General features: G+C 42.8%; 1 protein-coding gene across 1 annotated transcript; it reads left to right on the top strand.

Annotated features, from left to right (window-relative positions):
* The first annotated feature begins 42,566 nt into the window (after positions 1–42,566).
* Positions 42,567–50,781, top strand: OSR1 (odd-skipped related transcription factor 1). The gene is made up of 3 exons (XM_074578366.1): positions 42,567–42,936; positions 48,284–48,976; positions 49,544–50,781. Exons 2-3 carry the CDS (start codon positions 48,330–48,332, stop codon positions 49,677–49,679), a joined length of 783 nt encoding a protein of 260 aa, XP_074434467.1. The 5' UTR covers positions 42,567–42,936; positions 48,284–48,329; the 3' UTR covers positions 49,680–50,781.
* Positions 50,782–72,089: the final 21,308 nt, after the last annotated feature.

The following is a 72,089-nucleotide window of genomic DNA, read 5'->3' as shown; positions in this document are numbered from 1 at the left end:
TTTTGTTGTGCTCTGTAGTTGTTCTTGTCATTCGTTTAGACACGGACCTGGCTCCAGTTGCTCCATGAGAGGAAGCTTAAGGCTGTAGTTTGCATTAATGCATCAGTATTTGGAATCTTTGTATTTATTGAAAGTCTGAGTTTCAAAACTGATCTGACATTACAGATGGGGCAGACTCATTAGCAGTCGTCTTCAATAAATGCGTTCTTTCTTGGCTCTGGAGTTTAATCAAGTCACATTTTCCAGCTCATTAAGGTATTAAAAATTGGAGATAGCACTTTACTTTCAGCTCAGGACACTTACAAAACTGGATGAGATAGGGATTTTGAAGGTCAGAAATGAAAGGAGATGTAGTGTTTTGTCCATTTCAAAGCTCCTGATGGGGGGAAAAAAAGAAAAAAGAGAAAAAAAAAGAACTTTAAGGTAAAATAAATGGAAAAGTGGTGATGTATCCTGTGCTGAGAGCAGACAAGAGAATAAGAGGTGACACCAGGGAATTACAGTTTTCCCCTCAGCACCCTCTTTCTCTCTTCTTTACTTCACCTTCTTGAGTAAAGCAGTTTATTCCCAGCTGTGCTTCCATACAGCCTTTGTGGCCAGCAAGAGCAGGAATCCTCACTCCCACACCTTCCTGTCTTTTGCTTCCTCCCTATTTGCTCTCAGTAAATAGAATCAGGTAGGGCCCTGATGAAGCTTGAGGGAGCCGCATCCCCTCCATCAGGCCAGGCTGGGGTGAACTTAGACCTTCTCTCTCCTACCTGCCCACCTTCAGCACTGCCGGGGGCTGCTCCTTCCCCAGCAGCAGCAACAGAGCAGCCGGCTCCTCTGCTAGCAGGGTTCACAGATCATCATGCTCATTAACACAAACTGAACTCGACTGTGACTTAAATTGATATACCAGACAGTCAACTGCAGTTGCTGGGGAACCAAACACTCTAACTGTTCTGTTGCCACCACTGCTGCTGGGGAGGAAACCTCCGGGCAGAGAGCTGGGGACAGAGAGCTGAAGAGGATGACTTCTTAGGTTACACCAAGCTGGACCACCACAGAGCCTTTGGAAGTTCCTTCTGTCACTGTCTGAATTGCCCTGGAACAGAGTTGTAAAGCATGTGCGGGGCCAAGGAAATCTGGTTTGCCATGCTCCTTCGCATGGGTAACTGAAAACCCACAGCCTTACTCAACCCGTCTCCTCAGAGGATTCATGCTCTCTGGAAAGAGATCTGCCTTCCATAAGCCAGAGCTGGTGACAGGGGACCAGCTGGCATGCTCATAACCCTTTGCTTTTATGCGGGCAGCCTGCCAGGCTAATCAGAATCTAAATTTAACTGTAGTGCTTCAGGTATTGTGAAAACATTGTGTTTCTGGATCACTAGGGATGCTAGGCAGTGAGCCATCCAGAGGACCAGGAGCCAGAAGGTTGTCTATTGGCATGTTCTATGGAAAGCATATAGCTGATTCTTTCTTGGCCGTTTATCTCCCATCCCAAACAAGGGGCAGAAGTTTGAAGAGTTAACCCTTCCAGATATGTACAAGGAGGTGCCACAGGCATTCATTGACCATTTTAGAATAAGCAGGCTGTCCCACTGCTCCTGTGTAAGGATGGAAACGTAGCTGCTCAGGATGCAATCCTTACCTACACAACATGCAAAGGTTTGTTTTCACTGATCTCAGTGGCTTTTTGCCCATCCATACTTACAAAGAACCTGACCCACATTTCTCCAGAGCCGTGAGTATGGGATCAGATCCCATACACTATGTTAAAAGCATCTCTTGGTGACTCTCAAAGCACTTGCAAACACAAGAGAGGGTAAAATATGAGATGAATGGAAAGCTTGAATGAAATAAGAATTGTAAACCTTCAGGCAGAATTTCTCTCTGGAGATTTCAGAGTCTCCTCTTACTAATAGGTCGGGATCACATGGCCAGTGAGGATCACAGGCAACGCCACAGCAAGATCAAAACATAAACATGATTCCTGTGTTATTTTAGCTAAACCAGGAACAAATCTGGCACCATTTGTCTCTGGCCTTTCAGCTCTGTGACAGGGCAGTAAGGGTGCTCATGCCAGCTGGCTATCTGCTCTGCAAGAGTCAACAAGTTTCTTGACATGCAATGTCCTTCTGTCTCATCTGTTGATTGGAGCAGTGAAATATTTATGAACTGCCATCAGTGTCCAGCTTTTGAGTTTTGACCCAGTAAAGGATAAATATGGGACAATTTGCCTTTGGCCTTTCACTTTGGCCAGTGACCAGCTTTCTGTCTGTTTGTGGTTTCAACTGGATGGGGAAAGAACTGTCCCCTAGGTAAAACCCTTTCCATATCTATGACTTACTCCAGAAATAAATGATTTTAAAACCAAACACATTGAGTGAGAAACAAATCCCACACAGTTGTCCAATGGCCTTCGACCTCCTGATGGCTTGATGCCATCTGGCTGCCAGCTGGCTACTTCACTACACTAGGAAATAAGTTTCTCACAGACAACGCTCCCTTCCATTTTTAGTCCTACCAAAAAAGAAAAAGCAAACACACCTTCCCTATAACACCCTTTCGATCCAAAAAAGGGAGAGATGTGACACAGGTGGCTGTTGAACTTTCAACTCTGAGTGGCAAACTACCAACCAGCTACTGCTGGACTTCACACTCCCACAGCAAAACAAAAAATCGCTCAGGCAAATCACTGTGCCTCGCCGCCTTAAAAGAGTCATTCAAAAATGGAGAGAGAATAAGTAAATAAATAAATAAATCAAACGTAGTGGGAGGGTTTTGTACATGGTAAGCAGTGAGTAGAGATGTGCACTTTTTGGCAGATATACAAGGAGCTAGACTTTGTAGATAGCCTCTGTGCAAAAGTGTTCCTGCTTTGCACAAAACCAGGGAGGATGTGAAGGATCTTTACTTTGCTGTGGAGATTTTTCACAGCCTGATTCTGCAGACATTTTCCTAGTTGCTGGAATTAGAGCAAATGTGTGCTTTCAGTAGTGGTCATACAACCTTCCTGACCCTCCCGGCTGTCTACCAAAATCTCCGTACTGCCAGGACCCATGAGATGCAGAGGAATGCCTCAGAGAGGTGAAGGAAGGAGGCCCTGGGAATAGTTCTCAGGCAAGTGATGACAGGGGCTCCCAAGGGCTCTGGTGCTCTATTGCAGGATGAGGCTGGGCTGGGCATGCAGCTGGACTGGAGGGTGACCTGCTGCTGCGGCTCATTTCCTTCCACAGCTGGGTGTTGCAATTATCTGACAGTCCTCACATCAACATGCGCACTCACATGAGATAGATCCAGGCTGGGAAATGGATTTATATTGCTCAAAAGCAATTGAACACCTATATATTATTCATGCAAGGATAAGACTTTATGTAGATTATATACCTCTTTTTTTTTTCCCCATTGGCGCAGAAGGCTAGGCATGTTTAATCAGTATTAGCTGTTATCATTTAACCAATCTTTTTAACCTCACTGTGACCCTAGGATTTCCCCTTTCTCAAGACTCCATTTCCCATTTTTATCCTTTGGCCCATGTAGCACACGATGTCCACAGACAATGCGTGGCTTCCCATTCTCTCCATGCTCCGTCTGCCCATGAAGACTCCAAGGGTTGCAGGAGACATGATTCTCCCACTCTTCCATCAGAGTCTCTTCCATCCTGTCATTTACATTTACAGGCTGACTCCAAGCCCGATCATAGCCAGAGAAGTCTTTTCATTGACTTCTGTGGGCTTTGGATCAAGCCTTTATAAGCCACACATGTACCCAACAGGTATTTATTAACACGAGCTGGCCATGTACTGTATGCCATGAGTGTGGAAAAAACTAACAATAACTTTACAATTACCCACCTAAGCCCTCTAACAGGCTCCAAAGGCATGTCTCTTCGCCAAGCAAGCATTGAATCAAGTTTGACATTTCTAGGGTAAATCATTTTTGTGTTCTAAAAACCAAAAAAAGGGTTAGGAAAAAGTCCAAAGAGTGAGAACATCCCCATTTTTGGACAATAATATCATCCAAATGTCCTATCCAAATGGCTTTAAATGTTCCAGAAACAAATGTACATTCTGGGATAAGACCACTGACTGCTAGGTAAAATTTCAGGTGGGTCTGCTTGAGGTTGGCAAGATTAAGCAGGGGTTAAAATGAAATTAACAGTGTTACTTTTTTTTTTTTTTTTTGTTTAATTACCCATGGAGATATTAGTGTCATTCACAACCTTTCTGGAGTACTTAAACAGCTCTGGATAGTAACGTCTTTATGTATTGACTTTACATTCTGATACTTCAGTTCTTTCACAGGCTTTGCCTAAACGTATCCTATTTTTGAGTTGCAGGACATGAAATCAGATGTTATTTTTTGGTCTCTGCTTGAATTGCTTGAGTGGAGCCTGTACTGTTAGAGAGGACAGCCCAGTGGACTTGGAAAACCCTCAATCCACTGTGCGGGTGAGGTGTCACAAAGGACTTTCCACACTTTTATCAGAAAGTAGCTTGAAGCCAAAAAGTTTGGATCCAGACCTAGATAAAAAGTGTCTCCAAGGACAAGTCTGATGAACTCAGGGGTTTCCATCCAGGCCAATTTCTAGCTGTGATGTAAGACAAGGATATTTCCCTTAACATATAAGTTTTGCATCATCTATTTGCACCATCCATACTTCTACTTTTTCACTTTCTGCAGCAAATCAATCACTTTAATACTAGCAAAATTTTAGTTTTGTCTTGTGCATGTTATAGCTCAGTTGGGTTTGGTTCTGGTGAAATATACATCTCTCAGAGACCATTTCGGAGACAGATATCTGCTAACAAGTAGCTTTGTCTTGTTCACAAAGGCCAAAATTTTTTAAAAGTAGATGTCAAAATTGGAGTTTTCGGAGTCCTAAACAAGGATTTACATGAGTATGAGTGTCTTGCTCTTTTTAAAAGAAAAGTTCAGTTACCCTGCACCCGTCTTTAGCAGTCCCTTTTTGAAAGTCATAGCTGAAATAAGTCACAGTACTGTCCTAGGTCATGGTCACCTTTTCTTCATCGACTGCCCCCCTGAAGACGCATACACCTTGGTCATTTCTTCTTTTGTTGCTTTAGATGCTCTGTAGTTGCAAGGGTTAAACAAAGGATTGTACATTCACAGATGCGAAAATACATATTTTTTTGGCAGGGCAAAGGCACTAGGCAACTTCTGCGTGTTTGTGCTTTGAGTAAGGAGGCCACCTGCTTCTAATGTTACAGGAATATGTTGGCTAGTGGAAAGGCAGACACCATTTTTTACTAATTGAATAATCTGTGTATCTTATCCAAATGCCAGAAGATTGCTTCTATCCCGTGATTAGCTTGGAGTCTTGATGACATATTTTTTTATAAAAATATACATTCCGCAGTCAGTTTCCTGTTTGGTCCGAATCATTTTATTCAGAGTACAGAGTGAAGGGAAAATGGGTATTAGATGAAAGACATGGTAAATAGGAAACAATTGTTTGCCGGGATTGCCAAGGCAGTTTCTAGGTAGGGTACTGTTTGGTAGGTAGGCACATTCAACTGTTTGGCACTAGCGCGTGGAATAGCAAACACATGTAGCAGCTAAAATCAAGCTTGCATTAATGATTTCATTGCCTGAACTAAATTTGTAATGTAAATCATTCGGAGGTGCTCTAAGGCATTTCTATTCTTAGAAGAAAAGTCACAAACTGGAAAGTACGTCACCTTTGCAATCAGCACCCCCTTTAGCCTGTAATGTGGAACACATGGTGGTTGAAGAGGTTACAGTGTTACAGAAATGTCATTACAGAATTTCTCTGTGTTAACATGTATCATCTGTCACATAATTGTTTGTTTTACAACTCATACCTATAATGGGCTAAGTGGGGACTATTTATATCAGTTAACAATGAGTGCCTTTAATTAGTATTTCATGCAACTGGAACATGTTAAAGATTCTGACACAAATCTGGCTTGGGTTGCTAAATTCCATATGAATTTCATTATGAAATTGCTAAGACATTACAGTTGCGCAGGTATTGAGGTTTATAAGTGCACTTCATCTGTTACAAAACTAGAGTAAGCCATACGCGCGTTAAAGGAAAATCTTCAAAACAAAAGCCTGGTATCTGACACAGTTGAATGAGAGTTTAAAGCAGGAAAGATGAAAATCTTTTACAATTTGAAACATGCCTGTATTTGCTCTAAAACTGTAAATTTTCTAACATCTGCACAACTAAAGCATTATATAGAATGGAAAGATTATAACAATGGAGAATCTTACTGTACACAAAAATGGTAATGAATATTTATTAAAAATGGATCAGTCAACGGAGATACTCACAAGCTGTTGCTAGACTGTAAAATGAAAAGGTGGTCTTTTGCTGATGGTTGGGACTGAGTGGTTGCAAACATATGTCCTATGCTTTCTGAGTGAACTTCATAAGCCAAATATTTAGACTGAGATCCTCACTCCCAGCCCAACCCCTTTTCAGTGACTGAGGTGGTCAACACAACACTTTGGAGCCGTGGTTCACACTGAGGGAGACCCCCAGCCCCTGTGGGACTTTCCTCCACAGGCATTCATGAATTTGCAGCATGAGGAATGTGCCAAGGAGCAGCGTAGTACGCAGTGAGCGATGTGAGTGGAAAATGTGCCTGAGGTTACTGTTTTAAAATTTGGGTAGTGTCACGGTCCTTAAGACTGATCGAAAGAACATGCTAGAATCGGGCTTATGTCAAAATTAGAACAGTTCAGGAGATTAAGAGCGGGAGAGCAAAGGATGACAGGAAATCCCAACAGCTTCATGCCTCCACGTTATTCTTCTCAGATGTATGGGCAGAGGCTCCATCCCTCTGTGTGCCTCAGTTCCTGAACCTAACACTGTTTTTTTTCTTCTATATGTATTATTAGACTTGTAAATTTGCGTTGTACCGACACACCAATTCAGCAACTGTCTCTAGAACCTGTCTCAAAGCTTTCTTCAAGGTACTGAGATGCTGAATTAGGAAAGGGGTGATGTCTTTTTTTTCTCCTCTCCCATCTGTATCAGCTACCTGTGTCAGCGCCTACAATTTTCTGTCTAAACCAGTTTCTGACAGGCAGCTGTGCTATCATGACATTACTTTACAGATAACTTCAAATGGAACTTTGTGGGTCCTATCTGATCTATTCATTAGTATACAGATTAAAATATTTTTATTTATGAAATGCCAGAAGCTGGTAGGTTATTCTAAGTAAACTCACTCTAACTCCTTGTGAAATTATTAATTCAGAGTCCAGCAACAAGTCTCACAGTGTAGCTGTTTATTTATCTTCTATTTTAATAGACAGAAAAGCCCTTTTGCCATTTTAGGTTTTCCACACAGAGCACACTGGCCATCCTGTCTCACTGGGAGTAAAGATCTTCATGGTTTGTTACCTTTCTTAAAAGAAAGGATCTAATTTCTGAAATCTGTTGTCATTTTCCCAGATAGCACTAGAGTAGGTCCTGCAATGCCAACTCTAATCTTTTTATACAAAATGTTTTCATCATTCTTTTGATTTTTTTACTAGCAATTTGGTGATGGAGCTCCATTTGTTTTCTGCTATGAGTTCTACAATTTGAAAAGTTGCTGTTAATTTGCAATCATATTCTTCTCCTCTTTCTATTCACCTGGTTCCTTATGAAATGTTTCGAGGATTTGTCACTCTTACTACTAGCAGTTGGGGTAGTCAGAAAATACTTTTAACAAATCATAAACAATGGGGAAAAAAAAAAAAAAAGGATTCCAAAATCCTCATGTGATTGCCTTTGATACCCTCATTTCCTCTGTTAAACTTACTTAAAGTTAATCCTTGGTTAAACTACATTTTTCATGAAGAACTATATCAAGGTGTCTTACCAGACTCCTCAGGCAAAACACATCATAAGAAATAATATCCATGCTGCGTGTGCAACTTATAGAAGCCAAGAGGAATTTGAAGAACATCAGCTGCAATGAGAGGACATGTCAAAACATCTAAAATAAAATATCCTGAATTCTGTGCATGAGAGATTTTTGCTAGCTATTTACGCTTATATCCTCTTTTTTTCTCTCCTCTCGCAAATAATTTTCTCTCAAAACCTGTTTTTTGACTGATAGTCTCTGTTACTCTGGAAAACAATAAGAAACTTCTAGACATTTATGAAAGGAATATCCCTCCTCTGGAGAATTCTGGCAAATGCGTGATGACAAAAGACAAATTTTAAGGAAATGGCATGGACAACAGACAATTTAAAAAAAAAAATATAAAAATATATCTCTATGTCTGTGTGTAATTGCTGTAGTGTTTTTAAAAGCTTAAGATTGAAGAGACATAAGGTGATACTGATTAGCTGATTTTTGGATACTGGAAAAGGGTATTTCCCATAAAGGGTCAATTTGGGTACAGCACATTGAAGGAATAGTGATCATAAAAGAAACTGGTAAGAAATCATGCGGCTGCCTCACAAGAACAGGTTAGAGACCAGCAGCAAGGCTTGCTCTCTCACGATCTGATGAAGACCATGAGTGAGGAAGAACATGCGTGTTCAACAGGGATTTCAGGGTAAACCTTGAAGGGAGTTACACTGGCAAAAACTAATTTCTGGACCACTGGGGGATTTTGGAAGTTCCCTGCTGGTCACACAAAAGCACTTGTGCCCCAAAGAAAAGCTTCAAGATGCAGTTCAGCACCACGAGCTATTGTGCTTTCACACCACTGTCACCCCTAGGAAGACCAGGATTTACGCCGGCAAAAGAGCTGAAGTTGTACAGAGGTATCTGGCTTGACAATTCCAAGGACTGTCACCCAGTTTTAGCTCTGCCTTTGGGAGTAGTGGTGTGCTCATTTGAAATATTATAGCATAAGACATTTATGTCCTCCCATACTGTCAGCCCTTTCATACATTTTTTTTTCCCCCCTCTTTTATGTGTGTGGTTATTTAGGTTTTTATACCTCTGATTTGAACACACACCCTTCCACACATCTCAAAAGCCACTGGAAATATAATGTGCACAGTAGTTTGTAAATTAAATATGCTTAAGTAGCAGAAAACTGCAGTAACTAAGGCTGATATATGGACTTGGAAGGCTAAATCTAACTTTGTGGATTCAATTATAATTACAGCTGTGTGAGCTGGCGCATTGGCAAGATGAACCTGCCAAGACTGGCTTACTAGAAACCGTAGGAAGGCTGACCACATCATCAAAGAATAGCTCTCTGATGACATAGTACCTGCAGCTCTCCAGCTGATGGCCCCCAGGTCCATCTGAAGACACTAGCTGGTTTGGTGGGAGGCAAGCGAAGAGAAAGGATGACGGTTTGCTGCCAGGGTCAAAGGTAAGAGGAATGTTTCCTCTTAGAAAGTTCAGGGAGAAAACCTAAGTCTCCAGAACAAAGAAGGGGAAATTACAAAAATATATTGGATTTTGGAGGAATTTGGATAGCTGAGGTGTGTCAGAGCCAGATTACAGTTACTTATTAGGGAGGAAAGGTTCAGAAATGCAACGCTTAACACTCTCTCCAGCTCTGCTAAACTATTTATGAAGAGCTAACTATAATTAGAAGTCCAAATTTAAAAAATAGTAAACCAAAAATTTACTTTAAAAAGTGGGCAGATGGCCAACTATTTTTACTGGGCAGCACTGGAATGTTAATGCGGAACATACGCAAAGCTGTTATGAAAAAAATACACCTCTTTAGTGCTAATATCCAAATAGAATAAATGATAATTGCATTAAGCACCAATTGGGAATCAGCACAGGCCCCTGAGAACTGGAAACCCACTATATATTACAGGATAAATTGTTACTGACAGAGGTATTTTGAGATATTTTTTCTGCAAGAAAAAAAAATACGAAAGGAAGGAGGAAACACAATTTCTCTTGCAGAATGAATGAAACTGTTTTGTCAGTTAGTAGTAACCAAAATGATACCTGTCTAATTTTACTGTTTCTAAAGTGCCTTTGATCTGAATTGCATGGGATGTCTATAACCTCATACCAAGTAATGGAAGTTGTGAATAATCTACGTAACTGCTTTCCCAACCTGGTTTATCCATTTGGTTAAGGTTTAAGAAAATAATCACCTAAATCAGCAGCCTGATTTTGTCCCTTAACACATACCCACATGGAATCACGGGGAGAATTTATGGTGGGTGGAATGTAATTATCTGACCTGGAATTTGCCCAGAACACATGAGGTTAATAATGAAAGGCTTTCCAGGCACATATTTCAATTACCAATCACTGTTTCTCTATGGTGGTCTTCATGATGGGTAAGCCAAAATCGCTAGGGTGAGAATTAATGTAAAATATTTCAAAACCTGAATGCACAGCTTACTGCCATATTTTGGCAACAGCCACATCAGAGTGGCTATACTGAATCAGGCTTCTTGGGTAGTGGTTTCTCCTGAGTGAAAGGGATCCCATTACAAAGAGTTGTGGCACAAAGCCCAGAGAGAAAAGCTTTGCTGGATTTGTGCTACTTCTCTCCAGAACCAACCTGAGTGTCTTTGCATCTTGCTCCTAGAAAGGGCAACTAATGTGAATGACTCCAGCTGGAGTCAACTGGGTCCAGACAATGCTTTTAGCTCTCTCTCAGCTCTGACGAGAAGCTGGTTATGACAAAGACAAAGAGGATCTGTGTGCATGGGAGGAAAGAGGAAAATGGAGAGGATGTGCTTTTCAGGTGAGTCAGGAGAACAGCAAGTCAAGAGCTAAAGGGAGAGGGGGATCAAACTACAATTTATTTAAAATGAACTTGTGACACTCAAGATAAAACATTAATCTTTGATATGTCACTCAATAGATGCACAGTGCATTCACATCTCAAATTGTATTTAGGTCTTGTGCTGCATCCACCAAAATCCAGAGGAAAATTAAGGAAAATACAAAGAAAAGCCACAGAAATTATCAGAAATATGGAACAGTAACCATATGATGAAAAACAAAACCTAGAAAAAACTCGGCTGAGAGAGGCTATAAAATCACTTTCTATGTGAAATTTAGATGTGTAAAATAATGTGTGCTGTAGAAGAGGAATTATTTTTAACTGTATTTCACAAATAGAGGTATCAGATGAAACTGTCCGATAGGAGATTCAAGACAAATATAATGAAACTTCTTTTCATACAACTCACAATGTAACAGTGGAAATCACTGTCACAGGATGCTAGACATGCCAAAAGTCAAGCAGGGTTCAAAAACTGGTGAGGCTCATCCACTGAAGACAATTAGCACAAGGGCTATTAAACACAAAGATGTTACCTCTAATTTGGGAAGTTTCTAATTCTCTAATGGCTGGAACCAGGGGAGGCTTGCTGGGGAAAGAGCACTTTGTGTTGTTCCATTCATTTTCTTTTCCCTAGACTTCCCCTACTGTCAGATGCAGGCTACTGGGCTGAAGATACTTTGATCCAAACAAAAATTGCCTTTTGTAACATTCTCGCTTTGATATTTCAGGGCAACGTGAATGGAGGCTGCTTGGGAAGGACAGATACTTCTAGGAAGTGCTTCTAGGAAGCACTGGACCTACTGTACTGTTGTAGAGTGCCTACGGAGCCATTAAACTGAATGCTTCCTGTAAATAAAGGCACAGGCAGCTAGTCAGCCCCACGTGTATTTCTGGATATGTAGCAGCTGAGTTGGAGATGTTCAGCTAGTTAGGGCTACCAGCCATAGGGAAATCCCAGAGAAATGTATGACCCCCCCCAAGTCTGCCCAGACAAAACTTTCTGGCAGAAGAAGGAAGAAATGTCGAGGAAACCCATCCTTAGGGTAGCCCTAAATATTATAATGTACTTAAAATGGGTTAGTGAGCAAATGGGAAAAGGAGGTGGTGATCTCCACCCACCTGTCTCTATGCCATATATGAAAATAATCCTACATGCTACTAAATACATGCCCTTACAGAAAAATCAGTGTGTAGTACACAATCCACATTGGAAAGCGAATGGTTGGTTTGTTCATCATCTATTGCGTGCCAGAAAAAAAGTAAGCTGCATTATCCTGGAGAACTTCAATACTTTTACTGTAAACCTCATACTGTCTGTTCAAAACACTCAATTTTTGAAAGTAAGATGTAACAATTCAAAAAATCTTGCATCCAACAAAAGGGAATTACCTAGTTCTCATCTTGACATAAACCACGCAAGACCTTGTAGAGGTGAAATCCAATAATTGCCTTGAAGTAAATATTCATGTCTTCTTTCATTTAGGCTGTGGCTACAGACTGGTCTTTCAGGAGAGTTAATTTCACAAAGTTGACAAGAATAAGGAATGTAAATGACATGTAAAACAATGTTCAAAAAGGAAGAGATAATCAGGAAGTGTTCAAATAAGTTTTTCTCTCACTTATCCCAGATTCACAATCCTAGAATTATAAGATGTTTATGGTGATAAAGTAAAATAATCTAATGGGGGGAGAAATGATGGCAAATACAAAAATTAAAATTCATCTAGAAGGAAGAGGAACAGAGTGAAAACCAGCAGCAAAGCATAGTATTAGACAAGGAGCTGTGGCAAAAATTACGAAAGAAGCCAAAGCATGCAAGGAGGAGCACTTTGCCAAAGCAGAGAAGTGTAATAGCACCAAAGAAAACCTGTGAGTGTCCATGCCATTACGTAGTTGGAAATATTATTCCTACTGCTACTAATGACACAAAGGAAGCAGTGTTCAATGGGTATTTCTGCTTTTTATTCAGGACAGAGCTGGAGGACACACTCTTACCATAGGACAGTGCTGAAAATACTTCCAGTCCTACAGCAAAGCAGGAGGCTGTTAAATCAGTACATGAGGATTCCCACGTCTGCAAGTGGGAAGACAGGAAGCACGTGAGCTATCTGAAACACTGAGGAAATTGTAGAGGTGTAAAAGGCAGCTACAACTGTGGTAACATTGCGAAAGGTTAACTATAAGAATGTCAGCTTTGGCGTTACTCCGCGGCAAAATAATGTAATGGGTCATTCGTAATTTCTTTAATAAAGAATTAAAGAACGATGTAATGAATAACAGAATGAAGAGTTAATGAAAACAGATCCTGTCTGGTTTTTTTTTTCATATCATGTCTGTACTTTCATATCTTTGATGAAATCAAACATTTCAGTGATAATAATGTTGATATTATAGATGTCTGTAGGGTATCCAACTTGGCATTTTCTTTTACTTTGACCAAGAAACATATATGTTGTAGATTCAGAGTATTGCTCCATTAAATGAAGGACTGGTTAAGGTGCCATATGGATTTTTGAACAAGGAATCACTTGTGAGACATCTATGATGGAGTCCTACAAGCTTTAATTCATGGCCATCTGCTACTTAATGTTTTTATTGATTAACTGGAGGAAAACAGGATTGTTATATGTAATATTTAGAGATGACCTATATAGGAAAGAATGCTTAATAACAAAGAGAATAAATGAGTTACATGGAATAATTAGGATTCTGTGGTCAGCTGCAGGCAACTGAAATGGTTTTCAGCATAAGCAAACTGTATTTACAGACTGGGGAAGAAGTACCTCTGTGAATGGCTTGTGAGTTGTAAAGTATAAACAGCTGAGTTCAAATTCCCAATATAGCACTGAAGCAAAAAGGGTAATAGAGTTCTTATATACATGAGGAGAAGAAGCTGGAAGAAGCTAGAGGATGCTGCATTATCTCTGGATGTGGTGATGGGAACCACTAATGGGACGCTGTGCTCTGAGTTGGACCTTAAGTCCTGCAGCATATTGTGGAGGTAGAAAAAACATGCACATGAAATTATAGGATGGCAAAAGATATTTTACACCTAAGATTTGGGGACCCCACTCTATCTGCAATATCTGTGGATGGGATTGCTGATAAGAATCAAGTTTAGTGTGAGCTGATGAACAGGCAAAGGCTCTTCAACTTAACAGAACTGGTGACTGAAAATAAATATAATCAAATTCAGCCTCAAAACAAAGTGAAAATTTTAGTCTTTTGTGAGTTAATCACTGAAATGACTTGCAAGGTTTGGTTTGCAAGGTTTGTGTTTCCTCTGTCCCCGGAAAGCATTAAAATATGATAATAAGTTTTTTCTAGTTGAAATAAAAATAATTTGAGGAAGTTTTATTGTGTATTTTTTGAATCAATGTAGCTAATCATACCGTCTTGTCTTACACTGTAATGTCTAAAACTAATAGTTCTACTCTATTAATGTTATTTTCTGAGATATATTCGCAATCATTTGCCCCACAGTATGGATACATGTCCAGTTTTGGAGTTGGCTATAGTTATGCACAATTATATGGGACAACATTTTTCTCCAGAATATTTGCAGACCATGCAAACCCAGAACGACAGATGCCTTAATGAACAACCATCTGAAACAAGCTTGTTCCGTAATGTCAACCTGCCAGTGGGCGCACAGGGTTCCTGTGAACAGTCCAATAGCAAATTTAGAGTGACCAACACAGCTTAGAGCAAAGGTGACATCTTCCAGCACCAAGTTTTTTCCTTACCCTTATGGGAACTCTCTATAGGTCCTCCTAGTGCTTACTAACAGCAGAGCTGAACTAATGTTTGGAATTACCTGTGAGGTGTAAATGTTACCCCTTGTTACTTGAATGAGAAGCCACCAGACTAAGATACTTTTGACAGCTCAGTATTTTTGATGCAATTCTGAGTTTTTGTAAACACTCCTATCTTTTCTGAAGACCAAAATGAAGTCAGGGAAGGACTCCACACTCTCATCAGCGTGAAGCTTTCAGAGAGCCGTCGGTGAGCAGTCCTCCAAAGCTGTCTGCAGACCACCTCTCAGGGTGTCCAGGACCTTTCTACGCTGTCTCATTCAGGAGGGGGACCCATCAGGTAGAGGTCCTTAGGGAGGGTAAAGGTTTCTAGCGCCAAGCTGGTGCAGGCAGGGAAGAAAAGGGAACAGAGAGGCCTTCTGATGTGCTGGGTATTGGAAGTCACTAGTGTGGGAACAGAAAGCAGAAGGAAGCCAGGTGCACTGGAAGCAGGATATAATAGAAGGTGTGAACAAACCAGACTCAGCTGCCTCCAGGAACAGACAATATACAGGGATTTCTTCTTCTGGGTGCTTCTGGAGACTACCAGGGCAGCTAAAAGGACTGAATCATCCAATATAGCTCCTTAACCTTTTCAAATCAAGGTCGGCTTTACCCCAAAGTTGTAATTTTGGTTACAATTCCTTTAGGCTAAGCTTTCCGTCCTAACCCTTCCTGGCTGCTGCAGCTGATCCAGTCCTCTATTCCCTCTCTGCCCCTGGTGCAAATTCCCTTTGTGCCAGTGCAACTGTTTCTGTGGCAATGCTGTCAATGAGGGAAACTACTTGGGTTGGTGGGGGAGGGAGGTAAAGAAATACTTTTCTTTTTTTTTCTTTAAAATAAGCTAGTATACAGATATGCCTGAGAACACAGCCACATAAATAGCTTCAATAGCAAAAATGGATAGCTAATCAAGTCCAGAGGAGTGGAGGGGGTGTGTGGAGGGGAGCAAACAGATAGGACAGGAGAGAAATGGAAAGGGATCTTTCACCCTAGCTTTGCCATGAAAGGCTTCATAATGTGAGCTTCTCTGCACTTTGATTGTTTCTCTCTCTGACATACAGATACATGTACACACATACCCTTCTAAAAAATATCCAGCAGAGCCTTCCTCCGAGATAGTTCAAATTCCTTAGTGGCCTTGGGTGTGCCTTTGTTTCAGTTTGAATACTGCTATCACATTAAAAATGAGCCTGTTTCTGCTATCTTAAATGAAGAGTGACGGTCACACCCAGCAGTTCCAACTAGATTTAACCCAGCCTATAACAGTATTAATCCTAGATCACAACCATAAGCTTCTGCATATGTTTCAAATAAGGGAAACTAGCGTAAACCCAGCACAGTTTTACAAGACATTGTTTTAGTTCACGAGTGGATAAACTGCAGTTTCAAAAGCTATTTTAGCCTGAACAGGAAACCAAATTATAATAAAAATGACATGCAAATCCTGTTTTCACTACAATGCTTAAAGCAATAAAAGAGTAAACTGAGTTTACCAGAGCACCCTGCAGTTAGCCCCCTTGATGGCAATGTCAGCCCCCATCCATACCAAGATCGGGTGCGGGAGTTGAACAGTCCTTCAACAGCCCAAAAATAGCTTTCTTCCAATGGGCGTCTTTCGCAGGAGGAGTGGAGGAAATGCAGCAGTAGCACCTACACAGGTTCCTTGGATAAATAGTTTCTTAGGCAAACCGACACCTCTTCATCAGCTACTCTTCAATTTCCCTGTGGCTAAAATCAGCTAATTGAAAGTATCAGTAACTTATTAGGTCTTCATGGGATTGTTTTTACAGTAGCCTTCCTTTTCAGTGTACTTTGATTAAAACAGAGTAGAGGCTATATTTTGCATGTTTGTTTTATAGAGTATACACAACAGTAAAGACAATAGGGCATAGACATCAGGATACTTAAACCACGTAGGCAAAAGAAATGTATGCTTCTACATCATGTAGATACTTTAGCAAATATTCCCTCCGATTTGGGAACGAGGAAGCTCTTTTTTAATAAGGTTTTGAACAACGGCTTGTATCCCCGAAAACAACTGGTACAACCTGAAAAAACCTGACACAAGCTAAAAAACTCACAATGATACAATGTTTGAAACAGTTAAAACTTGTGTTTGGTGAAAATCTAGTCATTTTTACATCCTTATTTATTTAAGATGGCCAGAATCCAGTGGAAGCTACTATTGGAAGCTGACACATACATGAGAAAAAGATGAAGTAGAATTTGCAAGAAATTGTCAGAGTTGGGCAAGATGAAATGAGGACTCCACTGATTTCAGGTTTTTACCCTTCTTTAATATTGACTATCAGCAAATTCATAGCCTTATGACAATCTAGGGTTTAGACATCTCATAATTCTTTACCTAAAATGGTTTGTTGGAAAATTTGAATTTCTCACACCACTCTAGATCTTTGTTATTGTGTTAAGATATTGGTTTTATCTTCCAGGCAGCGGAGAAAAGGTTGAAGAAATGAACCAATGCAATGTTGATTTCCAACATAATACCCTCACTTAGACTTTCCTGGGGAATACAAGTGACGATTAAGTTGTCTACATTTTTAACTATTTCATTGCTCACTGATTTAGCAGGAATGGCCTGTTAGGTCTGTAATTCCATGCTTCACACCACCGTTCTCCTGATCCTCAGCAGCCCACATGCATTCTCCCAAACCTCATGTTTCCAGTTCAGTGATGAACTTGTGCTCTTACGAATTCAAAATAGTAAGCACATTCCACATAGAAATTGTAGGAACAGCATAAAATTACATTTAGTATCAGAATAAATAACACAAGGACTATATTACAGGCTACATTGTTCATTTTACATTTAGTCATGAAAACTTCCATTATTCAATTTAAGTGAATCTGTCACATAATTTCCAGCCTCCTGCTCCAGAACACTGGAGAATCCAAGCGCCTTACTTCAGAACTTAGGTCCAGCTTCCCATTGAGTGTTCAGGTCCTGGAGCACACAGAATATCTTGGGCAGTTTGTTGATGCTGTGGTAGCAGACGCAGCCAGCCAAGAGGGTTTTTTTTGTTTCCTGCTGTGTTTGGCAAGGAGAGCACAACCTTTCCTGTCACATGTGGTCCCTGCTCAAGTTATCCATACTTTTACCACAAGGTTAGATTACCCTAATGCACTCCGTGTGAGGCTACATCTTGAGGCCATTTGGCAACTGAATCCAGTGTGCACAATTCAACCACCTGTTTATTAAGTGGAGCATCATGCAGAGAGGACATAAAAAAACCCAGTCTCCAAAATCTGCAATGGCTGCCAATAAATTTCTGGGCTGAGTTCAAGGTGTTGGTTTTAACCTATAAAGACCTAAGTGGTTTGGGAGTTGGTTACCTGAGAGACTGGTTTTCTTTCCCCATGAAGCAGTGTTTTAAAAGTTGATATGAGGGGAGGAATCTGAGTTGGTATCGCTCAGGTATAACGAGGGTGCTGGCAGAGCCTCGATGTGGAAGGCCCTCTGCAGTGTGTCTACATTATAATAGGTTTATCTATTGTGAAATGTCTCTGTTCATGGAAGAATTCAAAACTAACATGCCAGTCTGGGTCTGAACCAAGTCTAGAAACATTTGTGCTGAAGCCTATTGCTATGGTCTGATTTCCCCCTTCTCTAACTACAGTTGCTATTTACATTGCTTAACCTTAGAAATGCGATTTGGTAATCTAAGTTAAACCTGATGTTAACAGCTGCTGACCCAGCTACGGCTCACATCGCATGTTTGGCATCCCTCTCTGAGGCGCACATCCCTCCTGACTGGCTACGTAGGATCGCATAGAACCTAAAGAACTGTCAGAAGAGAGTAACATGCTGCAGCGAACCAAATATTTTTCCTGGTTAATTTACTGGTGTCCCTGAGTCTAAGTCAAGTTGGATTATTCCTGGCCTTCAGATCTGTGACTATATCTCTACTAGCGAATAAAATGGCACAGTGCCTGTTCTCCAGCATGTGAGTGTCCTGGTAAAGTTCACATCTATAAGTCTGAATTCCCAAACTGACTGGTCTCACACATGCTGTTGAGAGCAGCTTCTGACTGATGAAATCCCTCGCAATGTGCCTGGGCACTGTGTGGGACAGTGCTCCTGAGTGTGGGCCAGGGATCATGCCAGCATCACTCTTAGTGACCACAATACACACCATAGTGACCAGTGTGTATGGTCATGGGAAAATGCTTGCGTTCAAGCTCTTGTGAGTTTAGTTTACTAGTATGGAAGTAACCTGAAAATCTTAAAGTCATTGACCTAAAAAAACTTCCTGTATGACAAAAGAACCACGTTCCCAAATAACAAAAAAATCTCAAAAGCTGATATTCCTGGCACTGTCCTGGCCTGAGGAGCAACGGGAAGATTGAGTTTGCAGTAGAGGTCTTGTGACTTTACTGGACATTTGCCAACAATAGGTCAATCTCCTTGAAGATGTTTCTCTTTCTTACACTTCCCGGTAGAACGGGAAAGTACCACTTTCATTATATTTCTGAGGAAATAAAACACTGCAGAGATAGAGTTACCCAAAGTCATATTGAAAAGGGGATGTTGAGGCAGCAGATAAAATTTTGCCTCCAAAGTTCCAGACGTGGAACATGATCTATATTGGTCCTTCCAATAAAATGCAGGTCACAAAAGAATGGGATGCATCTGTCTTTTCATACATTAGACAACAAATACAGCAATGTTTACAGTCTTTGGTCAGTGGAAGGAAAAAATTAACTGTCTTGGTATTTCTTAACCAGAGAAGGTTGTGAAGATTCCAGTAGTGGAGATCTTAGAGAGTACCATAGGTATGGATGACCCTACTTTGGGCAGAGGTATGCATTAGACGGCTACCTGAAGTGTCTTTGAGCTGTATGATTCTGTAAGTACACTTTGCTGAAGTACATTTCTGTTCCTTCAAAATATGACTGAAGCCATATTACTGCATCAGAAGTTGTTTGCACACTGGGGTGAAGGCTGGTGTATAGTCTCAGTCTTCAGGTCCAAGAACAGCAGAGTTATTCTGAGGAGAAGACAGAGTTTTCTGTGGAAGTTAACTGGACTGTGGAATTAATTACCTTTATCAGCACCCTTTGATCCAGTTAAACTTTTCCAAAGAAAATACCTAATATTGGGCTCATTAAGAATAATAGATACTACCATTGTGTTTCACACCTTCTTTGCATAAAGAAAATTCATTATACATTTCTGAAAACTCCTGCAGCTTGTTTTCAAGGCCCCACCTTCATGACAATATCTCTTACTCTTGATTAATGTCAAAGATCAAAAGCATCCATATGAGAGCAGACTGAGAATTTTCCACCTTGCTAGTTTTCTTCTACTGGAAAATGCTGATTTTTCAAAACAAAAACTTGTGTCCATAAACGTAGCCATTTTCAAGAAACTGTCTTTGGAATATTTTTCATGTTAGGGAATTTCTTATCCTTAGAAAGCTGACTATTTATCTGAAGTAAATAGCTCTCATGAGGAACCTGAAGGATACGGGAAAATCCATGGATTCACATAGGAAATTTTAGTCTACTAGAAAATGGGGGAAATTATCTTAATTACATAAACATTGGACAGTCTGACTATATCCTGGAGCAGGCAGCAAAACTTTTGCTATATTAAAATTTGTCCTGCTTGATAGAATAATTTCCTTTCCTGTTCTATGGCAAACTGATCAGTATTTTTGGTGAGGTTTATAGAAAACTCAGTAACTGTTTTCCTTTTAATCAACTTTTAATCACATTTTAAAATCAAACAAAGATTGCAAACTCTGACAATAACACTTTTATTTGCACTATTCAAGGTTCTTTTCTCACCTGCCTCTGCTATCCATACTACCAGACTTTGTAGGTGCCCCTGACTGTGATGTTCAACATGTCGTCAACCATTGCTGTTTCCCACTATGGCACTTATGCTATCATTTGTGATAGCAAATCGTTGGAATTACCTTGACCTGTAACTGTTTCTCTCTCGGGAATGATGAGGTCCTGTGCTAAAACACCTTGCAAGAAGCATCATCACTTTCTCATGGTGAGTTCTACCAGCTATATCAGAGAGGTTCTTGGTTCAAGAAATGGAGATATTTTGATAATAAGAAGCCTTACAAGTTCTGCCAGCTATACCAACAGAAACAGTGATGTCTCTGAGCTAGTCAAACGGGACATTCAAATGCAACGCGCTTTAACCATTAATGATCCAAAGGGTGTACCGGGCCTGTCAGCGCTAGCAAACTTGAGTTCTCTGTGAAAGACTTACAAGCTTTAATGGCACACTTCACATTCCTTTTCTGTGAGACTATGCAAGGCACAGATGGGACTCCAAATGATCCTCACCACTGCTTGATTGGAAACAAATACAGTAGGTTTGACAGGAAGAAGCCCCTCCCTTGCCTTTATAATGTGTTTCCTCTAGCAGTATTATTATGGCTACTTCTATTTTGGTGATGTGATTGGCTTGCAGATGCTGGTTTAATACTTTTTTTTTTTCCTGCTCTGTGCTGTGAATAATTGGAGTTAAATTCATTCAGATTTTAAAAGCTCTGAACAAAGCATGGTACTCCGCTTCAGTCTTGCCTTCACATTCACACAACGCTTGCACCTTTCTTGCTGCGCATCACCTGAGGTTTCTGAGCACAGGCGAAGTTCAGCTGTCATCAGACAGATAGGCAGTAAGGGAGCAGGAGCTGTACACCCATAGTGAGGACACATCTGCTCAAATTGGGTAGCGATTAATGGGCAGTTGGAAGTCATTTGCCTATATTTACCTCCTCGGTTTCGTTTCTGCTGCTGAGATCTGTAGTTGCAACTGGGATTGTGTCAACAATTGCTTTTCAGGTGTTTTGGCTTAAAAGTTTTGTTTTTTCATCTTGTCAAAAATGAAAGCTGTCAAGCCACAGCGGATAACCGATTATTCACCACCCTATTCAAAACAAAGATGCCTTTCTTTTGATCTTTGAAAGATCTGTACCCTCAATCAAAAATTAAATTTTTCAAATTCTAAATATTGTCTCAAAATGAAATGTTTAGTAGTTGGTTTTGGGGGCCTTTTTGGGGGGGATATGCACCAAGAAAAAGTTTTAAATACTTTTTTTAATGTTTTACTAAATTCTTTTGTAGCAGAAACTCTTTTATTAAACTCATATTTGCTTCAGTGAAAATTGCGGTCACTTCTGAGTTGCATTTTTCAATCATTTTAATTATTACTTTCTTAAATTTATTATTATTACTATTATTATTTGGACATACGAGGCCTACTTCTATTTCTCAAGATCTTCTGTTACGAACCACTGAGGTGTCTGCCCTCATGCAATGTTTTTAGCACTTTTTCCTCCAAACTGCCCAAACCTTGCTGACCAATGCAAAGTGTATTGTCTGGTTCCCAGGTCAGATGTATGTCTTTTTTTTTCATTATACAAACTTGGTCTGTAAATGGCCACACTGCCTCTTGACTTAGAGTAGCTTATTGCTTTTTCCTCTCCAATCAGCTGAGGTAAATAAATGAGGTAAATAAAACTCCCCAGACAGTGTTAGCATTTCTCTTTCACAGAGCTCTCTTCCTCCCTTACTCTTCCTTCATATCTCTATATAGTTTCCTATTCTATATTGTACTCTATGCAAACATACTCATTTAGCCTCCCATGCACTCAGTGGAGGTTTTGCTACTGAGCAAAAACCCAGCCTTATCGCAGGTAATGGCACTAAGCATTTTTAAAGGATTCATCTGGAGTTCATTAGGCGAAAGAAACTTTATTGAGTAATTTTCTTTCTCTCAGAACCGAGCCTGAGTAAACTTGTTTATTCCTTGACAGCAAGAATGGAGCGCTGATTTGGGTGTCTCAAATGGGAACATTGAGATGACCTGATAGTCAAGATGGACTGTCTCTGTCCTCCTCATGAATATGCCAGGAGGTAAAATTTTAAGCTACAGTCCAGACATCGTTGAACTCTTCTATTTTTGTGAGCAACAACTGAGGTCTAATAATGAGACTCTTTTTTTTATTGAGTTAAATAAAGAACTTTGAAACATCTGTGAGCCAGAACAAAGAACAAGTGCATTACAGATAGGAAAAATAACAGGAGCATATTCAGCAGATGAGGCATTACAGACATTATGGACTCTGTTAAAGTTGTATATCCCTCGTGTAGGCATCAGGATAAGGTGTTCTTCAAGATGTGCGGAATCTTAAGAAAAACAAGACAACCCAGAGGATCTCGTAGCTCTAATCTGTCTCTAAACTGGCTCTGGATCTTCTGGCTCTAAACTTTCTACATATCAGTCAGAGTGCAAGAACTTTGCTCCCAACGTTCAAGGAATAAATCATTCCTTCCTCTTTAATTGTGGCTGCTGGAGTCAAAGGGACACCTGTGGGCTCCAGTGGGTAAGAGTGTGACGGAAAGAAAGTAGGTTATTCACTTCAGATAATTAAGTTTTGAGTTGTGTAGAAATGATCTAAGATGAAGCATCAAGAATATATGGCAGTAATCTTCAGTAACGCACTGCCCAGTAGTCAACGTGCTCTTAGGCTCTTACAAGGTTTGCAGTTTATGAAAAACATTTAAGTGTTTCTGTTACACATTTTGGTTGCCATGTTAACCTGGCTTCCATCGGACTGCAACAAACCCAAAACACCTCCTTACATACTTGCTTTATGACATTTTATTAGAATGCCAATATAACAGTTTTATAGTAAATGTAGGATATGGCAGGAGACTAAAATAACACCGTATTCTCTGAACACTTTAATCTAGGTTTAATAATTTTAAGGTTTTTAGACATTTGTAACTTAACCTGTGGGCATAATCTAGTAGTAACAGTGCTTGAGAGAAGTTATGAGCACTGCGCTCTGAGATTACAGTGGCTCAAATAACATAGTGGTTCCAAGGGAAACTAAATCTTTTTAAAACCCCTCAAACATCAGTTTAAACTGTTAACTTTAATTTTATTTTAAATTCATGTTAGAGTAATTGCATCAAGCTGGGATTATGTGCGTTCTCTGATTCTGTCTTACTTATGCCTCTTTTAACCATTTCCTCTACGTGTGATTCTTAACTTGTTGCTTATTAACGGAGGTTTCTCCCTTACAGGGTGCATTCAGTTAAAACAATATCTTAACGATGTGAGCTTTGCAGGAACATCACTGGCAGCACGTGTAATTTACACATTATGAAGGGAAGGGTGTAATGCTTAGTGTGTGTAAGGATAAATTTTTTTTGCAGAGGATTTGTCAATTGAGAAATAAGTCTTCTACATTAGGAGAATGGAAGATTTCCGTTGTTATGGAAATGTCTGTTTCTCTCTTATATAGGAGAAGATTGCTACTTTTTACTGATTTGGATATATCCTCTTCTCAAAAACCCAGCAAGAATGGCAAAACTCACAATTTTTACAAGTTTTGCATGTCAATGCGTGTCCATGCTGCGGTGCTTAACATGACACACCTCACAGGAGTCCAAGATGTAGAAATTGTTGGGCAAGCACCTCTGAAAATCACACATCCCCTTCAGCCAAATATTTGTAGCCCGAGGGAACTAGAATTGTTCTGCAAATTACTATAGAACTCAAAATAATCTTAGGGAGAAAAAACCCTAAACTTTATTACATTTGTTATACAGCAGAGGAAACTAAGAGACAGAAAGGTTAAAGCCAAAAATGTCACTGAAGGAGTCAACAGAGAACGTGGCATCTTGTTTGAGCATTTTGAGAAAAAGTCCCCTTTCAAAGAGGCTAAGGAGCCTAGACTGAGAGAAACAAGGAAGAATCTTTATGTATGCTCATATACGTGCTTTTGTCTAGTGAGTTTAGTCATAACTGCCTCCCCGTTTAACAAAGACATTTTCTAAGTGGGCAGAGCCTCAAAGCCAAGAAAGACTTTTTTCAACAAATGAAGGCAGGGAACCTTATTTGTGTTATGAGAAGAGGAGACAGCACCAGGGAATCTAAGTCTTTGGAGGAGTCAGATAGGGCAAACGACAAATACCAATACCATGGTCCAGCCCCGAGGAGGCTGTTTGTGTTGGAAGTACTTAGTTAAGCTTTTGTCCAATTTTCCCATCATGTCTAAACAGCTTTAATTCAACTTGATTTTACTCAGAGAGGAATTAATATATGAGACATGTCTTTCAAAAAAAAACAATGTAAAATACTGCTAGTGAACAGCTAAGAAGATAGACACGTGTCTGGAAGAAACTTTTCAAATATCACTGTCTGGATTTTAAAAGAACCTGAATATGATCTGGACTTCCTTCAGTCCCAAATTCATGTACAATTCATGTAGATGTTTACAATTCATTTAGTGCCTTGCACTTAGAAGTTCGATGCTTTGGATTTCTCATGCCTTACAGCTTTTAAGTGTTTTCCTCAGCTACTGAGATAAAACAATAAAGGATATATCATAAAAGCAAATTCACATTGATCTTCCATGGGTCCTGTGTCTCAGTATTGATGGATTTTGTTATGACTTAGTTTCTTATATTTCCTAAGCTGTATTTCTTTTATGTAATGTTAGATATCAAGCACTGTACCACCTCAACCATAGGTAATTTGCCTTTCTGTGGAGCTCTTAGCCCCAGAAAAAAAATGCCCAGTGACCCTATACAGAAGTAACTAAGAAAACACTGCCTTCTATGTATAATTGCCTAGACTAGTGAAAAAAAAAATAAAATAAAACAAAAAACTGGATAAATTGGCTTCTCCATCCATCCTGTTGGGGAGTTTATAACCTCCCTCCATTCCACAGCACTAATCTGAGCCTTCTCAGACACTTGCTCCAAATGAGAGGTGTCATTTCAAAAACAAGAATGCGTTGCTCTGCTGACGAAGGGAATAAAGGGAATTGGATAGAAAGCAAAAGGGAAAAGAAAAGCCCTGATGGCTGGGCTCTGCCATAGACAAAGTAGGTAGAGTGAACTCCGGGATTTTATAAATTTCCAGCTTTCATCTGCTGTCCTACTCCATCTGTAGTTTAAGTCAACCTCTGGCTTTATGACTGAATACTCACCTGAGGTTATGTGCCTAGCCCAGTTTGTGCCTTTCTCACAAAGAATAACCCAACGGTATTATGACCAGCAGGGCAGGGATCAGACCAGTCATTTGGTGTACGAGAGCCCCATGTGTCCTCCTCTTCCTGATTTATAACAGGAATCTGAATCAAAGTATTTCACTCCGGGGAGGAGGCACCTTTGCTCTGTAGGTGAATGTGGGCTGAGGCTCTCTTTCTAGCTTGCTTGATAAAAAGTTCTGCTTTGGGTTGTAGCCTATATATTAACTTGAAAAAGCTGGGCTCCAGACCCTCCTCCAAAAAATACTTATTAAAGAATGGCTGGGAGCTGTGTATGTGTGCAGAAGACACATTTTACTGACGTTGTATGTATGCAAGCATGGATGCATTTTACTGACAAAAACCTGGATGTCTCCAGGATTCATCCAAGCAGGCGCCTTGGAGTTACAGCTGGATTTAAGGGTCTAAAGTGGCAGTTAGACATCTAACTGTTTTTCTGGATTTTTCATCACTTTCTTTTTTCCTTCCAGTTTCTCTTTGAATTTCCCCTCTTACTGGGAAATTTGTATGTTACAAATAAGCATATCCCCAGCAGCTGGAAGTATGTTAAAGAACACTCACCCTGTAGCATTTCAGGTCTTAATAAAGCCACTGACCCAAGAAAAAAGAAACCTATAAACTTCAGTGCTGGCAGGTGAAGAGTTTTTCATTGAACCTGTCTTCTTAGATCACAGATTTTGGCTATGCTGTGTTTATACACTCCTCAGCCATGATACAACATACGTGTATGGGCCACCCTTTACTCCAGGTCCTTTCCAACGAGGAAAACAAGAGAAAAGGATCACAATTTGTCCCTACACCCCTCAACCCTGGTAGGTATGTTAATTTCTGTCCAAACAGTCTAAAACACACACAAACTTTCTCTCTGGCACATGCACAGTTGTGTGGGGAGTTACTCCCCTTCCTGATGGAGAGAATTCACCTTGTAAACACTTTTACTGTCAAAATTTGACTATGGAATCTCTGCACAAACTCCCCCTTTGACTCTGCTCCCATCACAGACAGTTTCCTCAACGTGTCCACAGTTTCTTCCCTGCCTTAGCGGAAACCCTCTGCCGAAGATAGCCCACTGAAGGCAAATGGTGAGAAATAAAATAGCTATTCTGGGATAGTGAGTGTGTCAGTCAGTGCAAAGAGCAAAAGGAGTAGAACAAAGAACAAAACTAACGCAAGTTTGAGCAGCCCTAGAACTGAAAGGGGAAAAACTTTTCCTCTTTGCTCCTGCAGTAAGTAAATACTGAGACTCAGACTGACTGACTGACTCTTAAGTCCCAGCTAAAGATTCGGGGTTTCAGAGAATGAGTCCAACTTTATTAATTCCCAAAAGAATGTAAAATCAATGTTTTGACTTTGGAGTGCTTCTGTAGGTAACCAAGACATCTGAGTGTTGAGTCCAGCCTAAGCACTGTTGACCTATAGCCATAATGTCTGAAAGGGGAGATAGTCTGAGCATACTTATGGTCAAAGCACAGCCACTTTTCTTAAAAGATAGATGAGAACTAGACAAACATCTTTTATTATATTGCTTGTAGTTGTGACCCTGGTTCAGACCCACCCCAGTCTGAAGAATTTTGAACTTTCTGCTCCCAACCCGGTGTGAAAATACCCAAAGTATTAGACCGCCAATGAAAGAAAGCAATGTGTGTTATTTTGTGCACACGAATTTACATGCACGCGCACACACACATGCACACAAACACCTAAATTTGTCTCTGTGCATCCATAAATGGTGCTTGATCATGAAACCATGTATTAGGACCATTCCCCAAGAACTGTGGGAATCCTTCTTTTTGGTCCTTTTTCATACCACTTGTAAGAAATGTGGTCCTTTGACCTTAAATGGGACTAAACACAGACTCTAAGTCAATGGCATGGGCCCAGGATGGTGACTCATATGCTGGGAGATATGTACAGTCAATGCAGGGCTAGAGAAAGCAGTCTAGCCCAAGGCTCAAACTCCAAACCTCAGCCATGGCTACAACCAGTCTATCCGTAGAGGCTGGTCCCACCTACCATGAACACAGGAAGAGACTCCTCCTCCCTCTGACACCTTATTTCCTCTCCTGTGATGTGGTGGTGGCAAAACTCGTGTTCCCACTGCTTTGGTAATGTGAGAAATACCTAATCCTACAGCAGGGAATAGGTGACAGGGATTAATCTCTCATGTCAAGAGAGCCCCTAACTCCATCCCCCTGGGAAATCTGTACCTGCTCAAAAGGCAACTGCATGATCAATGAACAGATGTCACAGGAAGGAAACTGGACATCGACATCTTTTCTTCTTGGCTATGAGAGCTGGTAGAGAAGGTTAGCCAGAGCCATTCGTCCTCCCATCCCCAACATATACCCCTTTCAAGAATGAGTTCTGCGTGTTCTGCCCTTATACAGATTAGTTCTGTTTTCATGATGAATGAATGGGGGTTGTGATCCTTGCCAAAAAGAAAACCCCTTCAAATGATTAATCTTTAATAAAACTTAAAAGGCTCAAGCATGTTCATGTGTTATTTGGAAAAATATGGTTAACAGAAGTCATCGAGTCGTAACGTCACCTTCACTTAACTAAACATGAAATCAACAGATCTGGTGGGTTCAGGCCAAGTCTTGCCAGACAGTATTGTGCATTGCAAAGGCTACACCCTACCCACTGGTATTACTTGGCAAGGCTTGCTGGAAGCATCAACAGAGAAACCATAGATCGAATGATGGGAGGATAGGGCTATCTTTTTTACCACCTTGTATCTTGAAAGCCTGAAGGCCACGAGCAATATGAGAAAGTGATTCTGTGCCAAATATAGCAGGAGTGTACTGGTGTGCAGCAGATGCTAAAGGAACAGGGTCTAAAATAGGTTAGACGAATAGCATTCTGCAATTGCCTGCTTCTTCCCACTGATTCCAAGGCAGCTTACTGCAGAGGCAAACTTCTACACTGCGGATTTCTAAAACTGAATAAGATGGTGCTCTTCTCTGTTGTTTTTTGCACTTCCTCCTTGGAAAATTGAATTATTTCAGTTATAGTTGCAAGTGATTACAAGTGATCACTCTCTTGGAAACTGAAGTTAAAAAACCAACCAAACAAACAAGAAAATATTAAGTTTTTTAAAAGAATCCTTTGGCTAATTCTCTGTAACAATTGTTTTTTTGGACGATACTAAACCCTGTGCATATGTCAGAGTGGTAAAAGGTCACCATGTATCTGCAGAGTCCATTGCACATGCAGTTTAAGTCCAATGCAATTCAATGATGACTACCCTTATAAAGTTGCAGAGGAAAACGTTATTGCAGAATGTTGCTTTGAAGTGAATCTTCAGCCTGATAGTCAAAGTCAGGCTGTGCAAATGATACAAAAATAATATCTGAGAAGAGGTATTCAGCTAAAGATTCTTACTCTTTTTTTGTCATGTTACTCTGAAAGAATATTTTGGAGAGTGAAATTCTGTTTTCATGGAAACCTGGGGAATGTAGGGGTGTGTAAAATGTCTGCAGCTTACATGCCTATGCCTAGAGCTCTAACACAATGTATTGAGTTAAAGTGTAGTGATAGGACAAGGGATAATTGTTTTAAACTGAAAGAGGGCAGATTTAGATTAGATATTAAGAAGAAATTCTTTACTGTGAGGGTGGTGAGACACTGGCACAGGTTGCCCAGGGAAGTCATGGATGGCCCATCCCTGGAAGTGTTCAAGGCCAGGCTGGATGGGGCTTTGAGCAGCCTGGTCTAGTGGGAGGTGTCCCTGCCCATGGCAGGGGGCTGGAACTAGATGATCTTTAAGGTCCCTTCCAACCTGAACCATTCTATGATTCTATGATTCTATGAAAGTAGAACAGGAATCTTTGATCAGAAATTTCATGAACGTGTGAAAACACAAAGCAGTCTCGGTTGCAAACAGCTTGCAAGCAATCCATTGCCAGACAAAAAATTTAATACGCCATCCATCAAATAATTTAAAATTAAGACAGATTACGAAGAGCTTCAATTCAGAATCCATAAGTAAAAGCATTACAAAGTGTGACAATTAAGTTTCATCTGATCTGAAAAGTTAAACTCAGTCAGTTATTCTCCAGCACCTCCTCTGTATTTAGCAATACAGAGTTCAGCTAATTCTAAAAATAATTGACTTAAACACTGACTTTAAAAGTCCAAAGAATGCAAGTAAGAACAAAAAAGTACAGATACAAACCCCTTTTCTGCAGAAAAGAGAATTATAATGGGAAGATCTTTGACAATGACAAAAAAGGTGAAAAGGATACTATAGTCCTGTAAGACAGGAAGCCAGGATTGTATGGTCACTGGAATGCAATACCGTTAGTTCCTGTGAGATGTAGATGGAAAATATATAAACTCAACCACAGCTACAAACATCTGGATGCTCAGCTGCCCTGCTGGCTGAGAGGAAGCAGGTGCAGTTGTCCTCTTGGTTTGAATTAGCCTTATGCTGTTCAAGGTAGACATTACTGGAAGAGGATAATGGCCCCCAGAAGGAAACATGACCAGTCGCAATGCAGTGGACAGGACTGCCTGGGTTTCAGGGGAACAAACGGAGCTTGGGTACGGTCAGCCACAATAAGCATCTCATCTTTGAAGATCATAACCTTTTCCATACTCTCTTTCCTCAGTAGACCCTCCCCCTTGAGCCAAGCAGAGACAGATGAGAGAGCCTCAAAAAGATCTGTGTTAAAGGAAAGAGACTCAGCTGGCCTGCACGCAGCAAGGCTTCAAGTACTGAGGTGTGCGCTGACAGGATGTGTCTGTTCAGAAAGCAGATATGTAACCAACAACATTGTTTAAGTCAACTGAATTGGAAAGAATAGCTAAATTGTACAACTGTTTGGTTTGTGAAGAGCACAGTCTTACTCCAAAGGGGACTATATTTCAGATGGTGTATGTTGGCTATATGGATGATGTGACTGTACATGCAAACACTGCATACCCTGTCTTGGGTACCAAACACCTTTGGCATTTAATTACTGTAGAAGCCACCCTTAAGACCTCATCTGTATCATTTGCCTATGTACGAATTCAAAATGAAACAGCTGCAGAGAAGGTTCATCAAAAAGAAGCTGATCATGAACTTAGAAGACAAAAGCCAAGGGAGAGGAATACCAAGGAAGCGAAACAGTTTAAATTAGCACAAGAACACATGGGTATAATAAACTGCCCATAAGACGTAAGATGTGGGATGTTAAGAGCTGAAATGTCTTTCTAATAGGGATAAATAAACAAAAAAAAACCCAAATAATTCTCAGTAGCTTTACAATGATGCATAAGAAATTAATGAGAAGACAATACAAAACCAGATGACCAGAGAGCAGGGGGACAAACTGCCTTGACTGAGAAAAACCATTACAGTCAGTTTCTAGCCTTAGTTCATTCCTGTAACTATAGGTCTCAGTTGTACCTTTAAGTTATTTTCTTTCCCTAAAGATTATGCTAACGGTCATGATTCAAAAGGCAGCCTCTGCAACTTCCAAAGAACATCAAGAAATGTGAGCGTAGACCTCTCTCTTGGATAACTATCCACAGGTGAGAAAGGCAGTATTACCTGATTCCATCTTTGCCCTTCTTCTTTGGGAGGGGATGGCAATGATCACAGGCCAGTAACTAGCCAGAAGAAGTCCTGATGTCTGACCAAAGAACAGCTGCTAGTGAAGAGATAAGATGCCGTTTTGAGGCTGGACTCCTAGCTCTTAGACATGTGTAATGTCTTCAGCTGGTTAAGTAAGGAACTGTTTTCCATCAGAGTCAGAAAGAGTAGACAATGTTATTTGGGATGGTCACCAGCTTAATTTTGCATACACTCAGCTGAGATATGATGAGATGCCCGTACTCAGATCTTCCATCTTATTCTGTCTGAATTTATCTAAAGCTTTCTTGACCAGCCACAAATGCCCTAGCACTGTTTATTCTTAGATTTCTTTCTCTAACATCTGAATGTAGATAAGATGAAGATATGGATAGGTTACCTCCAGGATATGAGCTTACAGCAGCTGCTGTTTCTGCTGGTTTGTAGCTCTGCTTCAGCATATTGCTCTCCTTGTGCTCCGTGACATATATGGGTATACGTCAAGTAAAAGCTTGAGAGTTAGAAATCAAAGTTAATTTTTTTCTATACAGCAAGTTAAAGCATGTGTGTAATTGCTACAGAGCAACTGGTCAACATAGGACAACCTCGCTTGTGCCACAATAACTGATGTCTGTGCCCTATGTGTCCTCATCCGAACCCTGATGCTCTTTAAAATCAGGGCTCTGATGGAGTTTGTTTGATCAAATGCGGAAGGACATTAAAATCACAGCCAGCTAGCACTGCCAGCAGCCCCAGTTCTCTGGGCACCACTGCCACCTGCTCAAAAGACAGATTACTATGTTCGGTTTGACATGAGACCTCTGATTTTCCTCAGCTCTTTTCCCTCATTCATTTACGCTTCAAGTCAGAAACCCGTGTCGCTGGTCCTGCCCTAAATCTGCCCCAAAAGAGAGGCTAGCAGTTTAGCAGCTTACCGCTGCTTTATGCAAGCAAGGTTTTGTGAAAACACGTACAATTTAGGAAGTAATTTGGGCAAACTGACAGCTCCAGACAAATGCTCCCCAAATTGTATCGTGACCAAACCTGGACAGAACAAAACAGTAGCTGAGACCAGACCAACTCAAAGAAAATGCAGACTGTTAGCAGCTCTCTTCCGCTCTATGAAATATGATATCTAATATTTTTCTTCACATAATCTCTGGCAGTTTTTACCTACCTTTTACAGATGGGTACAGCAGAGCAGAGAACTGATCAAATGATTTGAACAAAGCTATAGATGAGTTTCGTAGAAGCCGTTGACCTAATCCCAGGGCTCTTCATTCACATTTTGACCCTTTCTTGGGTGGAGAAGCGTGGGTTTTAGCACTCATATTCACCATTACACTGGTGACATCCTCTCTTTTGTTGCTTCAATTGCATTTGTTTGTTCTGCTGGTGTTCTCTGATCATCCTTATTACCACAAACTGAGCAGAAATTCTTATTTTAGAGTTGGTCTTTTTGTTAGACTACTTTCCCATTGTTTTCTAAATGAACTCACAGGAACATCTTTTAATTCTTTTGGCTCTTCTAACCAATATTTCCATTTTAGCTTCTCAGTATTATGCTTACATTTTATGATATATACATCCTTTTTTTTAATTCTTCCATGACTCCTGCTTCCTACAAATCTCTTAACTTCAGTTTTGTGAAGTAGAGCATTGAATTGAAATTCAAATGTAATATAAATTGGAAGTAAGGATTTTTAATAGTCTCTGATATTTCTCTACCGGTCTCTTCCATTTTGGAGAACTATCCACATTTTCCTTTCCTTCTCTGCTTTGTTGGCTGTACTGACAGATGGATTCCTATACCTTGCTACGTGTAACCTTACTCTGAGTGCTGTCCCCTTCCATGGGACCCTTGGTCACTGAGTCTGGATGAACCCAGCCTTCATTGCCTTCTCCATTGCTGAGTCCAGACCCTGCTGGTTGCGAGCCTTTTTTCTGCGGCTTGTGCATTCACAGTCCTCACCAAGAAAACTTAAACCCAACGCCAGCTTTGAAGAATGTACACATTGTGTTTTGGGTTATTGTGTAGTGGTCTACACAAAGCAGATTGGGGTCTTTTGTCTGGCTTAGCTGACTGTAAAAGACACTAAGAAAGAAAGGTGACATTATTTACCTGACTTATTTAACTGACAAAAAACCCCTCTGTTATCTCTACTAAATAGTCTAGAGTTGCTTACCAAAATGTCTACTTGAAAAAAGGTAAGTCATGAGATGGTGAGCTTTAGCCCTGAGAGGTGTTCCCTTTCCCATTACAGGAATGAGAGCTATTTCTAATGAGATGTCAAAATCTCCAGTTACTATTTAGTAACAGTAAATAAAAGTAGTAACAGCAAATAAAAGACTCCGTGGCAACACAAATATCACAAAGGAAACCACAAAGATTCCTGGTACAATCATAAGGGAAAGAAAGAGGATATATACATTTTACAAGAGCATTTAACAAAACTCACCCGTGTAAAAACATTGAAGCCTTGAGAGACTGTTATTTGTGTTGAAACATTTGATTAGTAGTATTTTCAAACATCAGTGCAAAACAGCATCACATAAAGATTTTCAGATGATTTTTTTTTTTTCCTTTAAGGCAAAAGCTCCCCAAATCAACGTTTTAACTGGAGAAAGCATGAACTGTGGACGATTTCAGCCGCTGTAAACTGGTAAATAATGACTTTAGCAACTGCTGGTTCGAAAAGAGCGGCACTAGGGGGGGTTTGGCCAGCAGGTGGCGAGTTTTCTTCAGGATTGCACTTTTAAGAAAAGATTTTTATGGTCCCTTCTGTTCAATAACGCCCTGACAGTATTACTCCTGCAGTTTTACATACAAAAGCCTATCTCAAAATAACCTTAAGGGTCTGACCCCAAACCAGAAATAGCAGGAAGTTCTCGGTTAGGGCTGAAACTCTGTCAGTACTTAACCTTCCCCTTGGGCCGAGGTATTACAGCGTATTTGGTATTTAGGATCACCTGACGGCACAAAGCCCCCCTGTTAGGTGACCTTTATCGCTAACACTTCAGCATAGCTGGGTATGATAGAAAATGGTCTTTCCGGCTTGACTCTTAACTTCCATTGCTTTTGTGACTTTCAGCTGATCCCTCAGCTTTATTTCCATGTAGTTTCAGTGGGAATTGATATCCTTTTCGAAAGCTAACACTACCAAAAAAAAAAGAAAAAAAAAAAAAAGGAAAAACAAAAGGCATGCCATTTTTTCTATAGCGATGGTATATATTTAGAAACTGTTAAAAACAGGAAAGGCATTGTGAGTGATTATGCAACTAAAATTCTGATTTCTTATATATTATCCTCAATAAACCTCATTTTAGGGATGTGCTAAATAATAAAATCCTTGCCTTGTATTTCTATGTACTTTAGCCAGACACTAGTTCTGTATTAGCAACAATAATACTTTGTGTTAAAATATGAGCTTTCCACCGAGTACAAGCCAAGAAATTGAATCCGCAGTAACGCAGTAATGCAGTTGTTAGATATTACTGTCGCTGAAGTCAATCATAAAAATTCATACAGATTTCTGTGGAAGAAAACTGGAACCCCACAACTGCTTCAAAGTCACACGGTCATGTCGGCACTGTATATGGCTAGAGACCAACTAGGCTCTGGCAATCGTCATATTATAGAAGAGAGGGGGCGTGGATGTGATTTAGAGGACTGGAGACTGATGTCACCGAATTAAAAATGTCCTTGTCCCCTGTGGAGGGTTGGCCACTGTGTCTGCCAGCAGCACTGGTCAATTAGCTGCAGAGCCACAGCCAACTGAACGGGAAGCGGTGCGGGGGTCACCAGCTATTGACAAGACATTTGTGTGCAGCCGGGAAGGTGACCCCAGCGCACGGGCCTTTATTCCTGGAGTGGATTCCCCTGTCACTCTACAGGAGCTGAAATAGTAGCAGTCCCAAATATTCACTGTGGTGAATGTCCCAAACCTGGTTTTAGACTTGACCCCCATTGACTACTGGGCTGGGCTCTGACCTCCCCTGAAGGCTTTCCAAGGCCCAGGCATAGGATATTTAAAATACCACCCACATTTCTGAGCTGTAAACTGTGAGTCAACAGATCTGACCCAGCAGAGCTGCCCTGGGAGCCTGTCCAAGGCTGCAGAGTGGCTTTGCACACAACATTCAGCAGCTCTTCACTCTGCTTTCTCTTCTGAACAGGCATGGCAGCTGGTGAGTCAAAGCCATGGAAATGAAATGCCTCAGTGGCCACAGCACTGGGAGGAGGCTGGGAGATCTGTGGCACAAACGGTGGTCAGATCTCCCCTCATGCTAGTGCACGGGGTTGAATGTGTCTGTGGGCTCCGGTGCCCAGTCTGTCAGGGTGGGGAGATATGATCATTGGCAACTGAATGAACTTGGAGCCTTGTTTCATTACCAGGATCTATGCAGTGAACAAAGCCAGAACACAACCCCAAATAATTAGGATATAAAACCTGGATCTCTGTTTGTATTGCTATCTCCAGTCCTGCTAATCCCCAAGGAGATGTTGAATTGCTGCCATGAACTGTTGCTGTGATAAGCCCTAGGAAAAGCTTTTCCAACCACTTCTTGCGCAAAAAAAAAGGCTTCATTTTTCAGATGTAACAAGATTCTTGTCATGTAGGTGTAACACCTATCAACTACCGCAGATATGTACTTTGTGAACTACTGAAGATAGAGCCTGATAAAAATGCAGAAACAGGAAGATTTATATGCATCCCACTTAACGTTCAGGCAATGAATTGAGATGCCTAAAATAGGGACCATTGGCTCTGTATATGTGGCAGCATACGGTATGTCAAAAAAAGAAAGGTTTCTCAAACGTGAATCAGATCTCAACGTGGGTTGGCTTTACCTCCACTCCGTGAAGAATCTGGGAGTCAACACTCCTAAATTAGGTGCAACAGTCTAATTGGAAAAGTAACACATCTGGACTGAGTTACAGGTGTAAGTGAAGTCAGAGAATTAGTTTCCTTGGCTTTTGGGAAGTGATGGATCCACCAGAGGTTACTAGCCCAATGTTGCTGTGATGAAACCCCTCAAGGGAAGATAAATCTTGTGGAATCCTGATTCTAGTCCTGTGTTTGACAGATCACGGCAAGCAAATGTTGCCTTCATTCCCTAAAAAGTTATGGAGTCCTCCTTTAACTGCTAGCTGTAGTAAATATAAGCCTTATCAAATACATGTTGTCGCAAAAATTTCAAAAGATAAAGGTGGCTGACATTCCTTGAAACAATATAGTTATACCCCTAACTCCATCGTGTATACTGGAAGGCTGTCTGTCTTAATCTCTCTATATATCTACATACACATACAAAGGTAATTTCCTTTTCTACATGTACGTGTATATATATGTATACATATATGTCTCTAATTCCATACATACTTTTTTTTTTTTTTACCACCTGGAAATAATTCTTTCGTCTCTGTGAGATATCATTCCTTGTGATCCTTTTTCATAGCCAAACCTGAGCTGGCTGAGTTGGAGGATACCCCTACTAAGTTTCTAGACTAGTAGAAAAGCATGTTTTATAGCAGTAGAGAAAGGACTTCTCTGTAAAACATGTGGCATAGGCATAATCCACAGCAAAATGATGTGATGACCAGGCTTTGCTGGCATTCCACTTGAGCGTCCCAATTCACACTGGTCTGTGTCTCATAGGCCCATTCTGAGCTCATGTCACCAAAACCTTCAGCTCCTGTGGGGTCATTAAATCCTTACTCATTTTCCAGCAGATATGGGAATTGTATGTGAGCGAATGCAATGTACACAAATCATTCCAGCCACCCTTGTATTAAATGAACTTTTTTAAGAAGCTGGTTTTGACCTGATAGAATATAATGGTTTCAAGGGAACCATATAGCCATTACAATCCATCATATAAATGAATACTTAGGGACACCTAAATCCAAAGATTATTTGACTGTTATACATATACTTGCACAAAGGGGGCTGGAGGACAGACCCCTCAAATCTGCAGTGAAAACATCTGTACTTGTAGGAAATTCTTCTTAAATATGAGCACATATATAAACTTTCTCAGATTTCAAAAATGATCAGTTCATTTTAAATCAAAGTGACCCCCAGCATCAAATTACATTTTGGATGTATTGCTAGCAAATTATCAGTTTAGAAAAGCAAAGGGGTTTAGAATGATAAAGGGTATTTTATATGACCAGTTCTGATTGCAGACTCTGGCTTCTCCATAACCTGATGGTTTTTCATGTGTTATTAATTATTGTGTACTGTACTCCTTTAACATCTATGGCAGATACTGAAAACCGAGGAAAAGCAAGCAATATAAAATACAAAAATGTTCTCCAAACCCTGCTTTCGCTTCCTTTTGTTGCTCTCTTGTAATGTAAAAACAGATAAATGGTTTCCTCTTTCAAATACAACAAAAAGAAATGACTCCTGGGAGGAGCCCTGGGATGCCAAGTTTGAGCCTGGATTGAATTTTTATGACCACTGTAAAAACTCCTGAAAATAGGAAATTATAATGGAAATGCTGACTCTCACTGCAGCAGTGTGAGCAGCACCAGCTCGGCGTTATTAGCGATCTAAAGGGGCTGGAAGTTAAAGTGGAATCATTTACACAACCGACTTCACACCGCTTTGCAAACAAGGGGTGTGTGTATGGCGGAGGGTGTGTGTGCGTGTGCGTGTGTGGGGGGAAGATCTTGCACTTAATTAGTCGCTTGCAAAATCCATTGTGATTCTTGAAGAAGACAAATCCCCTATCGCCCTATTCCGTGCTCTGGATTTTCTTTTCCAGTCCGCAAAAGTTGTTGGCAGGGGTCTGGCTCTGCTGGGTGACCGTCCCGCGACGCGGAGGGGACGCGGGGCCGGGCTGGGCCGTAGCTCCCCGCGCAGGCACAGGGGGGCTGCGCTTACGCGCCGGTGGATCGCTCCCCCCTGCGCGGTAGCCCGCTAGCCAAGGGCAGCAATGTATCAATGCGCTGGGTCACATCTCAGCACCGCTACTAAAAAGCCAGCAAACGATTTTCCCCCGTCGCTAACAAAATGGAGATGCTGCAAAGTTTGGCTTTGATTTTCAGGGAGCCCTAGAAGTAGTTGTTGCTTGGTTTTTTTCATTAAAAAAAAAAAAAAAAAAAAAGCCAAAATTTGGCAGAACAACGTTATATCCATCCTTGTGCCGTTTTTTTTTTTTTCGGGGGGATGGGGGCGGGCGTTGCTATCAGAAGAGCGTTTACTCGCACCGCGGGAGCAGTTTCCACCCGCGTTGCTTGCCGCTATTCTTCCGTCTCTTGTCATTAGCAGCTATTAAAATAATAAGGCTCCATGGCACCTGAGGGGCGAACCGGGGACCAAGGTGGGGGTGGGGGGGGGAGGTGCGGGACCAGTTTCGGAAAGGGGGTGCGGGAGCTCCTGCGCTGCCGCCGGCGCCCGGCTTCGCGCCCCGACACCCCCCGCGCTCCCCGTGCGCGCTCCAGTGCGCATCGGGCTCAGCCCCGACGGGCCCGTGGCCCTTCCTGGCCCTTTCTGGCTCTCCCGTTTCCATCTGAGTCCAGTTTATCCCGAGGAGGGGAGGGGGGGCCGTCAGAGCCCGCACACTCTGATCCTTCACGGCGGTCGACACCAAACCTGCAAGAAAAGGAAAAACTAGACAAAACGAAGCAAGGCAAAAATAAAATATTTTTTTTAAAAAATATATAGATAGCTCCCAGGTGTCACTGATAACCAAGGGGCCTGTCTCGGGGCGGGGGGGGGACACCTTGCCCGTGGAGGCGGGAGGGCAACGAGGGGGGGACGCTGCAGTGCACTTGTGCCTGTTCTTTCCTGCGTCCCTGCCGCCGGGGCTGGCTCCCTCCCTCCCTCCTTCCCTCCCGGCGAAGCTCCGAGCGCGGACAGCCTTTGGAAACGCCAGAGCCGGCAGCTCTGCCCTGCTCCCCCGCTCCCTTCCCCCGGGAGGTTTGGGAACTGCAGGGCTCGCCGACTGGAGGCGGCTTCGACCAGGCATCTCCCACCCACTGGCGCCTTGCGGGGGGCGAGATGTTTGCTGGACTCCGGGGCGGCGAAGCAGCCCTTGAAACCCGCCGAGCAAACAAACATCCCCACCCTGCCCCGCCGGACCCGCTGCTCCTCGCAGCCCTAGCGAGGCGCCTGCGGCTGATGCTGCGCAAGTGGCGGGGTTGTTTCTCCTCAATAAATGATTTTTCAAGGGACACGCGCCGTTCCCCGGTGGGGAGAAAGTCCCACGCAAGCAAAAGGGAGTTTTCTCCTGCACATGGCTGCGGGATGGGGCCGGGAATCGTTATTCTGCGAAGGTTGAGTGGGTCCCGAAGGTGAAGCCGGGTGCCCCAGCTGAGGGAGGGAAGAGGAACATCACCCTCCCTGCACCCCTCTCCCAGCAGCCGTGTAGGTGCATCCAGGGATGCCCGGCATTCACACGAGCTTAAACCAGAGGAGGAGCCATCCCCAGTACCTGCGCTGCGCAGGATTAGCCCTTGAAACCAGAAGTCGTTGGAGACGAGGTGACAAGCGCAGCGGGCTCCCTACGGGAGGGAAGGGGAAATGCCCTCAGATGCGCTCCTCGTGTGCCCAAGTCTGCTCCGCAGGTGGGGCACGAAGTAACACCCACCGCCACACACACCCCCCCGGGACGGGTACCGGGAGCGGCACCGGGACGGGCGGCGGCGGGGCGAGGTGCCGGCCCCGGCGCTGCGGGCGCGGAGCGGGGAGGCAGACCCGGTGTGGCGGCCGGCTGGTGCTGTCCGGGATGCTGCTCTCCAAAAAAAGGGCGGGGGTTGACAGCCCAGGGGGGCCTTCACCTTGCAGATACGAGGGGCAGGATGGGGACGGGGATGGTTTTGGGAAGGGGATGCAGGTGGGAAATAGGGATGGGGGGCTCCGGTCTCCCCGGTCAGCCCACAGATTTCTCTTGAAACGAATTGGGTTTCGCTGTCACGTCTAAATCCTACAAACGTGGCTGGCTTTGGGAGCAGATGCCTTCACTTTTTACGAGTCTCTTGAAGTTGTAACATTCCTAATCGACAGCAGATCTTCGCTGTGGAAAAGCGCAGCGTATTCCCTGCGTGTCAGTGCTAATAGTGGTTTTGTATCCCGTTCCCGGTATTAGGTTCCCCACCGTTACAAGTTGACATAATGCAAATTAGCAAGGGACATCATAAAAATCCATCCGAGAATAAAGGTTTTGGAACAGCATACCCTTCATAACTTAAACAGCAGATATTTAAACCAAATGCACTTAACAAGACAGTTAACCTGAAACTTCAGTTCAATCGCCAGTGGGTTGACAAGTCCAAATATTTTTATTTTTTAACAAATACGTAAATATCAGACTATACGTTACTCAGGCAGCTTTCAGCTGCAGCTCCCAGTAATACTCTGGGATGGAATAATATCCCAACGACCCGCTTTGATTATAAACCATTTTCGCGTGGGAATCTTTTTCTGTGTCTCCCTCCCCCCTAAACACCGAGATCTTTTACTGCCCCTTATTTCGATGTTTAAGTATTTATTTCGGAATGATGGTCTCTGTAACTGCAAGTGCAATTTTTTTTTTTTGTTCCCTTAGAGGCAGCACGTGCAGGTATCATTGCTGCTGTTGTGTTTACCATCTCGACTAATCTGCTACTTCTCTAAAGAGAATTGCGATTTTTGTTTTATTAATGCAGGCGCCCACCCCCAGCTCTACCAAGATTCTTCCCGTGGGAAAAGTGAAAAGTCCAGTTACAAGAGCACATCTCCGGACTGTCCCTTGTTTTAGGGACACTCGGGGATCTTACGTTCGTGTCCTGACAACAGAACTTGAAAACTATTTTTGAAAATGCGAAGTTATTCGAAGGCATCAATTTACAGAATCGGGCACAGAATCACACTCTCGACATTTAGACCCCCGGAACAGCAATAAAAATGCTAGGCTTTGGATTTGGGATCTCTTTTTTGGGGGGAGGGAGGAGGGGGAGAGAGTAATAAAGAAGAAAGAGGGAAAGAAAATAACAGCACGAAATGAGAGAGAACTGAAGAAGCCGGGATGAGGGAACGTCTTTCCTTCGTCTCTGCCTCATAAAAATGCCACTCGTTTACAAAAGGAGGGAACGAAAATCTCTTCGCCTGCCCAAAGCAGTGAGCAGTATTGGACCCCAGAATCTCTCCAGAAATAGGGATGTTTTGGGGATGAAATGGCAGTGCTAGGGCTTGCTTCGCCACGCTACTGTCGTGTATGAACGCTTATTCTGCAGGACGATAATGCAGTGTTTTCTTGTCGCTGTTTTGTTGGTTTTATTTATTTATTTGTTTGTTTGGGTTTTTTTTGTTTTTCCTTCGGAGATGGGCAAAAATCAGAGTAACAACAGCAGTGACATGAACAATAAAATAACACATGTGTGTCCCTGAGCACGGTACCATGTTATCCTGACGGATCTGTCTTCGCTAGCGTATTATATTACCCCGGTTCCTAGGGACAATGTAATACACCCAAGCAATTTTTCCCCCTTCACGGATCTAAAGGAGTGTGAACGGATGGATGAATAGAAAAACAAATAAGCAAGGAGATTATGGCCTCAGGATTAATTATAAAGCACGTTTAACCTTTTTCTTTCGAAGGTTGTTTTGCTTTGCCTGCTTCGCCCGGGTAGTCTGACTCCCCCCGGAGCTAAGGAGGGCTCTGCGGCTCCCGATCCGCGGGACATCCGCGGGACTTCGCACGCCGCGGAACCCCTCCCGGGGCTCGGGGAGAGACCGTCCCGGGCCGTGGGAGGAGGGACGGGAGGAAGGCAGCGAGGTCAGGGGCGCTGAGACGGAAAGTGGGGTCCGAGAGGGATGCTGGGGGGCGGAGGGGGAGGAAGCGGCGCTAACCCGGGGGTGGACCCCTCACAGGTAAGCGGCTCCTGGAATCCCCTCGCAGGGTCTTCTCAGAGAGGGAGAACAACTTGCGATCCCAAAATCCTCCCGGAGGGAGCAGATCCCTCCCTCCATCCTCCCCCCACTGTTTTTTGTTTTTTTTTTTTCTTTTTTTTTTCCTGCCTTTCTCCCGCTGCCTCCCTGGGCAGGTCCCGGTGAGTCCCGTCCCGCGGCTCGGCGCGGCCAGCCGGGTGCGGAGCGATGCGGAGCGGTGCGGAGAAGCGGGCCGGGCTTTCTCTCTCCCGGAGCGCGCTCCTCCTCCGCGGAGCTCCACCGGGACCCCACACACACCGCACGGGAGGCCGCTCCGCCGCCGGGACCCCGGGGAGATGCCCCGGGGGAGGCTGCGGGAGCCGGGCGGGGCGGTGGTGGCGGGGGACAAGATCACACGTTTGCGGGCTGCGAGCCCCGCGGCTGCTGCGCCTCCAGGAGAAGCGGGTTGAAAAGTTGGTTCTTCCCAGCCAGAAAACTTTCTCCCCGCCTGCGCATGCCCGGAGTCTGGTGGGAGGTTGAGGGGGGAGCTGAGAGGGAGGGGGGGTTGAAATAAGGAGGAGGCTGGAGGGAAGGGATCGGTTCAGTCTGAGCTCGGCTGCTCCCGGGCGCGTTTGCACTCCGGCAGAGGCAGACGGCGCCGGGAGCAGGAGGAAGAGGAGGAAGAGGAGGAGGAGGAGGCGACAGAGCACCTCCGTCCCCATCAGCCAGAGCACCTGGACGCCTGGCCCCGCTGCTCGTTCGGATCTGCCTGTACCCGCTGGAGGAGCAGTGGGGTGGAGTGGGGAGAGAGCTGTGCCCCCCAGGGCAGAGACAGTGACCTAGCCCAACCTGTTTTTTTTTTTGTTTTTTTTTTTTACTATTTTTTCCCCATTATTTTATTTTACCAACTCCAATTTAGCCCAGGATCTTTTAACTGCTGCCAGCGGTGGAGCACAGATCGGGATTAGGTAAATAAAAAGAATAACTCATTTTGTTTGGTTTTTGTTTTGCCAAGCCTCAGGGGTTGGGGATATCGATCCAAACACCTCCTTTTCTCTCCCTCTTTTCTTTCTTTACCCCCATCCCCTCCCACCATCCCCTGGATGGTGCAGAAGTGGGGAAATTGTGGCTCACGTGAGGAAGACTGCTCTCCTCGGGGCGGGCGGAGGGCTGGGGGAAGCCTTCACATGGGGCTCGGATATTTTGCTGCTATTTAAAGATTTGTCTTCCCCTTCCAAAGTTGTTTATCCCCCCTTGCGGAGGACCCGTGTCTTTAACCCGAGCTAAAAATGACACATACGATCTGCAAACCAGAAGCCTGAATGCCCTTTATGGACTTGAAGGTTCAGCTTTTCTCCACTATTCTTTCCTTTTCTTTCATTTTCTTTCCCTTTCTCTTGTTTCTGTTCTCTCTTTCTGTTCTTTCCTTCTTTCTGTTCTACTCCATTTTTAGTGTTTTAGGGTCCGAGAAGCCGCCTCTGTTTCCTCCCAAGGCCATAACAGAAATTAATCTAGTGTTCATATTTGTCTGAATGGATCAAAACAAGTTCAGCGCAGGAAGAGACCGAGCTTCTCTCCAGGCCGAGCCTATAAAGTGTCAGTGCAAAGCCGAGGATTAGGGTATAGTTGTTATAGTTGGCTTTTGGGAGGGAAACTGTAAAAATGGAGCATTTTGGAGCTTACAGTCGCGCTGCGGGAATTACCCGATCAAACGCGAGCAGGGCAGGAGGGTGAGAGCCGCGTCCCGGACAGGTGCATAGGAGGTCCAGTTTAGTAAATCCGAAGCCAACTGAGAAAAAGGGCCAAGCTTTAAATTAGCGCTGAGCCGGGGGATCCTGTGGCGGCAGCACCGCGCTGCTCCGCTCCGCGGCGGGAGCCCGGCTGCGGGACGGACGGGCCGGGGACGCGCTGCGGGGCCCCGCGGGGGTGTCACCCCAAAGGTTTTGCCACCGTGGCTGTGCGCGTTGTGGCCGTGGGAAGCAAGGAGGACAGAGGGAAGGAATCCTTCCTGCCGCCGGGAGAGAGGAAGGACGATTTATTCGTGCGCAGGGGAAGGCACCGGGCGTTTCTCTGGGGAGAGAGCGAGAATGCATCTTCTGCCGGGAGCCTTTTTACACCCGAGGGGATTAAAAAAAAAACAGCCAAAAAACAACAAAACAAAACCACAGGCAAACCGCCCCCAAACCAACCTAAAAACTTCTGCAGGGAGAGGATTGAGGAGCCTGGTCCCTGCGGCCGCCCCGCCGGCACCCACCCGCGCCGCCTCCCGCCCGGCGAGCCCGCCCGTGGCCCTCCTCGCCACGGTCCCGCCGGGAGCCGGGCCCGGGCATATTTTTGTTGTTGTTGTTTCGGATAAATGCTACCCCGGGTAGCGTAGGGATCTCTGGTGCAGTTGGAACCCGGTTATTTATTATTATTATTACTATTATTGCGAGATTAAAATCCGCCGCGTTCGCAACGGTGGTCTGGAGGAACTTGTCAACACCGATTTCGTGATAAAACGTGAATGATGATTTTATAAGGATTGAGCGGAGATATCCAAGGCATATGCTGACTGAGTCCTTCCAGTCCTCATTAATGTTAGCAATTAACTCTTTCACGCTCAATTAGCCCCGAATAAACCTGCTTTAATAGATTCTGCACACTTCGTTAATACTTTGAATAAATCTGTGCTGAACAATGCACTTTATTCCTCAAGAGCACCACGCTCGAATAATGCGAAGCGAAAGGGCAATTTTATTCCTTTCCAGTTAATTTTCCAAACACAGATAAATTGTAAGCTCTATTTCCTCGCTTAAACTGATAGGAAGGGAAAATCTCTTCCCCTCAAAGGGGACAAAATAAGTAGCCGACCTGGTGGCAAAATGTTGCACACCGATGCGATACAGCCGAAAGGACAGGACTACCAAACTTTAAAAGATTCAGGCAAAACAGGGGGACTTTTTTTGACAGATGAATCTGATTGCTGCAGTTTGAGGCTATCCCAAGAATGCAGCATTTTATGCCCACTACTTTATCATGTTTGTAAAAATAAGCAACGTTCTCAGGGTAATTTACCTCCTTCATTCTCCCATGTGGAACTAATTAGCAAACCTCATTATTTATGAGTCAGGTATTTAATGTAACAAATATCCCTTTCAAAGGACACATCGGAAATTGATAATTCAAGGTAGAAAGGAAAAATACCGACTAGCCACAAGATTCCTTAAAAATCCATGTAGTTTCCCCCCCTTGCTATGCTACCAGCAAAAAGCCGTCTGGGTTTTTCTTTTTCATTTTTTGGCGTGTAGGGGAGGTAGAATTTAATCTGGAAGGTTAAGATTACAATGGTTTCAAGACAATGGCAACTGGACAATAGCATTATCGTATCTTCAAACAGGACAAAGGGTAAGAAAGCTGGAGACAGATGTAGACTTTCAAGTTTATGATCCTATTTTGCAGGGTAAATTTATCTTGGCATGAGTGGGTTTTGTTTCAGTCAGAACACAAGAGGTTTGTTCTTAATTACTCACCGAGCTAGTTTGTGTTAAAAAAGAAAACCCCGCACAGTTTTATTGTGATGGGGGAATTCAAGCAGAGAACTCGCGGGGTCTTCTTCTTTAAAAAAATAAAAATAAAAAAGGAGCCCCGATAACGATCTGTTTACACGAAACAGAATTAAAGGTGGAGGTGACACCGAAATCAAAGAAACATTGATCTCCCTGCGGGCAAGCGGGAGAGCGGAGAGTTACTGTGCCGTGAAACACGTTCGCTTTGATGTCCCGAAAAGAGGGGACTTCTTTATGAAATAGTCTGCTCTTCAGCTATATTTTTGACTATCCCGGTCGCACGGAGCAAAAGTGTAGCTTACATTTCTGGAAAAGCGCCAATAAACTTGTAGTAACGTGAACATTCTACTCCCACCTCCCCTTTTCTTATTCTTTTTTTTTTTCCCCTCTATTTCTTTTCCCCCTGTTTTCTTTCTTTTCCTTTTAATTTTCTTTTTTTTGAAAAATAGTAAAATTGCTCTAGCAAAAAACCGCAGGCGCAATAGATGCTGTTATGACCCGACTGTATTTCTCCTCGGTTTCTGCCCCCTTCTTCATCAGGGAAATCGAAAGAGAATTTTTTAAATGTTATCAAGCAAGAATTTACCCAAATTGGCATAGTAGATTTTTGCTTATATATTCCGTATTAAATGTTTTCTAAGGATACAAAGAAAGAAAGGGGGTTAAGCCCAGAAATTAACTCAGTTTGCAATAGCATGCTTCACGCTTCAGAGATCTAGGGCTACCTAGAGAGGAAAATAGACACAGAGCCGTTGTGACAGACAGAAACAGACATTTCAGGTGCCCGGCCAAGAGTGTTTTCCACGTACTTTGCTCTTGGGGTCATCGATTGAGGCATTTCTGCTTCGAAGTGGACACGCCTAGCGTATAGGCAGCACTAACAAAATAAAAAGCATTTCCCCATTTGAACAGCAAAACAGTCCAGTTGACTCATTGTCCCTAAATAGTTAAAAAAAAAAAAAAAAAAAAAAGGAGGGAAAAGGGAAGAGAACGCAATGTGTGCATTTTTCAATCAGCCACGATCCAAAATGTATCCAATTAAAAAAGGCAAAATGTCACAATCTCTTATTCTGGGTCATTGCGATGGAATTCCTCTTAGGTTTGGGTCTCTCTTCCTGCTGCTGATTTATGTAAAGTGGTGTGAAAGGTGGACCCAGCGTATAAAGCTGCTCAGAGTAAACTTCTCCCTCTCACACCCTCCCAGCCACAGCTCCTCGGTCCAGGCAACAGCCCACATATAAATCAGATTTGTTTCCCTGGTCTTTAGACCTCTTCTGCCACCAGTTTCCACCCCTCCAACCCAGAGGGACAATTACTGCTCTGCAGCACTTTGCTGCCTGCTTTTCTCCAAAGGGCCTTCACTCTTCACGTGGGGATGAAGTGACCCTGCAGGCTGAGTTCTGCGAGGATCCTGCCAGGATCTTGTGGGGATCCTATGTGGATCCTGCAGGAACCCTGCAACAAACCTGTGGGGATCTCATGAGCACACTGTGTGGACTCTACGGGGATCCTATGGGGATCCTGATGGAGAACATCCCCACTGAGGGCAAATCCCAGAGCTGGCTGGGGGGAAAATGAGTATAAGATCTGGGCTGTGGGGTCAGGCGGAGGCTCCCTGGGCTGCAGGGATGTGACGCCTCCGAAAGCTGTGGGTGCTGTCTCGCACCCACAAAGAGGGGAAGCTGCGTCCCCACCATTAGCCCTCGGGAGGCATCGCCTGCCAAATGGTTGACAGCAGCCGGGGCTGAATTTGCAGGCAGGGCCAGATGCGCCTCGATGCTGCTGCCTGGTAGCATTTTCTCTTTCGCCTTGTGGGGTGGAACGGGTAGGGATCTGGCCCAGAGGAGAGGCTGGGGGCTTGGTGGGACCCTGAAACGCAGAGCAAAGTGTTGGCAGCCAGGCCAGGGAAGGGCTGCAGCCCTGCGGCCCTGCAGCTGGTGGGCTGGGTGTCCCCATGGGAAGGGTCCCTCAAGCCCTCGCTTTTTTGCCTTTTGAAGGGTTCTAATTAAGCAATTGCCTAGATTAGGATGTGGGCTTGAAGCCAGGCACTTCCCCCTGGGGAGAACAAATGGCACTTCAGATTTGTCACCCAAACTCAGCATTTTCCCATTTCTTTTTTGCAGTACATAAGAGGGAAGGCTGTTGGCTGGTATTCCTCCCCCCCCCCAAAAAATTGCGTATTTTCTTTTTTGAATGAGGGACGATGTGCAGTTCTGAGCACCCAACTGCCTCCACCACCCCAGAGGCAGAGGCTTGGCTGGGGCCAGACCGCAGGGAGCTGAGCGGCCCAGGGGCAGTGAGCTCTCTGCACCTTCTCCCCACGTCAACTCAAGGGTCAGGGCTAAAGGCAGTTTTCATGGACAGACATAGCGAGCAGTATCCCACTATTTTCTAAAGGCTGAGGGTGCCCAGGAAGGGATTTTAAATTCCATGGGAGAAGCCTGAGCTTTGCGGGCCAAAATGGCATCTCTTTGCTGTCCCTGTACAGAGAATCATTGGAGGTCTACCTAGCACAGGGATGCTGTTGGGGGGTGTGTGAATGATTGTGGATGGGGTACAACTTTTGTGTGCAAGGGACGGGGAGATGGAGAGTCTAGAGGGATACGCTCGCAGCCAAGACCTGGTCAGGCCTCTCCAAATCCAAGGCAGCCTTCTCCTGTGGCTTTGGAGAAGGGTGTTAATGAGGGATGAGGTGAGAAATTCCCTCTACTTTTACCTTCATATAAATGCACCTCTCCCTCTTCCCCCCTCCATCTTTATTTTTCAGATCTTTTCCTCCCCTGTTCCCAAAATCCTCCTCCTGAGCGGCCACCATGGGAAGTAAGACACTGCCGGCCCCAGTGCCTATCCATCCTTCCCTCCAGCTCACCAACTACTCCTTCCTGCAAGCGTTCAACGGGCTGCCCGCCGTGCCCTCTGACCACCTCTCCAACCTCTATGGCTTCAGCGCCCTGCACGCCGTACACCTGCACCAGTGGACTTTGGGGTACCCGGCCATGCATCTGCCCCGTTCCTCTTTCTCCAAAGTGCCCAGCGTGTCAAGCCTGGTGGATGCACGGTTCCAGCTGCCGACCTTCCCGCTCTTCCCACATGTCATCCAGCCCAAGCAAGAGGCCGCCAATGTGACCCTCAAAGCCAAACCCCGCTTCGACTTTGCCAACTTAGCAGTGGCTGCCACACAAGAGGACCACTCTAAACTGGGACAGGCAGACAATCAGGGCTCACCCCCAGGGCTGGGGTCTTTGCTTGAGGTGACTAAACTCTCTCCAGAGAAGAAACCCACACGGGGAAGGTTACCATCCAAAACCAAGAAGGAGTTCGTGTGTAAATTCTGTGGCAGGCACTTCACCAAGTCCTACAACCTTTTGATCCATGAAAGAACCCATACCGATGAACGGCCCTACACTTGTGACATTTGCCACAAGGCCTTCAGAAGACAGGATCATCTGAGGGATCACAGGTAACGACTATTCTTCTCTTCCTGTCCCTTTTTCTGTGTGTATCTGTACTCTCTCGGTTAGCCACCTAGACTCAGGAAGGTGCTTGTACGAAAGGTCACGTTCCTGGCTGGCCGGCAGCTTTCCCTCTAGGTTTTCCTCTGCCGACTGCTGGTGGAAGAGCCCAGATAACTCATTTTGGAAGACAGACCTGTTGTTGTACTCCCTCACCCTGCAAAAATGACTTGCGCAGCCTCCTCCTTAGCTTCCACAGACGTTTTCACCCTCCGTTTGCATCGTCTTATGTCCTCTGCCTTTGTGATCGTTCAGAAGTGTCATGAAGACACGTAGCCTGATGACCCCAAAGTTAGAGAGAAGCTCTTTATCTCTACGAAAGGCATCCTTGTAAGCCTCTGACACCCCCCTTTCTTCTTGCACACACGCGTATGGATGATCGCCCGCGTGCCGCACGCTGGCACTCGCGGTTTCAGCAGTAGGTGTAAATAGCTCCAGTGTGTTCTCTGTCAGGTAGGTCAGTGCTGAATTCAGGCCGGTTATTTCTGACATCTCGATTGTTTTTCTCTCCCTAGATATATCCATTCTAAAGAAAAGCCTTTTAAGTGTCAAGAATGCGGGAAAGGATTTTGCCAGTCCAGAACGCTAGCTGTCCACAAGACACTGCACACGCAAGTAAAGGAACTGAAACCTGCCAAACTTAAGTGCTGAATCTCCAGCTTCTATGAACTTTTCCTCCCCTTCAGACTTTACACCAAAACCAGAAGCAGAAACAAAACTTTCAGGACGGGAGCACTGAACTTTGTGTTTTGTTTTTGTTTGTACTTTAAAAAGAGCAAAATCCACCCCCCCAACTGCCCAAGCAACTGACTTCTTAAGTTGTGGGTGAAAAGATTATTTTGCATTTAAAATATACATGAATGATGCAGAGAGTGCTAGCTGACTTGTGTGGCTTTGATAAACTTTATGCCAAAAGGTGGTGCTCACGTGTTGGACAGGAATCTCTTGAAAACCAAACAACCCACAATTCCCCCCCCCACCGAATCCCAACAAAGAGCCCCAAAATTGTAGCTTCCAAAAGTATTACTTTTTTTTTTTTTAAAAAAAAAACCCAACCTCTTATTTTATACTTTTTTTTTTTTTTTGACTGTATAAAGCTTCTTATTTTTACACTTCAGGAAATACAGAGAGTTCCAGAAGACGATTAAGAACTGAAACGGTGGTTTCTCATCACAGCACCATTAGGACAAGGAGAAGGGCAACTTGCAAATCTCATTTGCTAGTTTGTTTTCTTAAAAGGAGAAGAAAATTAATATTTGGAAATGATCTAAATCTCTCAAGTGAGGAGTCCTATTGTGTGCTAGAAAATGCATCCAGATCTTAGACCTGCGGGTCCCCGGTGTGTGGGATAAATCAGTGTTCATGGGACATGGAGACCGATTTTTTTGGCCTTGTGGTCTAGTGCGCTGTGAGGAGGTTTGTAACTTGTGGACTTATTTAAAAAAACCCAGAGGGAAGAAAGATGGCAATATGTCAAACCGACGGTATGCACAACGTGGTTTTAGTGGTACTTTAAAGTCTTCGTGCGTCCTGATGAGAGAGAACAAATCTCAACCTGAGAGCGTATTTTTTTTAAATGCTGGCTTTCTGAACAGTGTATTCAAATTAAGAGACATTCCAATAAGTTTTGTTTATTAAAAAAAAAAAGTTGTATGGCTGTTTGGCACTTTATGCTGATTATTGGTAATTGACATTTATCACTGGATTGTGTGTGTTTTTTAAGTATTAAAATAAATCGTTATTTTACAGGCAAGTCTGCATGGACTACACACGTGTTCATTTGGTTTCTGGTCTTTTCCCTAGCAAACCCTCTCTGTCAATATTCAGAAAGGGTCTTTTTTTTCTTTGTTTGTTTGTTTGTTTTTGTTTTGGTTTTTTTGAGCTTTTTTTGGTTGTTGCTGTGTTGTGTGTGTTTTTTTTTTTTTTTAACTTAACTTGGCATTTCCTCACTGCTCGTTTCTACCAGCCTTGGAAAGTCTGGATCTTTCCCTTATGCATAAGTTTTCCCCTTCCTCTCTTCCTTTTTATCCTTTTTATTTTTCTGTCCTTTTTATTTTTTCCTTTTTTTTTTTTTTTTTTTTTTTTTTGAGGCTGACAAAAGTAAACAGATCTGCAGGGAGTCAAATAATTTTGCTGCTAGTGTGGAAAAAAAAAATCGTCTTGGGTAACTAAATCTTGGGTATTAGCTGATAAGATTAGGTGTCAGGAGTGTTATAAAACAAATCAGATGAATAATGGGCAAACTGTTGCTGCTTTCACAGCCTGAAGGCGCTGCGGGGAGAGCCGCCTTCGCACAGCCTTCCCTTCACTTGTCAGGAGCGGGCATTTTTCAGTCGCATCTTCGGCCGGTTCAGCGCTGATGGGGCGGCCTTTGATTCCCGGCAGCTGTCTTAGATCAGAGATGTTTATTCCACTGCGAAACCGCTTTGGATGGAGACGGGGGAGAGCGCTTAGGGCTGGGGGATCTGCCTGAGCCTTTGAAGCGCCTCTTGCCCTCCTTTCTCGTCCCCTCGGCAAAACCAAAACCCTCTCCCCCGCGCCTCCACAAGCCAGTGCCCCCCGCGATAAGAAAAGCCTCCCGCAAATTAGCTCGGCGACGCGTCCCTAGTCACATCGGACCGAGCCCACGGTTCCTGCGCGGCCGAAGCGCGGATGCTTTGACGCCGCAAAAGCCGCTCGGTCCAAAGCGGTTCCTTTTCCCGCCTTCCCCGCTCCGCTTTTAGAAAATATTTCTTTATTTGGTCAAGGAATCCTATCAACGACAGGGGAAAAGTTGCGGTTGCAAGTCGTTTAATGTGAGGGGAGAGGGGGAGAAACCTCTCTCCCCCTTCTTTTTTTTATTGGACACCGATTTGAGTGTATCGTAACTGATTCAAACGCACTTGCTGCGGAGTCCACCTTCAGCGTGGGAAGGCCCTTGGGAAGCGCAGGGTGCCCAGATGACACCTCTGCGTCCATCCCGCTCCGGAGGCTGGGACAACGGGCAGAGTTTGAAGCCGGCTTGCTTTTTTTCGCTTTGCTTCCCACCCGCCACTCGCGTCCCACGCCGCGTAAAGGCTTTTTAGTTTTGTCTTAAAAGGCATCTGAAAACCAACCTCTCGGTACAAGCAAGGGGCGCGGGCGTGCAATCACCCACGCCTGGGCTGGCCCTCCGCGCTGCGACACCGTGGGGCGAGCGCGGAGCTCTGCGCGGCGCTCCGCCGGGCGCGTTTTGCGCTGAGGCCGGCAGGAGCAAGGAGAATCCCTTTGCTGCGCTAGCCTACGCGTTGCCGACCCGAAATCGGGCTGCCTTTTCTCGGCAGCGTCTCTCGGGGGCAATTTGCGCTGCCTCTGAAGGTTCCCCCCACGCAAACCCGGCTCCTCCGTTGGGGTTTAGCTCCATCGCCTTGCGCAAGCCCAGCGGGAGCGGCCGCCTCAGCCCGCGCGGGTCGCTGCCTCCAGAGCTCTCCTTGGAAAAGGCCACCCGCCCCCGCCAGCGCGCCGGGCGGTCCCCGGCAGCCGCCGGCGTGCGCGGCCGCCGGGACAAGGGGCACGGCATTCCGCGCCTCTCCGAGGAGGGACCTGCAGCCTCCAGCACCGACACGGCGTGAACCACCCGCCTAAGGGCTGGGTCGTCCACTCCCCCCCGCGCCGTGTATTTCTTCTAAAGGGAATTTAGGAGATAAAATCCTCGATGAACTTCCCCGTCCCTCTTGTGTCATTCGTGGCACAGAGTAAAGGAATAGGGATGCTCCCGGTGTCCTGTCGTGGAGGGAGAAAGTGAAGGGCTCTGTCGCTCAGAGCCTGTCGTTTTAAAGAGGTCGTGACTACGAGGCAGAAATCCGAGTCGGGTCCAAAGGAAGGGAGGAAGGGATGCAGGGAGGATCACTCCACGGAGGCTTTCCCACGGTTGCTCCACCATCTCCTTAACACTGGCATACTGAAACACCCATGGCGAGGTAAGAAACCGTGTCAGTTACTGGTTCCTGGGAACCATTATAACTGCAGGGTCGCAAAGGTGGAGAAACTGCTCCTCCCAGCTGGGCATGAGAAGCGTTTCATTTGTAAAGGCTGAAGCCTGATGATCTGCCTGCCAAGAATTTCCTTGGACATGTAATTTTATGTGCAAATAAAAAAAAAAATCCCCAGAATTGACATAATCAGAATTACAGATGTATTAAAACTATGTGTACATATTGAGCACAGGATGCACACACAGCCTCTTAATGTCTGTCATTTGTACTGCTCATATATGTGAGTGTATTTCCTCTTCCCAGAAGGCCGCTTTCGACCTCGTGCAAACAAAGGCTATCTCTCTGGTCATGCTCTCAGCTGCACTGGTGAACAGTTCGCCTGTTCCCCCCAGTGTTTTCAATTTTGCTAGGCAGTATCAGTTCAGTGATTCCAAGGAAAGCAAAGAAGAGATGAAATCATGACAGCCCGAAGAGATAACTCGTACTAACTCCCAAAATAAATGAAAGGAATTAGACGTGAAATGTGCCTTTTGAATCAGGATCACAAATAATTTAAATGATTAATTACCTCTCCTTACTTTCTTTTTCTTTTCTCTCTTTGCATGTGTTTTAATCTGACATTCATGCAGTGAATAAAACTTACTTAGGCCTCTGTCTGCCAATCGAGAGCTGATTCTGTTTTCACAGTTGCTTTAAATTTTGCATTTTCATCATAAAAACATCACTGAATGGGAGTTTGCAAGAGTAAAAACCAGGGCACCTGACTCTAGTTGTCTCGTCCTGCAAGATTTACAAGGGAAACACAGATTTTTTTTGTCTTTTTTTTTTTTTTTTAACCATTTCCAGTTACAAGAGAAAATGTAAAGATGTCTTGGCACATCTTTCTCTCTCTTTTCCCCCCCTTCGCATTCCAGTCATTCTTTTTCTGCCCATAAACTGTTACTACTCCACAAGAGCCTGATTCTGCACAGCCTACTCAGCCTGTTTTTTTTGTTGATGCAGGAAGAAATCCTGTCAGATGGGGTCTTCAGTGTACATTCATAAAACAGAGCAAAAGCTTCTCTCAGAATGTGCACTGGAACAGCAAATAGTTACTTTTCAGCTGTGGATTACATGTGCCTCTGAAAAGGGAACCACAAATCATTGGGTTTTTAAAGGTTCCGCATGAGTTGTATATTAATCCCAGTTTCCCTAGGGATGGATTAATCCCAGCTTCCCAGTTGTGTGGCTACAGACAATGTTGATGGGGTTGGGGGCAGGGGAGAAGGGAGATGGGGAAAGGAGAGGGAAATTAAAAGGATATATCACAGGAATACACGGCCTAAGTGGCGAGGAGCCATAAGTACTTAAGTTTCAATACCTCTTCTACCTCTGTCACCACATGTGAGCTGAAGCAAATCACTTCAGCTCCCTGTTTTGGTTTCTTCATCTGTAAATTGGGATAATGCTGCTGCTTTTGCTCCCAAGAGGCCTGGCACACTTGTGTAGAAACTCCTGCTCAGCCCTCAGCAGTGAAAGGAGATATTCTGATTTGTACCTGGGAAGCTGAAAGCGGTGGCTGATTTGAGAGATCTAATGGAGTGTGCAAGACAAATTTATATTCACGTGTAATTCTTTTTCAGCCCTGGCAGTTTTGTTGAGAGATGGAGTCCTAGAGCCCAGCATGCATTTCTTCTCCACATTCCTATCCAATGACTAAACAGGAGGAATGGCATGGGCCAAATTCATCCCTGGTGGGACTCCAATGACATCAGTCATCTTTATAGGAGTTTTTTGAATGAAGTCAATTGGGTTTTACGAGGACTGAGTTTGGCCACATGCATATTTAACTGCTCAGAGAGCTGCAGCAGTGAAGGAAGCTTTCCTTGTATTAGAAAGAATCACTTCTGAGTCTGGGAGACACAAACTAAGCCATTGACCTGTTTTACACCGTCAAGTTTACCTTATTTAAACTCAAGGAGCAGCTGAAGTGTGCTCATCCTCCAGCAGAATTTTTAAAAAAAACAACTGACACCCAGCTGCCCCAAAGTGTTCATAGCTTTCGATGAAACGTTTTATTTGCCCATACCACTCAGTGCAGCACCGTGCCTCGGATACCCAGCAGACGTGTTTACATGACGCAGGGCAGCACCCTGCAGGGATGTTGGCATGAGGCCTGCAAGCAGAACAGTGGCTTCAGCACGGTGCTGTGCTGAAGCTCTTTGACTTTGACCTTTATTAGGCCAAGCTGTTCCAGAATCCCTGTCATGCTCATGCGGCTCTGCCACTTCCAGCCATCTCCCTGTAGACTGCTCACTGGGTCTCCAATTCCACTGCCAGTTATACCTGACGAGAACATAGTAAATCACTAAAAAGGGTTGTTCCTTCCTCTGCCTGTGCCTTGGCTACTCATGCTGACTCCCCCTACACTTTATGCTTGTGCTTTATTGGAGTCTGATATTGCATCAAACATATAAAAATGTTTGTACTAGTATTACAGTTCCTGACACAGAAGCTATTGAAAAAATAAAGCAAAACAATAATTTGATCAGTGGCACTGATTAGCAAAAGTTTGTCTACAGAACTTGTCACCACTAATGAGTTAAATTCTTTGCAAGGTCTATTGATTCTGCATTCTTATTGTACCTTTAAGGAGCAAGTCAACTTGAACAGTTAGAGAACTTTATTGCTAAGTTTGGGTAGCAGAATACGCACTCTGGTCATATGAGGCATCTCAACTATTTTCCAAGGGATGAATGTATTATCTGTTTCCTTGATTTCTAACTTCCCTTCTGTCTTTACTATGTCTTTGGTGATGGAACTTGCATTTGATTTTCAATATTTTTACGTTATATGTGTGGAATAATGAAATCTAAGTTGATGGGCTTGTTCATCTCTTTTACAGCAATTTGACTTGGCTGAATCAAGTTAAGCTATTCTAGCTTTACAGCAGAAGTTGTGAGAAGAAAATAAAGCCTACTGATGGTTTTGCTGCAGCCACAAAATCCACAATGCTGAGACCCACTATCACTTTTTGTCTATATTTACTTTTCCTAAGTTTCACTTCACTATTTTGTCTTCTGTCCCTATTTTTCTGTATTTCATACTAGGGTAAATTGAAGAGAAAATTGTTACTGTCTCTTCAACAGGTATATTGGCTTGTACCAGAGAACTCATACCCAGTTTTCCTGTGTTTTTTTTTTCTTCTTCAATCCTTATTTCTCAGGCAATACACGCCTCTCCTCCTGCATGCATTAATACTTCTTTCTGTCTTCTTTTTCATTCCTCAGTATTGCTAGAGTTCTTGCCCTGCCCATCTAATTTCTCAATTTGTATTTCTGCCTCTTATTCAGCTCCATTTTAGTTTGCCCACGTATTGCTGCAACTGTAATTTTATTTGTCGCATCACTGGACCTGTTGACTCTATTTCAATCTGGCCTTTTTTTGGCTAGCCTTTCGCCTTCTGCATCAAGTTCAAGTTAGTTTCTTCCAGAACGAAATTCACCACAAATAAGTCTGTCTCGGAGTCTCTGAATTAATTCATCTCTTCATCTTCTTGCTTCCTTCCCTTGTTCCAAACAACCACATAATTACCTCCCTTCTCTCATCATGACACCTTTTCTCTTTCTGGCCTTTCGGCTTCTAACCGGGGCTGCTCGAATCACATATTATGGGTGAATGATTAATCTATTTAACAACTTTTTTTCCACTCAAGAGTTGTCCAGACATAGCATGGCTTTCTTCCAAACGTATGTGAAGATATTTCAGTTTATATATGTCTCGTAAATTCTTTTGAGGCTTTTTCTTTATCTATTTATTCTCCAGGAGTTCAGCATCAGGCTACAGAAAAATCTCAGGTACATTTTCAGAAAGCAGAGGAGAAAACTTCCCAATAAGGAAACATTAAAGTAGGTGAGAGCAGATCTCATCTAAAGTTATATTAGGTAGGAGGGGTCTGTGTGCTAAATGCTACCCTTAGGGAATAACCACATACTGATGAGTGTGTTCATGATCCTGCTGTCCTTCCTCACCTGCCATAGCCAGTGAGGCTGGTCAGACACACTCCAGAGGAAGGACCGTACTGTACTTCAGAGAATAAGGCAGGATGTCAGCGATACCCAACTCTATAGGGCTGTGAGACTCTTGCTCTGCTCAGGAGAAGTCTCTTTCAGTGTCTTCCATCCCTTATTAGTTGAACTCTCAAACCTTACAAAGAACAACCCCCCATGTTTCTTCCCAAAATTACACAGGCTGCTGAGTCTACTTCAGTCCTCCAGGCAGAGCCTCCTCTGTCCTGCAGGATTTCCTCTCTGCTGGTTGTCTCTGCTGTGTACAGAGACCACCTGCAGCCTCACGCTGGTGACTCTTCCGGTCTGACACTCAGCTGGTCTCACTGGGATGTGCTCATGGGTTAGTGTGGCTGGCCATACTGTCCTGAGGCCTTAAGGATGGATTTTTTCATGTGGGGTGAGTTTCATTTTAACTGACCATGGTGACAGGACAGCTAATTACACGCTTCTTTATTTTTGTTTTGGAATTGTTCTATCTGAACTTTATCGAAATTCCTTCTTGCACCCAAGATTATTTTTTTCCACTTTAGACAGAAAGTTTTGTATTATGTGTAAAACTATATTGGCTATGGGCTTACAGCTTCTTCTCCCTAACATTTCTTTACACACATGAAACTCGATTTATGTAAGTGTTCTTGAAAAGGACATGAAAAATACCATAATCTGTGGCTCAAGGAGAAATCACAGACCTTCAAGAACATCTTTCACCACTTTCCTTTGAACTGTCAGTCAATTCTTTTGGTGCCTATTGTGTACTATTCCTCGTGTTCTTCCTTAAAATGCACTTCTCTTGGAAAATAACTTCTCTAGCACTTTACAAGCAGCTCTGGCTTTCACCACCCATCAAGTGCATTGCTGGATGTCTACTGAGCATCTAGTGAGTTGCTGGATAGTGTTGGTATGCCAAATTTAGACTGTGTGGTGAAGACTACCCTGTACAGCTCTGAGCATGGTTGTTGGCTGCTGGTCTTAGCAACCAATAAATAATTAAGAAGCTGGATATTTGATGATCCTTAAAGAAGAATGACTCAGCTAGCCCTCTACTGTTGATTTCTTCATTAGCACAGGCATAGGTCCAGGCCAAGAACTGGTTTTCCCTTATGCATTTATTTGGTGACCGCTTGGATATGGCTTAGGAAACAGTTAGTATTTCTCCAGCAGTTGGGAAATGTTTACTTCCAGCTGTTTATTTCCCTCAGTGGATTAATAAGCCTATTTCAAAGTGCTGCAAAAAGGAAAACTAGATTTTCAAAATGGGGAAGGAAGAACATTCATAGTGACACAGTGTTTTCAAACTCCCTTTTTCCTGCACCGCAAAGGAAATGTTTAAATGAATGGCTCAGAGTTGCCTTAACTTCCCAGTGTACCTAATCAAATATATAAACTACATAAAACATAATAAAAGCAATTGCATCATTTGGGGAAAATAGAAGGGGAAAGCAGATGGAGTTGTTAATATCCCTGAACACAACCTTTCCACTGAACTGGTATCAGCCCGATTATCGCACTATGGAAACAACACTAACTTCCTGCAAAGATTTCACTCGGTAGAAAATAGTCAGCAAGGAGGACTCAGTGCTTGGTGCCATTTACGTAGAATTCCTGTGATCCACCTGCTCTTTTCCTCTGGCACATAATAGTTTAAGACCTTTTGTCTTTTTTACTGAGATCTTGTATTACTTACAAGGTGGGGATTTTGTACCTTCTGAGTTTGGGGGAAACACCTATTATATAGTTACTTGTGCTTTTAATGAGACAGAATTTTCAGTCCTCGGTGGATGGCACATACTATCCTGTTCTCCTGGGATGCAGTGGGTACGTTCCCTTCGATGGCGATTTTGCTAAAGTAGAATGAACCTGGATAAAATTGATCATAAGGGCAGAGCTCTCATTACTGCTGGCATTCCTGTGAGAGCAATGAGATGCATCAGAAGGGACTGAACAGCGAGCAAGAGAACAAGCCCATCTGCTAGGCATGCCAGTTTGCACGCAATCCCATGGCCAAGCAATGAGAGAGGTATGCTGGAACTACAATTCTTGCCAGCACTGGCATATTTCTCTGACCCATTCCTCCCACTGTGGAGAACATGGGAGATAAAAGATCAAGAGACATTTGCTAAACCTGGAGGTGTGAATATGGATTTGAAAGTCAGAAGTCCAAAGCCAAACTTCTAAGCTTAACATGTAAGCACCAAACTCTTGGTGTCCCAATTTTGAGAGATACAGAGTGCCAGAATGTCCCAACTGAAGTCTTTGTTGGCTGCAAGTTCTTAGCACTTACAACATTGATTTTGGCACTTAAATTCAGGATTGCTAGTTGACTTTAGTAGGGTTACCCAGTTTATAAATCACTCCTTGCATTTGGCCCAATGTTTGTAGATGTCCAGATGGAGAAGAGTGTGACCCAAAGGTGGATTTGACAACTCCAATATGCCTTAGGTCAAACATCTGTAGGGAACATGTGTCTGATTTCCTTACGGCTTCATTGTTTCAGTAGATGGTGTATTCAGTGCAGTGTTATATCTGCTACTGAAAGAGCTGAATGCAAATACCAGGAACCTCTGGGAAATTTTAGTTAATAGGAAAATAATCTAAAACAAATTCATCCAGTTATACAGCCAGGAGAAAAGAAATGAAAATAAAAGGAATTACTGATCCAACCAAGTAGGCACAGAAATGAAACCCCTCTAGGATTTTCTTTTTAGTTTCTCCAGCTTCCATTAGTTTAACGAGCAAACTAGGTCAGCAGCAGAGTCTTGTTTTGAATAAATGAATGCCACAGATTCACTAATATTAAAGTGTCCAGGCATTCAGCATCATTTGCTGCTCTGCTGAGGGAGCTGTGGCACAGCAGCTCTGTATTTGGCTCTAATCCTAATTCAGATATTCAGCCCCATGAGTCAAAGCGACACAACGGCTGTGATGAAAACCTAACTATAAAGAAAGCAAGCTGCAGAATCACAAAGCATCAATTAGCCCCAGTTTCAAGTGGGGGTAAGAGAAATCATGTGAACCACATTTTAAGTTCCTACATTTGGATTTTACACTAATAAAAGATGGGGAAGTCAGACTGAGATGTGGAAAGTTTTGTATCTCACTGTCATTACGATACCAACGTATTAAATTGTACTCTTCAATAACAAAATTAGTTGCAGAATTCAAAGAAAGATCACAGATGATGTTTTCTTCATGTGCTGTCTCTTTCTTTGAGGAAGCTGCTTACTGAAAATCTCAGTGGACCACAACCTGATAGTAGCCCTTAATATAAATAGTATTTTATTTCTCACGTGGTGGGTGGAAATCTGCATGGGAAATTCCCTCCCCACACCCAGTTTTTGTTTCTTTGGTATCTAGATACAAAAGCAGAAAAGCATGCAATTAAAAGCAGTTGATTTAATATAGCCGTAAATGCCTTAGGTTTGATCCTAACAAAGGTTGCTTTCCTGATTCAGAGCCAAAAACTCATTGCAGAACAACTTCTTGGAACACAGGTAAGAAATTTTATGTAACGGATTGAAAGGGAACAGTTTACAAGCAGTTCAAATACTGAAATGTCTTTGCATGAACAATTTGTGTATTCATATAAACAAAAATATATCGCATAAATGAAAAAAGCATATGCATAAATATAGCTTAAATATATTTATGGTGAAATTATTCACTTCATATGGAGATCTAAGCGGTGTTTAGAGTACTGTAGTATTTCTTCCTATAGGTGTACAAAGGACTTTTGAATCAACGCATCCTGAATTTAATATCTCTTTGTACTTTTGAATAAAAAAAAATATTATTGGATACTGAAAGGTGATTAAGACATACTTAGTCTGGCTTTTGATTTCCAAAATAATATGTATCCATCTTTGAGGTTTTTTATGTTGCTACCATCAGGAGCAAGAGCTACCAAGTCCTGTTGAGAATATATGCCATCCTTGAAATTGCCATTGCTAAGGGCAGTAATTCCTGCCTGAATACGCACATATGAAGAGGTGTAGGCATGGCTCCTTGGCTGCATTCATGTACCTTTTTGTGACCTGTAGGGCACTCCTGGTCTAGATGGTACAGCAGGATTATCTCAATTATGTAAAGGATAGTTTAATGTTTTTTTGGATTCTGGAAAGGAATAATCCCTCAAAATGCTGACAAACTAGTTGAGGGGAGTAATTTGAGATCTACCTATTCCCCCCTTTTTGGTGATGTGAAGTAAGGAGTGATTTGCTGAAGGGGAATTTGCTCCAAAATGGGAGTTGCCTTTAAAATAGGGAGTTGGTTGTACTGAAGACTTGTCTGACCACCTTATAGTATAGGCCACTTCATAATATTTCAAATTGAGAACTTTTTATTGTTTTCTTTTATTTTTAATCTCTTTGTTATGGAAACAGTTCACAGTGACAACTTAACATTCATGTGTCTGCTCACTTTAAGGCAGTGTTCTAGATATGATGTCTTGAAGAGACACCAAAATCAACAGCACTTGTGATCTAAGATGAGTAAGAAAATGAATCAAAAAATCAAAACCCTTTATTCAAACTGGCCACTGTTTTTACTTCCCACCGGTGTTTCTATACCCACAGCGTATCAAGACACGCACCATTTGGCTTAGTGTTTATGTCTGTAACTTAGATACACCAATCTGTAACTGAAGTTTGGCAAATGTTGAGAAAATAAAAATATATTCAGAATGTTTGTTTAAAGCATAATACAAAATTAGTCAAATTAATGAGCAAATGTTTGCTATATGAGAGCATTATAGTGTTTATGTTGTCCAGATGATCTTTGCTATGTAAATTGTGTGTGGACAGCCAATATTTGCTTTTCAAGCTATCGCTGGTTGGACTGGCTGCCTGGCAGTATTCCTTTTTCCTGATTAGATGTATGAGTAGTACTTCCAATGAGTATTTTTGCAATTCTTGGTTCCACAATTACTCACATATCCGTCCTTCAAATCTGGCATCTGAATCCTTTGTGCCAGCAAAATTCATGGAAGTTGTGGCTCGAAGATATTAATTATAGAAAAAAGCAAAAGGATATTTCTATTCAAAATAAATTGCACTATTTTCCCTAGACTAACAAACAAACACCTGTTCTCTGTTAATAGACAATGCAGATACTTATAGAGAAATAAATATACATAAATAAAACAATTGAATTTTATTTCCTGCTTGCAAACTGTGTGTGGGTGGCAATTTATTTTCTTCTCTTATTCCAACTGGGTCAGATTCAAGTTGGACTTGAAAATAGTTTGTATCTTACCCTTTTCCTTGTGAAACTTGGGAACTTGTGGAAAGGGGTCTTTCGGTAGGAGAAAGTGTAGTATTTAGAGTTAGACTTTGCAGCAATGGTGAAGCTTAGCTTAATGTATTCATATGCTGGTTAGATGGTGCTTGGTTGCTCCTCTAATGTCAGCAAATCAGAAGACAGATGTCTTTCTTACTTTTTTCTTTCTTTATGTCCAGACACAGAGCAGTGAGTGTCTTGCAAGGGTCAAACAAATATCTGTGTATTCAGAAGCAAAAATCATGATCCTGCTGAAGGGTTTACAGTCAAGTCTGAATCTTTCATAATTTGTTTCTGAGTCAATGTCCACATCCAGGCTTTTGTTGGAAAAAACTGCTTGAAAATAAGGGATAAAATACTTTAATATTGATGGAATTTTAAAAATAAGTTTTTACATTTTTATGTATAGGTGTTTTCAAATGTTTATTTATGTTATATGCAAATACGAATTGTTCTGTTTTAATTTTTATTGGTATTCTGTAGCCACAATGTCTGTGTAGGCTGTCTGGAGTATGAGTTCCATGTTGCACATATGAATTTATTGTTTTTCCCTATTGCAAAGGTCAAACTATAGGTTTGAGCTCTAGAGAGCCCAGCTTCAATGTTTTGGATTGGCCAGGACCACAGGCGCCATATATGGCTTACGGGTAACATCTGAACTGCTCACGACTAATAGATTATTAGCTCTTTAGATAACATGCTTCTGAAGTTACATCTATGCCAGCGTGTGAAGTGGGTCAGAGACTGCTCTCTGACTGTGAGACCAACTGGAACTTGGAAATATACAGTTAAAATGAACAATTAATATTTATGTTTATGCAAAAAAAATGTCTTATCTCACATGCTGTTAAAAAAACAGCAGTGTTAGGGATGCAATTATTTCAACCTTTTGTGATATCCGTAGGACACTGTTTAAAATTGGGAAGTATGGATGCTGTATCATGAATATATTCCTCAGAAAGATAATCATACTGACTTTTACAGCCTCGTGCTAAAAGGAAGCCTCGTGGAAGTTTCATTGGGAAGTCTCACCCGTGATGGTCTGGTGTGGTGGTGGAGCTAGGCCAATGCTGTAGCGGAGTCTTCCAGAAGTGATGGGATAAAGGAAAACAGGTAATGTCTCAGAATAAAGAACATAAAACAAACAATAGGTATGACATTTGCTCAAAGAACAAATCACCCAGCAGTTAGATAATCACCACAGATTACCTGGAAAAGGCTTTGCCTCGCTCTGCTAGGCAGAGCTTCCTTCCACTGCTCCCAATGGCTAGAAGAGTTGGAGTATGAAAACATCAGCTCCTCCTCCTACCCAGGCAAATTTGCTGTCTGAAGCTGTCCTGCGTCTAACAGTGGTTTTAGATTGCCATCGACACGACTCTTAGCTACCTGGCCCTTCTGTATTTTTTTCTGCTGAGGAGTCAGGTAGCTGATGCCATTAATCTATCCATCTGAACACTCTTTAAGAACCTGTTCTGGGGTTTCCCGGTTTCCTCAGAACTGTGGCCATGGGTATCTAACAAACAAAGTTTGAAGTCCCTTGCTTGACTGAAACTGTATAACCACATCAACACTAACGTCCATCCGAAACCCGGAGCTTTTGCTCTGTTCCTTGGGAGTTTGAATGCACTACTGCTAAAAGAGTAGCTAAGAGAGTAGTAGGAGAGGAATCACAGAATCACAGAATCACACAGAATCACAGAATCTTAGCGGTTGGAAGGGACCTCTGAGATCATCGAGTCCAACCACATAAAAAAAAAACCAAAAAAACAACACACACACACAAAAAAAAAAGCACCCACCTACTAAACTCCACACCCACAACCCCACACACAACACCCCACCACAAACCAATAATCTTGGGCACTAGAGCATGCCCTGAAGAGCCATGTCTACACGTTTCTTAAATACCTCCAGGGATGGTGACTCCACCACCTCCCTGGGCAGGCTGTTCCAGTGCCTGACCACTCTTTCAGTAAAGTAATTCTTCCTAATATCTAATCTAAATCTCCCCTGCCGCAACTTCATACCATTTCCTCTGGTCCTGTCGTTATTCCCTTGGGAGAAGAGGCCAACCCCTGCCTCTCTACAGTTTCCTTTCAGGTAGTTGTAGAGGGCAGTGAGGTCTCCCCTCAGCCTCCTCTTCTCCAAACTAAACATGCCCAGCTCCCTCAGCCTCTCCTCATATGCCCTGGTCTCCAGACCCCTCACCAGCTTGGTGGCTCTCCTCTGGACACGCTCCAGCACTTCAGTGTCTTTCCTGTAGTGAGGGGCCCAAAACTGAACACAGTACTCGAGGTGAAGCCTCACCAGTGCCGAGTACAGAGGCATGATGACTTCCCTACTCCTGCTGGCCACGCTATTCCTGAGACAAGCCAGAATGCTATTGGCCTTCTTGGCCACCTGGGCACACTGCTGGCTCATGTTAAGCCGGCTGTCCACTAACACTCCCAGGTCCTTTTCTGCCGGGCAGCTTTCCAGCCACTCAGCCCCAAGCCTGTAGCGTTGCCCGGGGTTGTTGTGACCAAAATGCAGGACCCGGCACTTGGCCTTATTAAACCTCATCCCATTGGCCTTGGCCCATTGATCCAACCTGTCTAGATCCCTCTGTAAAGCCTTCCGACCCTCAAGCAGATCAACACTCCCACCTAGTTTGGTGTCATCCGCAAACTTACTGAGGGTGCATTCAATCCCCTTGTCTAGATCATCAATAAAGATATTGAACAAGACTGGCCCCAAAACTGAGCCCTCAGGGACACCACTGATGACCGGCCGCCAACCAGATTTTGCTCCATTAATCACAACTCGCTGGGCATGGCCATCCAGCCAGTTTTTTATCCAGCGGAGGGTACACTTGTCTATGCCATGATTCTCCAGTTTCTCCAGGAGAATGCCGTGGGGGACGGTGTCGAAGGCCTTACCAAAGTCCAGGTACACAACATCCACAGCCTTCCCCTCATCAAGAAAGCGGGTCACATGGTCATAGAAAGAGATCAGGTTGGTCAGGCAGGACCTCCCCTTCCTAAACCCATGCTGGCTGGCCCTGATCCCTTGGCTGCCCTGCACTTGCCTTGAGAGCTCACTCAGGATGATCCTCTCCATGATCTTTCCCGGTACAGAGGTCAGGCTGACAGGCCTGTAGTTTCCGGGATCCTCCTTCCGGCCCTTCTTGTAGATGGGTGTCACATTGGCCACCCTCCAGTCATCCGGCACCTCTCCTGTTGACCAGGATTGTTGATAGATAATGGAGAGAGGCTTGGTAAGCTCTCCTGCCAGCTCCCTGAGAACCTTTGGGTGAATCCCGTCCGGCCCCATAGACTTATGCATGTCCAGGTGCATAAGCAAATCATTAACTACTTCCTCCTGGATTATAGGGGAGTTGTTCTGTTCTCCATTCTTATATTCCAGCCCAAGAAGCTGAACACCCTGGGGGTAGCTGGTCCTTTTGCTTCTAGAGAGTCAGAAATAATCCTTGAAAAATATTCCCCTTCTCATGCAGGGGAACCCAGATCTGAGCCCAGATTTAATAACTTTTGCAAAATTTATCCTTCGCATGTTCATCCAGTGGGAAAGAGAAAGACCTCCTTCCTAGAAAGACATCATACACCGCTGTAATTGGTAACATGTGCATTACACGCACAACCTAAAATTAAAATGACATGCCTCTGGGATTCCATCTGCTGTCAGATCTAACCTACCACAAAGTGGGCAGCAGAGCTAGGCTCCCTCAGAGCCTCAGTCTCTCCCCTAAAGCTGTAATGATACGAAAAAGTGGGAGTCAAGGCACAAGATTTGTCATCATCATTCTGCTAAGTACTCTGAAGAAAGATATGGTCATCAAGATGAGCAATAACGGCCAAAAACTATAAGTCCACTCTGCCCAGCGTAACAATTTCTTAGCATTTCTTACATCTTCTTCTGATGCATCTACTGCTGCTCATTGCTGAGGGAGGTTACTGGGCAACTGATTCACCAGTTGACCTGACTTACCATGCAAATTTTTTCTAGAAATGGATCTGACAACAAAATCAAATGAAATGGATCATTAATGAGAACTAAAAGGACAGCTGGCGTCTAAAGGAATGTACAAATCTGTAAGCCAACAGAATGACTTCTAAAGCAAATATGACAAAACAGAGTTGATCCTGTAGAATTCTGTTAAGAGCAGGGCTTACAAACCAAAGAAGTCTCATTAGCCTCAACCATTCCTTCCTTATGGTTAAAATGACTCGTGGCAGTGGGCGTTGTGTTGCAGGACTAGATCTTCATTTTGCCGTGTAGTGTCAAAAAGAAGTCCACGTGCATAGAGACTGCAATATTGATTTTAAAGGGAAAAGGAGTGGGCATTTGCAGTTCGTCTGTCACTAACAGACAGAAAACATTTTCTTGACTAAGAAGATACTTATATTTAAAATATTTTTAGCTGTAATAGTAATCCCTAACTATTTAAAAAAAACAAACTAATTGGAAAGAACTGTTTATCACAGCCCAGCATTCCCAGAAGGGGAATCAATTTATATAAACATGCTAAAACTGACCTATTTATGAAATGTTATGGAGAGCTGAGAAAAGAACCACAACAGATCTTTATCTTATGTTCACTGTTTTAAAAGATCAACGGTAGGGTGAAGGCTGAGGCTAGTTACTGCATATGTTTTAGACGTGAATGTTAAGGTCATCTAAAATCCATTGCCAAAGCCACTGTGATTGCCAGCAAAATGTAAACTAATGTTTCAGGCCTCTCATTATATGCTTAATATGAATATGCTTCCCGTTCCACATAAATCACTATGAATGCAGCAATCAGTTGCTCTTGTGAAAGTCACTAGGTACAAAGGTAGATGAAAGACTGAAAATTCTAAAGAAACCATCATAATTAGTTGATGTAGCCCCTAAGGAAGAAAAGCATAAGAAGGATCTATTTGTAATTTAATATATGGAAATACGCTATTTAAAAAGTAGCATTAATATGCATATGGGAAGGTTTATTTTTAATGCGGTTTAATCTAGCAGATGAGTATGCATGTCATAAAAATAACTGAAAAGACCAAATATGGTCTGCAAGTTCTATTTTGTCCATAACGTGTCTGTCACCTTCCAAGAACTTTCTGCAGGCCTCATTTATCTAAACCAAAGAGGAAAATCCCCATGCAGTTGAGATCAATTGCAAAATTGTCATGGAAATCAGCAGAGCAGCAATTTCTCCCAGCCTTAATCACCAGGCAAAGATTCCTTTCTGTAACGACTGCAATATTTCTTTTTCACTAAGTGAGAGGTCGTTATGCATAGCTATGTACACATAAGAAAGACTGGGAAAGTGCAAAACAGCCTCCTTCTGTCATGACCTTTGTGTAATAGGTTGGGAAGGTTCATTTACATCACTGGTTCATCTCCATTATATCCAGAGGCTTGAAGATGCAAGAGCTTATTCCAAGTTCCTCCAGGAGATTTGGCTCATACTGCAGAATGCTCCCCGTTAGGAGTGGGGCTGCCTGAAGTATCATTCAGCAGCCTCTGGTATGTCTGCGCTGACGTTCCTGATGTTGATGTAGATGTTTCTTCTGAGCACCTCATTATCAGAGAAAGATTTAAGTCATTCCAAGGTACTTTGGCCTTGCTGGACTTTGCAGCTCTCAGGCTCAAGTTCTAAAGTTTCCCTAAAGTCAACGCAAAAGCGAGGCAAAGCCTTAAGTCGCATCATTATTACAAATCTACAAAACAAGAACAGATGGGAAAGTTGACATGGAGTAAAACAATTTTCCAAATGAGTGAAGCACATGAAAGTTTGGGAAAGTGCAAGATAGAGATTATCTAACTGCCCCAGAACAGCGTTTTATTTATGGTGTTGCCCAGTAGCATTGCTCTAAGCTAAGACAATCACCATATAAACATGGATTTTTTTGAGAGTGTTAGCTTTCTTCACTGAGGAATTGAGTGAGAGATAGAGGGAAGGTAGACATAGCAATGAAGAAGGGAGGGGAAAAGGCTGACAGAAAAAACAAGGAGCGTGCCAAAGCAAGGAAGATAATGTTTGTGTTTAAAAGAACTTGAAGCTGTGCCAAATCAGAATTTTCTTTAGGAACTTGAGAGCTGAAAAACTTCACGAGTGTGCACAGATCATGGGCAGAGGGAGACACTGCAAGTTCACTGTTAAGTGCTGTTACGAGACCAGGGGGAGAAAATGGAGAAAAGAAAGAAACGGCCTTCGGTTATTGCTATAATGAACTGAGGAAGGTTCACCAGCTAGAACATGAAACAGAAATTCTTTCAGCAAGGCTGGAGTAAGCAGATGGTATTTAACAAAACCCAGTAGCAGGCAGGGGATTTCATACCCCTTCTATTCTAGGACCAATAAATAAATCAATGAAACACATACATAAATAAATACATAAACAAATGAGATTCAGCTGGTGGGGTTGTTTTAGCCCTGAGTTTGCAGGGGGAGGTTTCTGGAAGCTGAAACTCTTTGAAACTCAGGCCTATAAATGACTGAACTAACAAGGGCTTGCAGAAACTCTGTGCAAGTCCATAACTTGTTGGAATAGCACAAATGCATTTTGACTGGATTTACGCTGGAACTGAGTTCAGCCCAGGGAGTTCAGAGCTTTTAGTTTCAGTGCACTGAGATCAGATTTACACGAGCAGTCTTGTTGGGAAAATACAGTCGATGGGGGAGGTGATTTTGAAATTTTATTTCCAGCTTAGTGTAAGTCTGTATAGTTTGTGTGTGGACTGTAACTCTATCAACAAAATGACAGGAAACTATTTGCTTTCACTGCCATAAGCTACTAGAAATTTAAACTTTTTTTAATATAGGCTTAAAATATGGCATCTCATTTATGGGACCTGTAAGGTAGGTAACAGTCCTCCTGCACTGCATATCCCAATTTCTAGACCTTCTTTTAGAAGATGGACTGTTGAATTAAGACAGAACCTAAGTCTCCCCTCCCCATGCAAGGAAATAATAAGAACCAGGGCTGCAGGGTCTTCAGCGTAAAAGGCTTCAAACATTTAATAAGGGATGTTATCTCACTACATTTTACTGTTTTACTGTCATTGAAAATGTTCAGTTCCTACCAAAAAGGATGAGAGGGTTGGGCCATCATTTCTCCCCTGTCCATCTTTCCCAAAATGGGTTTCAACATGGGGCGGTACGGTGCACTACAGTGAAAGAAACTGAATGGACTGGAAAAGGTCTTTAAAATCTTGTGAAAGAAGGAAAAAGTGAATAGGGAATGACTGTTCACTGTGGGTATTTGTTCTTCTATGGGCATCTCCCTCCTGATCACTGCTGGAGTCCATATACTGGACTAGCTGGATGTTTGGTTGACTTGGCACTGTGGTTGTTCTCATGTAGAAAGCATCACTATTCAAAGTGCTGGGTGGCAGTGCTCTGCTCCTACACTTTCAGACGACTGAGAAAAAAAATGTCTTGGCTAAAATAGTGCTGCTTTCTTTAATGAAAAACAGCGACATTTTCTCCAATACGCAATCAGACAAACCTTATAGACACCATTGTAAGAGGGGCACTCAGAGCATCCCATTTCCTCCTCCGAGCACCAACACAGTAACTGCTTACAGAATCGCAGAGCTGGGAGGGATCTCAAAAAATCACCTACATTTTTCCTACCTTAAAGTGCTGTATTTCTGTAATTTCTGAGAGAAGTAATTCTAATCTATTTTAGAGACCTTCAATGACAGAGAGTTTGTAAGTTCCCCAGATATTCTACTTCTGTTAGAATGTGATTCCTTAAGGTCCAACACAACTCTTCCATGTTTAAGTTTCATCATACTATTTTTTGGCCTGTTCAGCCTCAACAGGAAGTGCACCATTCCCATTTTCTTGGTTGCAGTTTTTTATATGTTATTATGTACTTCTTGCAGTCTTTTCTTTTGTAGACTAAATCCTAGTTCACATTTGGGATCAGACCTTACTCTGGTTACTCCATTCCATATTTAGTAAAGAAAATGTATGCCATGTAAGTGATGCAAAAAATCTATATTAAAAGTAATAAGAGCAGCAGAGACTTGTACATGTGCAGTGCTTCGTCCACACAGATCACAGCTTTGGATTGGATTCCAGAGCTCTGTTTAACCACAATGTTCCGGAGCTTGAGAAAGAGCAGAGTGGCAGGAGTAGTCTTTACTATTCTACATTTTATTTAAATACCTCACCAACTATTTGGTAAATGTCATAGTCACTTGGAAGTCACTCATATCAAAGCTGATCCGCTACTGCATTCATATTGCTCCAAAAGAGAGAAAAAAAGTAATAGACAAATAGATAATACTATCAAACTCTACAGCCGTTTTTTTTCTGTAGAGATAATATTAACCTCCATGAGAATCTGTGTATCTCAGACATGAGACACTCAGACCTGATTAACTAAATAAGGAATTTGTATTAAAATGACAAATTTTTCTTAGGTGTTTTTCTATGATGTATGCAATTTTTAATACAAATACTTAACATCTTTTCAGTGCTGTGATAAACTCGATCTGCAAAAGGGACTTTCATGTTCTCAAAATAATTCATAGAGTTAAAGTTCTCTCTGACTTGCTTCACTGGATATCTGTTTACTCTTAGAAATACTGAAGATTTAAAACAGTATGACTCTGTCCCTTGTCCCTGATTACTGATTCAGCAGAAGTGTCATTAAAAAAAAAATCAAAGAAATGAAAATAAGTGGCATGACACAGTAGACCCCATTCTAGCAATGTTGCAGCTCATGCTGGAAATGGAATCTCCAGTTTCATTTGTTTTGATGTACTGTATAAATATTTAAAGAATGCAAGCTGCAATTTTATCCAGCCTTTGCTGAATTTCAGTGTCATGTCTTGCTGGGGGTTTTAATGCTGATACTAATTAGTGTTAGAACTGCTGGTTCAGCAGACCAATGAGGGATGTACATAAGTCGATTTCTGCTCAGCAAAGCACTTCAGCACAAGTTTGACTTGAAGCAGTGGCCCAAGTCTTATTGAAATACCATGGAAAACAGTGACCCTTATATGTATGTTATGAAGTTCAATGCATGCACGATGAGCCTCATCTAACCTTAAACTGCGCATAAGCCGTTACTGCATTTCAGGGCATTTTGGCATAGAAAGGATACTTTCATATGCAATGAAGTAATTTACAAGTCACTAATTTTAAATAGCTGAATAACTTCAGGTAAGTAACAGTGTCATTAAATATGGTTTTGTGATCATTTTATCTAGAACACGCATGTGCATATGAATATCTCTTAACCTGCTTATCAAGAAGTCAGATCCTTGTAAGATTAGAGAGCTGGGACACTCCATCTCACCAATTAATGGTGGTGTAAGATCAGCAGTTGAAGATTAATATAATAAAGTGACAGCTGTGATGCTGCCTGATGCACCGTGGATTACATTGGGGACCTCCAGAGCTAAAAATATGAAGCAAAGAGCCTAGATTTTCTCACATGGGTTAATAATAGACTCACATCTACCAATAAAATATTTACCGTGGAGACATGTAGTCTATCTTGAAGAATGAAAAACTGCCACCTAAAAATCTATCAGACTCACAGGGTAATTATTCTCAGCTATGATATGAAAACTTGGGAGAAACAACAAAATACAGTTGGTCATTTGGCTGTCATTTCAGCACACTTGCTAACTGTGTGTTTGCTGAAGAGTGTCCTCAGCATCTGAACAGAAGAGCACACGAAGTGGGAGGATGCTCCTATGGGGTCAACCATTTGGCCACTGTCACTACTTCCGTATTCTTAAATAAAATAAGCCAAGGCTACTTGTCTGGCCCT

Source organism: Larus michahellis, chromosome 3 (assembly GCF_964199755.1).
Source record: "Larus michahellis chromosome 3, bLarMic1.1, whole genome shotgun sequence".
In the NCBI taxonomy this organism is placed as follows: domain Eukaryota; kingdom Metazoa; phylum Chordata; class Aves; order Charadriiformes; family Laridae; genus Larus; species Larus michahellis.
The sequence above is the reverse complement of the archived record's forward strand: the minus strand, read 5'-3'. Positions and strand labels throughout refer to the sequence as shown.

Coding starts and splice junctions, on each gene's coding strand:
- OSR1 (XM_074578366.1), top strand. CDS start 48,330: ATGGGAAGTAAGACACTGCCGGCCCCAGTGCCTATCCATCCTTCCCTC. Junction 48,977..49,543: donor GATCATCTGAGGGATCACAG/GTAACGACTATT, acceptor TTCTCTCCCTAG/ATATATCCATTCTAAAGAAA.